The 60070-nt window shown below is 40.7% G+C and overlaps 1 long non-coding RNA gene across 1 annotated transcript; it reads right to left on the reverse strand.

The window, feature by feature from the left end:
• Positions 1-13256: 13256 nt before the first annotated feature.
• Positions 13257-25200, reverse strand: LOC120395896. The gene is made up of 3 exons (XR_005592877.1): positions 24752-25200; positions 15952-16107; positions 13257-14688 (listed from the first exon to the last, which is right to left on the reverse strand). It is a non-coding gene; the product is annotated as an uncharacterized LOC120395896 (long non-coding RNA).
• Positions 25201-60070: the final 34870 nt, after the last annotated feature.

Below are 60070 nucleotides of genomic sequence, written 5' to 3' on the forward strand. Positions count from 1 at the left end.
ATTGGGGATCAAGCAATGTGAGCAAAGTGTTGTCTTTAATATTCCTATGAAAGATGCTAGCTTGACAGCTTTGGAAGTGAGAATCCCTCTATTTTTCCACATACCCTGCGTACAACCAGGGTAAGTGGCAATGTAAGATTCCACCTCATGACCCCACTAATGCAACTTACCTCTGAGCTATAAGGACCACCCACAGAGGTGAAAGAGAGGTTTATTCTCCAGGTTTGCTCAATCCTTGGTCTCTCTAGTTAGAGTAGCAAAAACATTGTCATTTGCTGCCATTTCTGGTTGAAGTTACTTTAGCTTAGTGCAGCGGTTCTCAAACTATGGATTGGGACCCCAAAGTGGGTTGGGACCCCATTTTAATGCTGGGACCTGAGGCTGAAGCTGAAGCCTGAGCTCCATCCCCACCTGGGGTGGCAGGGCTTGGGCTCCACCCCCACCTCCCCAGGTCATGTCATAATTCATGGAGGATATGCCCATCAATGGCTATTAGGCAGGGATGGTGTCCCTAGACCCTGTTTGCCAGAAGCTGGGAATGGGTGACAGGGGATGGATCACTTGATAATTATCTGTTCTGTTCACTCCCTCTGAAGCACCTGGCATTGGCCACTGTTGGAAGACAGGATACTGGGCTAGATGGATCTTTGGTCTGAACCAGTATGGCCATTCTTTTGTCAGAAGGGGGTCACGGTGCTATGAAGTTTGAGAACCACTGGCTTAGAGTTAAGAAAAGCTGCATGAGGAGAGAAGACCTTTCCCCCATTCTGTAATGATTATTACTTGGTGTGCAGTGCTTTTTTCAAAGCATAAGTAAGAGACTCTTAGGCCTTCTATAAAGTATTATTTGGAACATGTGTTAACTAACACCTTAACAGCCTAATGTAGACAAGGCCACGTGCCTTTAACACGTGTTAAACTTGTTGAGTAATCACGTTAGTTAACAACTTCCAATTCCTCATCTGGACAAAGCCTTAGTGTTAAGTTTATAGAACAGTTTTAACCTGGCAAAGAATGATTTGTACATTTTGATTTATACTTTGGGGATGATATTTGAGACATCACAGTTAAAACGAATTATTATTATTATTATTTATATTCTGGTAGCATCTAAGTGGCCACATCCAATTTAGGTCCTATTTTTCTAGGCATTGGATAACACTGTACAGAAATATAATAAACAAGTCCCTGCCCCAAAAAGCTTGCAATCTAAAAGACAAGACACAACAGGTGGATGAAACCAACAGGAGGGCCAGGGTGGGGATGGGCGAAACAGGGTAACAAATAAATGTAACAAGATGTGCAAATTCTTAGCCAGTCAACAGGAGTGGTCACAGCGCTCCCCGACTAGCCACTATCAGATGAAACTGCGAACAACATACAGGACTGGAAACAGACAAGGCAGACTTGTTGAGAGTCACGGAACTTAAAGTGTGGTGCTATCTAAAAAATGTCACCTTTTCACACCATCTCCTCATGATAACTCTACAGTAACAAATCCACAGACTTGATGGTTGTCACCGTGGTGCACTCCATGGCTACTTAGAGCTTCATGGCAACAGCAGGGATAGAACTTGGATGCTCCTGATCCAAAAACTGTAGACCCCCACCACTTGCAGGCCTCTTGATCTTAGGAGTATAGCTCCTGTGATATACAATTGAGTGAGTTTTCAGAACTGATGAGCTTAAAAAAAAACTCCCCCAAACCTTATCATGGTCTGTAAAGTGAGCAAATTCAATACAGGGGGTGGGGGGGAAATTCATAACAAGTCTGCTCCTGCTCATATTAAAAGCAATGAAAACATCTCTTATTCATTTCAGTGGGAGCATAATCAAGCCCACTGCAATTTTCAGTCATTTTTCTGAGTAGAACAGCAGCCCCCTGGTCTTTTGCCTTTGATCATGGAACTGTTAATCCCTTTCTGCGAGATATGAAAATTTTTCTTCTCATTAGAAATCACCAATTACACAACCTAGCTTTAGGTAGTCTGAACTCGAGGGCCTAATCCAATGCCAATTAAGTCAAAGGAAAAGCTCCCATTGACTTCAATGTGTGTTGGATGTGAACACTAGTGAATCAATCATGGGCCTCTGGAGCATGCAGGTGCATCTCTGCTGCCTCCACCAGGTTGCTTTTACTTCTCTGGGAGAGTTGGGAAGGGTCACGTGTTTATCTACATCTACTCTCTCCCACCCCAACAGAAAGGCTGAAAGACTTCTCCTCTGTTGCATGGATAATTTTTTCCCTGCAGAACCTCTTGCAGCAACAGCAGTAGCATATTCTCTTGCCTGAAACTGATAGGACAAGTGTCTAGGACAGGGGTCGGCAACCTTTCAGAAGTGGTGTGCCTAATCTTCATTTATTCACTCTAATTTAAGGTTTCACGTGCCAGTAATACATTTTAACGTTTTTAGAAGGTCTTTCTACAAGTCTATAATATGTAACTAAACTATTGTTGTAGGTAAAGTAAATAAGGCTTTTAAAATGTTTAAGAAGCTTCATTTAAAATTAAATTAAAATGTAAAGCCCCCCAGACTGGTGACCAGGACCTGGGCAGTGTGAGTGCCACCGAAAATCAGCTCCCATGCCGCCTTCGGCACCCGTGCCATAGGTTGCCTACCCCTGGTCTTGGACATCCCATTAGGAAGACACAGAAGTTCTTCACCCTCCAGTGAGGAAGAACAAAAAAGTATATCATGCACTGTTTAGTGAACATCGAATACTGGCAGACAAGCTGTTGGAAGATGAAAATGAGTGGCCTCCTCCCAGGTGTCCCCTTGTAGCCTCAGAGCAGCCAGGTGAGCCCCTCACCTCAGTTTCCCTATTGAGTTCACAGTAAGTCACATTCAAGCATCTCCTCATGTCCACCACAGTTTACAAAGCAAAACACCATTCAAAAGTACCAATCCAAAAGTTCAACACCACAGTCCACATCAACCCCTTGCACGTAATCTTTAAAAACCCGGTTCCCTTCTCACCCTCTCAGAGTCCAGATCTGGCAGTAGGGACTATCAGTCCATCATCTGCCCCTCCACCAGGACAGCCAGTCCAGCCCTTCTTTCTGGGGTACAGCCCTGCTCTTTCTGGTGGGAACTCTCACAGCCTCCCCCTTGAGAGCCTCTCCTGGTTCCTCTGGAGAACCCAGTGGATAAGCCCCTCACCTGCTTCCCTCCCTTCAGCCCTCTAGCTAGGCTCTCGCTCTGTGGCTTAGAGCCAGCAGGCATCTTCCTCTGCTGCTTTCTGCCTTTAGCCCTCTCTTGGCTTTGGCTCTCTGGCTCGGGGACACCAGCCTGCAAACCCCTGGCTGCTCTCCGGCTTTCAGCCCTCTCCCAGGAACCGCTCTTCCTGACCGAGCCAGTCTGCTCTGACCCACTTAACTCACTCTCAGGCCTCCTGTAGCTTCCCAGACGCTGCCCTGTCCTCTTAATTGGCCAAAACAGGGTGTACCTGGACTGGAATCGGAGCGCTGAGAGCAGTTTCCTTTAGTGGGCCACCGACCCTATTACAGAGGGTTAATACTAACAATACCTGCACCAGCTTTACAATAGTTCCCGTTAAAACAATATGGAGGTCTGAAAGGGACACTCAACTAGAGAGGTAAGTTTAAAATGCAAATAAGTGTATTTGTTTTAAAGAACAAGATTTATCTTTATCTCTGTACTTTAAAAAGTGAGGTCACCAAACAACATTATTAATAATAAATTAGCAATTGATAATGACATTACTGTCATGCCTAATTGCCCCAACTAAGAACAGGTCTTATTGTACCATGTGCTGAAGGTATTCAGCCCCTGCCCCAAAATAACAGTTGAAATAAAGTATGAGAGGAGAAACTGAGGCCCCAAGGCATCTCTACACTGCAATTAGTCACCCATGGCTGGCCCGTATCAGCTGACTGGAGCTCGTGGGGGCTCGGGGCAAGGGGGCTGTTTAATTGTGGTGTAGATGTTTTGACTTGGAGCCTGAGCTCTGGGACCATACCCCCGCAGGGTCCGAAAGCCTGGGCTCCAGCCCTACCCCGAACATCTACACAACAATTAAACAGCCCCTTAGCCTGAGCCAGGTGGCATGGGCCAGCTGCGGGTTTTTAATTGCAATGTAGACATACCCCAGAGGGAGAAGTGACCTGTCCAAGGTCACCCAGCAGGTTTGTGGCAGAGCCAGGAATAGAACTCAGGTTCTTGAAATCCCAGTCTGGTGTCCAGTCCACTAGATTTCACTGCCTCTCCTAAAAATCATACCTTTCCCCCTCACCTTAAATCTGGATAAAAATGTTTCATTCTCAAAATAAAACAGATGGTAAGGGGGAGCGCGCAAGTAAAGTGTTAATAAATGGACCCAAGCCACCAAGCATTATCTGGGCTGAGTAGCTCTTGGGAAAAAGTGTGGATAATTTATGTGGTAGATATTCTCATGACAGATGGATCACTCAGATCTCAAAGCAGCTGTCTTCAACACTAACATGGGGCAGCAAAAGAAGAAAAGAACAAGGGAAAGTTTTTGTTGTTAATTTTTTATTTTAAATTTTATTTATTACCTTGGATTGTCAGATATTCACAGCAGGATTTTTTTCCCTACAGGTTCTCAGAAACCATCCTCCCTTTTTCATTTTGCTTCGTTTTTTCTCTTCCTCACTTTCAAACTTCTCTATCAATTGTGTCAGCTTTTTTCTGTGACTCCAGTGTTAATAAGCAAAACCCATAGGCATCTTTTTAACAAATATCTGTGCTTATTATCATATTATTTATTATCAAAAGGTCCCTCATTCATCTCCAGGTTACTCTTTATAAATCTTTGCTTGGTTGTAAGACTAAGCTCTTTGGGGGAGGGATTGTCTTTTGGTTGTGTATTTGTACAGTGCCTAGCACAATGGGGTCCTGGTCCCTAGGTGCCACCACAATAGAAGTAAATTACAACAACAAAATATATGCAACTTTTTTATCTAGAAGAACTCCAAAGCTAGGGCTGGTCGAGAAAGGATATTTTCCCTGTGGAAAATTTGAACAAAAATGAAGATTTTTTCACTTTCACTGAAAATTGTCTTCAATTTTTTCCCTATTTTAACTGAAAACCCCAAACCAAAAACCAAAAAAAAAATGTTTTAATACTGAACATATTGGGAATTTGGTTGCCAATATGGGGTTTGAATGAAAATCCAAAAAACTTTCCATGAAAATGGAAAGTTGAAAAGCCATTTCATTCCAAAAAAAGGAGAGAAAAAAGGTGGCCAGGTCTATCTAAAGCACTTTATGTACATCACTTCATTCATTATTGCAATAGCACCTGGATGTATTTAGTATTACAATGTTGCCTAAAATTGGGGAGCAGGGCTCCATTGTGCTAGGGGCTGTACATACCTATTTAACAAAAACAATCATTGCCCCGAGCTCTAAATAGTTGTTTATTCTATTAACTCCTTTTCTCTTGAAAAACGAGGATAATATTAAATCTACTCAATTAACTGGAAACTTGGCTGGATCACTTCTGAAATTGGTTGCAGAGCAACAGCAACAGCCAATGGAGCAGAGGTGTTTGCAACACAGTCGCTGGAATTGGGCACTGCTGACGATAGGGGCATCGGGGGAAAATGAGTGGTGGAAATGGTAGCAGGTAGGATATTGGCAATTCTAACCAGGTCTGTAGACCTTCTATGGACTTGACTTTCTCCCCATGTCTAGATCAATATTTTATTCCCCGGCTCCCATACTGTCTGCTGTCTGTTTTGCCCAACATGTTATTTAACAAAATTCACTGTTGCCCTGCTAAGTTACGGCAAGTCATCTCAGAGTAACAGCAAGCCCTGCCTTTGTTAGATTTCATTACAGAAGGAAAAATGTCATACATTGTTCCAAAACATCAAACTCAGCTCCTCTGAAAACATTTGTTTTTCAACGCAGTGACGGTAGCAGACTCTTTTTTGGTTTCTTTTTGTCTGACATTTTTTAAAGACAAAAACCACAGTGTATGCCATCAATTGACACAACTTTTCTTTATCACTTGATATAGCCTGCTGGTGACTGCTACTTGGCAGCAGTGGCCTGAGTTCCTCTATTTCACACTCTTGCCTTCTGCTCAGACTTCTCACCACTGTCCTTTCAAAAAACTTTTTTTAGGAAGTGCAGACTCCTCAAGCCAGGTTGGCTGGGCAGTGCTCACTCTCTTTGCAGTCAGATATGCTAGGATCCATACCCCCAGCTGTAAACTGGCTCTGAGAGCACCTTTTCACCTCAGTTTGTTGAACTTTCTCCAGGTTCCCACATACTAGTTTAATTACCTTTTGTCTTATACTTCTGGCAGCAGTAATACTGCGCTCAGGCTTTAAAGGAGCCAAAGGAATGCTGGGAGGGCCATTGACCTATTCAGGGACTGTGAGACCTTTTCTTAGTGTGATATTGCCAAGGTTAATTTTGGGTTTGAAGTTTGAGAATCACAGATACCGTGCCAAGAGACAGGGAAGGAGTGGTAGATGCTATAATGAGATAATATATTAGCCTTTCATCTCTGGGTGCCTGGGTTGACATCTGGCCAAGGTCACAAGTGAAATAAATTTGGTGAGATAAGCCTAGTCTCTATCATCCAGTGGTGACATCACACAATTATCATAAAATATATGACATGACTGATGGTTTCTGTTTAGGAAAGGCTCAGGACTGGGAGAGCCAGGCTATTTCCAGCTATAAGATCAGTTAGCAGAGCCCTAGCTATTCAGGCCTTTATTTTGAGTCTGCAGAAACACATTTAGCATCTGTTCTCAGCTCAGACTCCCTTTTGCTGGAGAGTGCTGGACTTTTACTGATAGTGTAGTGTAAAGATAAAACAGGATATTACTACAGCACAAGGGGAAAAAAAAGCCAGAAAAATGTCAAAAGCCCCATATAATGGTCACTAAGTGAAATGACAGGTGAGTCCCTGTCAAGCCACAACAGATTATGTTATTCCCGTTTGTAAACTAATGTACTTTTCGTAAATCAGATGTAAATAACGGAATAGGTCAAAATTAGACAGACAAGTAGAAACACTGGGTTGCCTCATGAGTCACAAGGCACAAGAGCATCTATTCTAATCTAAAAAAGAAATCTAATCTCTGCTTGCATCCTGCTTGCACTGAGTTTTAAGGCAAGGCAGAATATTTTTTCCATTTGCTCTCTGTGCTTTATGGGTATAATACCATTGTTCATTTTGTGGAGAGGAGAGGGGAAAAGAATTGATTTCTGACTCATTACATGAGCCTTTGGAGCATTAAGTGTAAATGAAACATCTACTTTCAACGAAGGAGGCCTGGATAAATTGATATGGAGCCATTGTAAACTCTCAAATTACAAAGCCTGGCTTTTAGGTGGAGAAGACTAACTTGTAAGGCTACTTTACTGTCTTTGACAGTCAGTCCGATTTCTTGCTTGGTTCTCAGAGGGACAGGATTCAGGCAGCACATCTTTATATTTATTAAAACATGGAGAGGACTCCTCAGAGGCCAGCTATCTGGGTACACTGCATGATTAAGCTCGTTGGGAGTCAGATTGCATGGGGAGAGAGTTTAACAGCATTTATTTCACACTGCACGGTGCTAGGTTACAGTGCCGCTGGCTTCCATCTATTAAAAATTCATATTGTTCCCTGCTGCAAACTATGATTAGAGTCTCATGTACAGAACCTAGCTGCAGAACACGAGCCCTTTCAGGGCAGAGTGCTTGCTCTGTTGCACACCAAGTGTCCAATAGGCACCCTCCTGGCATTGAAAGAGCAGCATTCAGTCCTTATGCCTTGCTTCCTTAAGCACTTAAAGGAGCCACAAGCTTCTTTGCTGCAGAAGCCTTCCGTTGTCACATTCTGCTTAGAACACCCTACAGCTGTACAAACTGCAGTAATTCTGTTGAAGAACCATCACCTCTTGTACAGGCTGGAGGCTGGCAGTTCTGGTTGCCAAGCTCGGTAGGCTGTTAGTCCCTAGAATTAAACAAGGGGCAGGTCTGTTTTCTGAGAGTGTACAACTGTGAAACTCCCTTATACCAACTGTTGTGCTTTAATTTCAAATATTGTGAGGCTTGGTGTTTTTCTTAATGCCCCAGATTCTAGAGGCTTGTGATTGTATGATAAACCTCAGCTCTTGCCTTACTTGCTTTTTCTTCTTCCTTTTTTTTTAAAGCAAGTTTCTAGCCCTCATGGTGGCAGAGGAAACTGGAAAACATGATTCCTAAAAAGCTCTGGAATTCAGCAGACAAATAAAAAGAACCCATCATTTATTAAAAATCTCAAGTTTTAACCAATCTCAGGACTTTTGATGGCCTCATTCATGATTTTGAAATGGTTGGGGTTGGCAATATTGTGGCAGTGTTTTCCTACTGGCGCCTCTTTAGGTCTACAAGATCCTTTTTATTTCAGCTGGACTATCAATGACTACTTTTGTCTCCTTCCTACAATTTTTTACATAACTACTCTTTTGTTTTCCTCCTTCCTATAACTGGTTAGGAATTGAATTGTTCTCCCTGGGGTAGGCTAGAGGTTTATATGTTGTCCAGCTGTGCATTGTATTTGGTTGGTTGGTTTTCCTTTACATTTTAAAGATTTTGTATTTTGACCTCTCAGCATTTTAATGTCCCATGATATCACCCTGCAAATAACTACATAAAAAACAAATATTCTACTCCTGTAGCAGAAAGAAACAGGTGTTTTCTGGAACAAACTATACACAATTCCTTTTTAGCATAGCCATTTTGTTCTGAGATCGGGAGCAATTGCACACAGAGAGGTATATGACAGAGATGCTGTTGCTATAGCTTTGTAACTGCATTGAGTTGGTCGCTATTCAGTTTCTTCTAGACCTGGTCAAAATTTTGAAGTTTCAGTTTAATAGGTAAAATATTAAAAATGAGAACTTTTTAAATCATATGTTCACAATTCTCCCCGTCCTCATATACTTTGACCAATTATTGAGCCGTTTTGACATTTTTTGGAGTCTGACATTTTAACAAAGTTTCAAATTTCAAAATCGGGGGAAAAAATGGGCATTTTTCAAAAACTACTTAAAGTTTTCCTGCCAACCAGTTCTGTTTGCTGCTTTTTCTTCAGCACAAGGCTTCCTTCAAACAAAATTGCATTGCTTAAAAAAAGACAATCAGAAAGCATAGAACTTCCAAGTAGACCATCAGATTCCTAGCTAGCTTAAAATCTGTATTATGTGAGGGGCATTAGACATACAGTCTGGATATCATATACACAACAACTATCATTGACAGCTATCTCCCAAAGGGCGCCTGTATGCCCAACACAAGCACTGTGTGTGTGTGTGTGTGTGTGTATATATATATATATATATATTTCTCCAAAAGACCAGAGCTAACAACTGTATGAAAATCTTACAAAAATGTGAACATAAAAGGCAGTATCAATAGAACCACTGTCTGTGCAGAATGTGCATAGATTCCCTACATTGTAGCTATCCCATAGTTTTGGAGAGTGTGGGTGATATAAGATGTGGTATCTAGGGCAAGTTTCATGGATGGATTTTTGACAGCTGGGCTGCGAAGCAACGTTGAGGGGTTGATGTGGGGGGGGGAGAATATCTCAGCAGCTGTTGAGAGTTTGGATCAGGGCACTTGTCATTGGGGAGTCATGAAGGACTGAGCCTCCAATTTAATCTAAGGTTTGTGTAGAAGGAGTGTGGCAGGGGAGAAGTCATAGGTAGCTGTTGGGAGGGAGAGCTGACTTGAGCATAGGACTTGTGAGAATGCTTTCTTGGCACATACCTATTGGAGGGTGATGATCCACTATATGGACAGCCCCATCAATCACAGGATGCAAAAAAAAAAAACAAAAAACCCCAAAACAACCACTCATTTTAACATTGGCTCCTCGTATTGGTCCTATAAGTAGATTTTTCACTCATTTAAAAAAAATTGAGTCGCTGCAATAATTCAAACACTAACTTGGTTTTTAAGATCGTGTACATAACGGAATTGAAACATCCTACGTGTCTTTGAAAACCCCAAAGAAGATATGGCATGCTGTCTAATGTTATACATTTATTTACTGCCAGGCCCACAATGTCATAACAGAAAAGAGGGCATAGTCCCTGCCCCAAAAATCTAAAAACAAAAGACAGACCGTTAAAGGGTAAGGGAAGACATACTACAGCAAGGCAAATTGTTCAAGGTGGTGATTGGTTACATCTTCATAAAACAACAACATAGGACAACACAATGGTTTTGCTTGTTTCTATTAAGATTATGTGTGGATTATCCCAATTCTCTGTCTTGCCCTAATCAGCTAGTTCGTTTCTAGTAGTCAAAGTAAATGTGGGTCTTCAGGAGGGATTTGAGAGCAGAAAGGTGAGTAGCCTTGCAGACCCATTAAGGAAAGGTATTCCAGGCATAAGATGGTGCATGAAGACAGAGACTAAATGGTGTGTGAGGGCTGGTGTCTGAGGGAGAAGAAGCAATGAATGTTGTATATACTGAACTAGAAAAGGGGGATAAAAAAAAGGAGGAGCAGGACTATACAGGGTCTTGAAAGCAAGGACATGAAGCTTGAATTTAGGGCTGTGGAGCAGTGGGATATAATGGAAAGACAGGGCACTATGTTTGTAAATTTTTTGGTGGGGACCAGAGGTCAAGGGGCAAAGGGGAGAGCCCCTGCACTTAAGGGCCTCAGGGATGAAGCCTCACAGGTAGAATAAAACCTCTGGGCCTAGTTACCTGTTCTGGAAGGAGAGATTAGATTTATTTATTCTTTGAGATTAGACTAGATGCTCTTGTGCCTTGTGACTCATGAGGCAACCCAGTGTTTCTACCTGTCTGTTTAATGCTGCCTTTTTTGCTCCATTGTAATCTGTTCTCATGACATTGGCATCTTTCTCAATGGTTCTCTCATATCATCTGTTGTCCTCCTCTTTTCCATCTTCTACCAAATGGTAACCAGCCAAGGCCTATCTAGGAAAACAGTTTTTGAAATCTAGATAACATGACCAAAACTCTGTAGCCTTCTTTCTCGGATCATTGTCTCTACCTTCTGTTGGTCTGTCCTTTGCAACACATTAGCATACCGGTAGTTACTTTATCCCACAGTGGACACCAACTATTCCATCTCTGGTGGAATGTGTCAAGTTTCCTGTTGTAGACTTCTTGCCTTTTCCAAGTTTTGGAAGCATATAAGAATGTTGTTATCACAACAACATTGTATAATTTTAATCTTGGTTCCTGTATGAATCTCTTTATTTTTCCAAAGGAGGAAGAAGAGATGATGGCTCTGTATCCTGCCCAAGGGACAGGAACTATTTGAGGAGAGAGTGGTGGAAGGGGGACAGAGGAACTACTATAGGGGAAGGGGTGAGAGCAGCTTTTAGTGGAAAGGGACAGACTCCAAAACCATCCAAAATCCTATTAGTCGGAATAAAAATTGTGAGACCTGGCAATACTGCAACCCTGCCGCACAGGCTCCCTCCAGTTAAGCAAGTGCATTCCCCCCCTCAGGTTCCCTACATGGCCTTGGCCCCCTCTTCTGAGGCTTGCAATAATTCCTACTTCCCTGTGCTACAGAATAAGACTTCCAAAAAGTATAGAAATGCCATACTTCTGGCATGTAGCCTGTTTAACTGGGAAGTGCTGCATTCTAGGACAGAGAAAAGCAAAGAGCCCAGGACAGGGCAGTTACAGGTTGCAGGTAGAGAATAGTAGAACATTTTGTTACTTTATTTCCGTATATAGATTCCTTTCTTAATGAAAGCTTTATCTTTAAGTTGGTCTTGCTCATGAGTATGAGAATACAGGGAACATAGATCATGGTTCCCACAGTGATAAAAAGGAAAATATGGGAACAAATCCATGAAGGGCACTTGGGAAAGACCAAATCAAAAAGGGAGAACTACAGAAATTGTATTCTGACTACTGATGAATACTGACATTGAAGTGAGCAGGTGTGAAACATGTCTGAAGTACAAAGATTCCCGGCAGAAAGAACCAATGATACCACGTAAATAAGTGGCAATCCCATGGGACAAAGTCAGAACTGACATGTTCAGCCTGAGAAGACACGATCACCTGTTTATAATGGACCACATTACCACTTTCCCCAGAAGTAATCACACTTGAAGGCACCACAGCTCCAACACTTGTCAGGCAAATTAAATTTGTATTTGCATATCATGGAATTCCAAGAAGAGTAATAACTGATAATGGACTTTTCAAGAATAAGGAATTCCTGGACTTTGTTAATATGTATGACTTTCATCGTGAGAAATCTAGTCTCACATAGCCTCAAGCCAATGGGTTAGCTGAATGTGGAGTATGTACAGTAAAGAATTTGCCTCAAAAAAGAAAAAACAGATGCAAGAGAAGATCCATATTTAGCACTACTCAATTATAGTTACCTGCCCTGCAACGTAGATGGCCACCTTCTGAACTCCTCTACAACTGACAGATCGGATATGGGACAAAAACAAAGGATGACTAAAGAGTCTGTGATAGTGACGAAAAGACAAAATATTACAATGAACAAGACCTCTTCCACAGTTAAAAAACAGACTCAAGAATTCACCAAGATGGGCACTGGCAAAACTAGAGTGACCAAGGAAAAGTCACCTCGGTCATACTCAATGATCACAGATAAATCAAAATTTTACAAAGGACTCATAAGCATCTGCTCAAGATCCCTGAGAACTTGGCAGAGACAAGCGTAGTGAGAACAGACACACTAGTCTAAAATAATTCACAAATGGATACTGTTACTGACTATGAGACTGACGAGTCTGACACAGACAATAACTTGTATAAGGAGGGTTTGCAATACAGCAGATTGGAAAGATTGGATAAATGCCCTAAGAGACTGATTGAGACATGTTAGAGTTGTGTTAAAGCAAACTGAACAGTCATTAAGTACCCAGTTATATTTATAACAGTTTGTTTGATTAATAGAGCTTTAGTTTAGTGAGAAATAGAGAAAATAAATCCTCCAGGAAGTGTATGGATGCCCCACTTCCTGTACACTATGCACCTGATTGCTTTCTTGTGAGGTGTTTCATGCTGGGACAGAGAAAACAAAGGAACACAGGATACAGCAGTAGCAGGCTATAGCTAGAGAACAGCAAAAAATAAATAAATAAAAGAAATCCCTTTTATTTGTACATCCTTTATTTAATAACAGAAACTGTTTATGTTGAAGCTGATCTCTCTCATCAATAAGATACCACACTCTCCACACCTGTATCCACTATCTGGGGAATCTAGGCTCAGTTTGACAACATTCACTATCACCAAAACATCGGGTACCCAAATGGAAGTTTATGGCCATATGCAAATAATATGCAAACATGTGATTACCTAATTAAATCTTTTGCCTAAAATGTCTGACATGGAGCTGCATAAAGCTTGTAAGGTAGGCCATTGGGTAGGAGCAATGAATATTGCCCATGGGCAGTGCAGACCACATGCAACCCAGGAGAGATTGGAGCACACCAGGAGAGGGACACATTGCCCCTACACAGAGCAGGTGTCTCTGTACTCTGAAGTAGACATAATTAAAAAAAAATCAGATGTTCCTGTAAGACCTTTTCAGGGATTATGACAACCATGTGCCACTATATAAGCACATCTTAATTAGACTCTTTCAGCAGGGAGTGTGACCCTTCCAGGGACCCAAGTTTCAAACTATCAGCATCAAAGCAAAAGAAAATGAATTAGCAGGATCAGAATAACAAGTAAATATCACTGAAGCATCCTTTAACACTAATGGAAGGGCTGATAGCTGGAAAAGATCGAGCCAAAATCACTTAGCTCCGAAGGCCTCAAGGAACTGGTGTAATTTCTTAGCTCATAGCTACATGTGTGGAAAACTAAATGTACTGCTCAGTAGCAAAAGTCCCTGCCTCATAAAAAAAACAATAGAAATTGAAAAAGGAATTGCTGAAGTCAAGAGATATAAGAAAAGATTGGGGCATTGGGTATATTAAAGCGTATAGTCTGAAAGGAAATAAGGATGTAGGAAATGTCTTGATATACCAAGTTTCTATTGAATTCTATAAGAAATGGAAGTTGGCATAGTCCATTATCTAGAAATAAAACACATTTTTTGTTCAACTGCAGCCATTTTTCACAAGGTCAGAAAGACAGTCTGAAAAGAGAAATATGTACAAAAATGGGCTAGCTAAAATTACATTTTATATTTATTCATCAGTCAGATAATCATATTTGGCACATAGTTTGGCAGAGATCTGATTATCTGATAAATGGCTGATTACTGATGTAGTCAGAGGAAGATATACTGCAAAAAGAGTGCACTTCAGTTTTATTACTGCAGCTGAGCTATCATCGGGACTCACCAGTTGACTAGAGCAGGACTAGTGTTTGGATCAGAAACTTCCAAGGAAAAACTCCAGGTGCAGTAAGTTGTGGTATTGCTAAACCAGGAAGCATCTCATTTCCCTGCAACTGAACACTGAATCTGTGCTTCAGTATACTCTCAGCAGGCACTGTGCTGATGGAGATGATGCACTTCAGATGAGATGTAAACCTAAGATACTGATCACACCATGTACTTTTTTTGCAGGAATAGGAGTTAGTGCTAGTGTTTTAGCAAAAATTCCAGTTGGAATACAAATACATTGTTCCTTCCTACAGTAAATTTCCACAGTGAGTTTCATTGGATATGCCATTTTTCTTCACATCATGTCCCAATCTATTGTATACGGCTGTTGTACTCTGCAAAACATATAGACAAGTTTCTGTTTTTCAGGGTTTATTAATTTAATTGTGGGGGTTTATTCATTTATTTTTTTATCAATTTTTGATCTGTATGTAGATGTCCAAAAATCAGGGTTTTTCAGGGCTCTCTTTGTGTATACTTCTCACTACAGTAGTATATACTATAATCAGTCATTTAAAACACACTAGGAAATATTACAATGTAGTACTGTTTCAGACAGCACTAGGGAACCTTCAGTGTGCAGTACTAGGATCTATGTAAGTGTTTCTCAAACTTTTCATAGAATCTCAGGGTTGGAAGGGACCTCAGGAGGTCATCTAGTCCAACCCCCTGCTCAAAGCAGGACCAAACCCAACTAAATCATCCCAGCCAGGGCTTTGTCAAGCCTGACCTTAAAAACCTCTAAGGAAGGAGATTCCACCACCTCCCTAGGTAACCCATTCCAGTTCTTCACCACCCTACTAGTGAAAAAGTTTTTCCTAATGTCCAACCTAAACCTCCCCCCTGCAACTTGAGACCATTACTCCTTGTTCTATCATCTTCTACCACTGAGAACAGTCTAGATCCATCCTCTTTGGAACCCCCTTTCAGGTAGTTGAAAGCAGCTATCAAATCCCCCCTCATTCTTTTCTTCCACAGACTAAACAATCTCAGTTCCCTCAGCCTCTCCTCATAAGTCATGTGCTCCAGCCTCCTAATCATTTTTGTTGCCCTCCGCTGGACTCTCTCCAATCTATCCACATCCTTCTTGTAGTGTGGGGCCCCTTTGTACTGGTGACCCCTTTTGCATAGCAAGCCTTAGTACATAGCAAGCCCCTTATAAATTAAAAACATCTTTTTATATATTTAACACCATTATAAAAGCTGGATGCAAAGCGGGGTTTGGGGTGGAGGCTGACAGCTTGATTCCCATAAAATAACGTCGCAACCCCCTGAGGGGTCTCAACCCCCAGTTTGAGAACCCCTGATCTATGTGAATCAATTAATGTGCACCACATTAGTCTGCTTTAGAAATCACACTCCCATAGTCTGCATTACTACACCCAGTAGAAAAGCACTTAGATACAAGTAACCATTTCTAGTGTTTATTCAATAAATACCAATTTCTTCTTTTTTTTTTAATATTGAGATGTTTCATTGGTGTTTATCAATTAAAATAAAAAATCAGAAGCCCTAAACATATATCACATTCCACCCCAGAAGTGGCTGATTGATGGAGTGATCCCTGTATACAGATGTCAAGTTTATAAGGCACTGACCTCTTAGGATGAAGGACACTGTTAGCTTTTGCTTCTGTATCAATAAAGTAATAGTAGAGTTTAATCCAAACATTGAAATACAAATGGCCATTCACTCAAACATCCCATTTCTGTTGCTGCTTTGCCAGTTATTCTATGTGATTGTTCCTTCGCTCCCTACAATCGGTGGAGAAGGAAAAATAAATGGTTGAGACCAAACCAATACACTGAAATGCTGACCTTGATTAAAGTTGTTTGTTTACAAAGGAGAACTAAAGAGAGTGAGAAAGTTTGAAGTCAGCTGTTTTTAACCCAGCTGTTGATACTAAGAAATCAAACCCAGGTCAAATTCATCCTTGGTGTAACTCTTTTATACTCAAAAGGTTGTGTATACACTAGGATGGATTTGTTTTTGCATATTTAGGTGCTACTTCCATCTGTTCACTGTAATTTCTTAGTTGTAAATGTTTCCCCCACCCCTTCATCTTGCCTTTTTTTTTTAAATAGCTAGGCTACATTATTTTCATTACAGCTGACTAACTACTGTACATTCTGAATCATATTAAATACATGGAGTAACAAATGAAAAAGCAGCAGTGATCGGATGTAAACAAAACTATTAAGTTTGGGCATAAAATCTTTACATAGTACTCTCCAGAATTATAAAACAGAGTCATATCAGCTCTCTGAACCTTCTTGCTGTGAAAGTAGTTTTGCATTATGCTGCAGCCTCAATACCATGAGTGAAATAGGACATATTTCCTGATTGCACCTCCAGTCCAAAAATGTTTTTTTAAAAGCCTGTGTGCTAGATGAGATGGCTTTCAAATGTTCAAGGCTCTCAGTCTCCAGCAATTCAGTCTCCTCAAGTAAAGACATTCTCTGCTCCGTTCAAAGACACTGCTAACTGGAGTAGCTAGAGTGTATCACACTCTGGCCATGTAATTTCCTTCCCCCTGAGAATTAGCTATGCAGGGTGAGGGACAGAAAAGGGCCATATTTGTTTTATGCCCCTCTCACCACAAACACTGGAGGAATCGTCACCTGAGCAGTTATGACAGACTCATAACTGAGCAGCACAAAGGGAGCATAGCAGCCAGAGAATCTGGCCCTTTAAATAGAAGCTTAAAGCTAGGAGTGCTACTATCATGAAAAATAATAGTCTGGTGGCCATTATATGGGAGCCCTCATGGAGTGAGACTGAAGTGGAGGAAAGAATTAGAGCTGTAATGGAGGTACAACGTATCCTCCTCTCCTAAAGATATAAAGACCCCTCAAGTTACAGGTTGTGGTACAAGTTGTCACACAATCTCAGAACACTACTGGCAAAGTAAATACACAGTAACCTGCCTGTTGTGCAGTTCCTATGCAGTTAATCTTCTCTATAGCAAGTCAGGAGACTTCTGTTTTGTGGGAAATTCTGACTTTCAATTTTGTTGTTCTAATCAGAACAAAAAGTTGAAATTTTGAAATTTTCCCTGGAATGAAAATTTTTAAAAATTTCAATTTGGGTTTGTCAAAATGTTTTCTTTCAATATTGGTGTGACTTTTGGATAAGGTGAAAACATTAAATATATACATAGCTATAACATTAATATTTTAATAAAAAGTCAAAACAAAATCCTTTTACCTTATTAAAACAAGACATTTCAATATTTCCTATAAAATTCATCAGAACTGACACATTCATGTGAAATATTTTGATTTTTGTGAAATCGCATTTTCTGATGAAAAACTGTTGCACTGGAAATTTTTCAACCAGCTCTAGTCTTCATGCCATCCATCCAGACTAGGTACACCTATGATAGCCAAAATTTTGGCTAGGGGCTCTCAAGAAAAATTTGAAAACCTCAAAATCTGAATTTTTCCCTTTTGTGATTGCGTGTTAGCAATCTGCACATGGGGGCAAAACAAATTATGTGAATAATTGCTCTCAACTAGGAGATCCTGTTTCTGAGAAAAATCTTGATATTAATGTCTATGGGCTAAATTGTATTTTTAGGGCACAGCCTTGAAGAAAGTGTGATATGTAACCTCTCCAGAGTAGTCCCTGGAAGCACTGTGACTTGGGGTATGGCTACACGGCAAAAGAAAGAATCAAGGAGCTCTGTGCTATAAGGCTAAAAATAGTGTAGACATTTGGGTCGGACTGGAGCCTGGGCTCTGAAACCTGATGAAGAGGAGGATCTCGGCGTCTGGGTTCCAGCGTGAGCCCAAACATCTACTCTGGTCTTTTTAGCTCCATAGAGCGAATCCCACAAGCCCGAGTCAGTTGTCCTGGTCTCTGAGACTCGCTGCCATGGATCTTTTTCTGCAGCATAGATGTACCCTTTGGAGAAGGGAGCAATAGCTGAAGGCCTACACCAGCAGCCAATTACAACGCTCTGTGCAGTTGCTTTCCCATGCTTGCCAGTGTGTTTAGGGGAGGAATCAAGACTCTGACAATTCTCTGCCCCTTCCCACCCATCTGTTCTTCTGGGGAGTAAGTAGGCTTAAAGAGCCAAGGTCTGGGTAGCCCATTTAGAAGGGGGTTCTTGTTGCCATTATTCCCCTGTACATGCACCTACCCAAAGTCACAATCTTGTCCTATGTTTTACATTAATTATGTTATTTTTAGTGCTTCCCATTCAGCCAAGATGCTGGGTTACTGCCTCCTAAAATGATAATAAATCTTAATTAAGATCTAGATGTACTATATAGAAACCAAACAAAATACTTTAAAAAAAATCTAAGAACTATTTTTGCTATAAAGGAAAAAATTTAGTAAATCAAGTATCACTACTGATTAGTGAAGTCCTACCATCTGGAGTTCACAGAGTAGCATCTGGTGTTGCAAAGGTTTTAATAAATATATGTTGAATCTATAAAAAGAAAACCAGAGTACTAGTTCTACACAAACATTTTATACCAGAGGGTCTTTCCAAGAGATATGCTCCAGCTCAACCAAAAGTTATTGGCTTTATGCAGGAATCACTAAGTGAAATTTATGACCTGTGTTGTTCTAAAGGTCAGACTAGACCATCATAATGGTCCCTAGTGTCCTTAAAATATATGACTCATGTCATTATATTGATTGTATAACACCATTATAGACACAGTTATAATTAAGGACTTGTCAGTAAATTTGATTAGAATCCTTGCTATGGTCTCTCCTACCAATAATCCATAGACTAGACTTGCTGGCTATTTATTTAAGTTGGCATTTTCTAAAAAAACTAAATGAATTGGGCACCCAACTCCTATTGAAATCCCCAGGCATATTTATTTGGATTTATTAAACAAAACAACAAGAGGCACCTAGTTTGATAATGCAATCAAATAATCATGAATCAAAAATAAAACCAATCAATTCCTCTAATTTACCTAGGCATTCTCTCTGAAATCCCCTAGAAATAGTTTCTGTTCTTCAGCAACATTCTTAAAAATAACTGCCCTGTACAATATGCATTGACTTGGTAGACCAGGTACCATTAGAATTGATCACTGCAATGATCCATAGATTAAAACTTCCCTTAATACACAGTGGTACAATATTATGTCAATGATCCATGAATTATATATGACTGAGATCGGAGAAGATACATTTTTAATGGAAGAAGTGCATCAATTCTACTGATGATACCAGTTGTATGTGATCAGTTCTTGTACAAGTATTTAGTAAATAAGTAAATTCCCTCAGTACTTACATGAATAAACACATCTTCTGTGATTTCAGCATGCATATAAGCACCTATAAGACCTCAATTTTCCTTGGAGTCGTGAATATATCTTCCCAGCGTGTCATTTTATATAAGAGATACATGCAAGAATATCATGACAGCCATCCAAGCACAATTTTTTCCTGAATAATGTGAACCAAAGTTTTGCTCTGTATTTCAAGTGACATGCACAATAATTCTTTAATAGCCTTAAAATAAAAAATAAAATAAAATAAAAGTTTTATGTGAACCATCAATCTTTTATATTTTCTCATAACAGGAAGTTCAGACTTATGCTGTGGCTTGGATTTAACAATGCATGTGCCACAAGTTTCTTTCCTCTTTATGAAGGTTTTCCTTTTATTCCTCCTCCTCCCTTTCATTTGTCATCTTCTTCCCCTACTCTTTTCTTCCATATTCCCAGATATTTTCCCCTTCTTTTCAGTATGAATATAATTTACACTTATAGGCTCAGTTCATCCTGAAGAGTCCAAAAGCAGTTTGCAAGCTTAACCACACAGTACACACAGGCATAAACTCTATTATCTGCCAAAATTCCACCACCTCTGGGTTAAAATATGGGTTAACAACCAGTAGTTTAGGGGCCTGTTTTATTGTTGAAGTCAATGGCTTCAGTGCAGGATTAGGCCTGAGGACAGAAAGTGTAGACTATGTTTCTAACTGAATTTAGATGGGAATTTTTCAGTAATGCAGATGTAATTACCCAAATTGGAATTTGGCCAGGACATGAGAATTAACACTCACGAAAAGTACCAGAAAGTCATTCTGACAAGTAGTCAGAATCACCTTTTCATATGTCATCCAAAAGATGGAAGACAGATCAGCAGAAATGAAGTGCAATTCATCAGAATTTTCTGGCACCGAACAGGTCCTAGAACATTTGTGGTAGTTATATTTTGTAGCTGATGAGAGTCCAAAGGAAAATTCTCTGCTACCATGGTGGTTTTCTTGTTATGGGGGATTTCTGTGTACAAAAGGAAACAGATATAATTCCTCACTTGTTTCTAATAAAATGTTTTCCTTAACCCCAGGCCATTTCTTGCTTCCTGAAAAGAAAAACATTTACACCTCTAGCATCATTTTAATCTTTTCCATGGCTTTTCCTATATACCATGTTTCACTTCTCTGTAGTGTTGTTGTAGCTGTGTTGGTGCCAGGATATTAGAGAGACAAGGTGGGTGAGGTAATATTTTTTTTGGACCAACTTCTGTTGGTGAGAGAGACAAGCTTTCAATCTTACACAGAGGTCTTCCTCAGGTCTGGAAAATGTACTCAAAATGTCACAGCTAAATACAAAGTGGAACAGATTGTTTAGCGTAGACTTAACACATATTTCAAGGGATCATTCAAGGTGAAGTGGCCCCTCTTGTCACAGGGGGGAAAAAAGGGAGATGGAGGGATTGTTGGTGGTTTACAGATTGTTGTAATAAGCCATCAATCCAGTGTGTCTATTCAGTTCATGATTTTTATTATCCAGGAAAGTTACAAATTGACGCTCCCAGGCTCCATTTTTGAAGGTGTGCAAATTTCCTTTGACAATGAGGACTGAGAGGTCAGATATAGAGTGATCTATGTGTGTGTTCACCCACAGGTGATCTGGTGTTTTTAATCTTTTATCATTTTCCTGTGTGAGTTCATTTGAGAGCATAACGATTGTCTGGTTTCAACCATATAGTTGTTTTGGGGACATTTAGGTGCACTGGATGAGGTACACCATGTGTTGTGATAGGCATGTGTAGGACTCATGGATCTTGCAAAGTGAAAAGATTGAAATCTTTCCTCTACTCCTCCTCTGGCCTTCAAACAACTGCCCAGTCTCTCGAAGCTCATCATAAGATGCAAGCTCCCCACAGACCTGGAAACGCCAACTCAAACCGGCACCAGACACTGCCAGAACAGGTGAAAAACCTGCAGACAAACACCCCCCACCAACTCCTTTCAAGATCCATGGGTCCTAGACTGCCTATCACAATTTGTGGTGTATTTCATCCAGTGCACTAAATTTGTAAACCGCCAACACCCCCTTGCCCAAGCTCCCTTTCCCCTCTCCTTTCCTTCCTTTCTCCCTGTGACGGAGTGGTGTTATGGGCTACTTGACCCTAGATGGTCTCTTGAAATCTGTGTTAACTACTTATGCTAAACAATGTGTTTCACCTTGTATTTAGCTGTGACACTCTGAGTACATTTGCCAGACCTGAAGAGCTCTGTGTAAATTCGACAGCTTGTCAAATCGCTTACCAACAAAAGTTGGTCCAATAAATGATATTAACTCACCCACCTTGTCAGACTCTTCTTCTGATTCTTTTTGCTTTGATCTATCAGTTTTATTATTCCTTGCGCAGCTGGCAGAGAGTTTTTCTTCTTTGTAAGAGAATGGACCATCCCTGGCCTTATGCCCAAAGCTGTTACTTGTCAGTGCCCTTTCTTCCATCTTTCTACAACAAATCTTACAAAAACTAAAACATGACAACAGCTTTTGTGTCAGCAGATGGAGTTCCCACCCTACTTGAATGAAAGATACTCACACTGGGTCATAGCCTCAGGTGGTGTAAATTGTCATATCTTTGTTTATAATTTACACCATTTTATGTCCTCCTGTATTTAGTGCAAAGTATTCATTTGTATTTGAGTTATTCATAAATAATCTGTCAGCCTAAATTTTCTTCCCAGACTTTTTTCCTAAGGTTTCTCCATCTCATACTCTAATTCACTCCAGCTAAAGAATCATTCCCATCCTTATGGTTTCGTTAATTAACTGTAAGTGCTACTCTTGCCACAATGTGTCAGTAGGAATCCATCAGCAGTTCCCTGCTGGATCCAACACATGCAACCAGTACAAGTCAATAAAAAAGCGCTGCCACCCAGCTTGTTACACCATTCATGTATTACAGCTCATCAACATTTTCCTAATTACAATCAAGTGTTGGCAAATCTTTTCCAATTTTTTTTTCTGACCAGCTCTACAATACACACTGCTCAGTACTGATCATTTGCAGTACAGCTGTCACCCAGAAGAAGGCCATGATCAGAAAGCTTTGTCAATCCCTCCACAAACTGAAGTGGAGAAGGAGATAACAGAGCTATCTGTGGTTAATATGAGGAATGAACAAATACTTTCCTTGGGTTTCTCTCAAGACTGAATGCATCTGGGGATTCAAATCTGAAGCATCTTCACCACTACAAGTTTCAATGATTCAGTTTTGAGGCTCCTGCCTTAGCCCATCTTTAATCGCAAAAAGAGTTGTGTGGATGTGTTGAGGACTGTAATGGGGCCGGGGGGGCTGTTGTGCCCCTGCGTATCCAGCCCCTTGGCCCTGCTCCTCACAGACTCAGGGACACTCCAAGCTGGTGCAACTCCTGTACTCTTTATTTGTGTCCGTTTCCCACCATATACAGGCTATCTACAATGGCTTGGCCTAACATAGGCCTGGTCAGCAACAGAGTACCAGGCTTCTACTTCTCCCTGAGCCTCCCTTCCCTCCTGGTCTCTGCACCCCTTTTCTCACTTCCTCCCAGCCTTATAGCTCCTGCCTAATGAGGCTGGCAGGTGCAGTCAGTGATTAGGCAAATCTAGGCTATTTACCCAGCCCCAATCAGGGGAAAGGGATTGGGGCTGGAGTGGCAGGAGCTGATTGAGGCTTCCCCAGCAGCGCCCTGTCACACACCTCCTCCATAAGCAACCACCAGGAGGGCTTGATCCGGACCCTTCTCCCCCCCGTCTGGCATGTTGCTCTGGGGACGCCTACTGGGAGGTCTTGGGGGTCTTCCTCACTGGAGTGGTCCATGCCCCAACCACAAAAGGTACACTAGGTAGGGGGTGGCCTGCCCCACAGGTCTATGGCTACCCACAGGTCCTCACACCAGTCGCAGCCTGTCGGTCACCCTCCCAGCTGCTTCCCCCCCTTTTTTTGTCTGGTAGGGGAGCCAGGTGGGTCTGTATCTCACCCTGGCTGCCCAGGGCCTCTGGTGCAGCCCCTGGCCTAGGGGGTCTGGCTGTCTCTGGGTCTGGCTGTCACTGGGATCAGGGGGACATAGGGGCTTCCCCTCTCTTCAAAGGGGTCTCTGCCCTTTTTCTGCCAATGCATCCCCTGCTACCACCTCCTTTCCTCTTTGCAAAGGGGCCCCAATCTGTCCCCAGTATCACGGGGTATGGCAACCCCTCTATCATCCCTACTCGTCAGGCAAACTGGTCCCCAACCTCCAATCCCCATGGATGCACTTAAGCATCATTCTTGCTCCAGGGATCAACCACTGAGGCTTCACCAGCCTCCTTTAAATGAGGGAGCGGGCCGAGGCCATGTCCACTAAGACCCTCTGGGGCTTTTCACACCTGCACAGGAATGGTGGCCGGTCCTCGCCCCTGCTTCCTCCCTCCACCATATGTCCAGTCACAGAATTCGGCTAGCCCACACTCCATTTCTGGGCAATCTCTGCATTTGTGTCCTGACCACCCACATCACCAGCAGGCCAACTGGCCTGGGCAACTAGGGTCTCCCTTAACCTCCTTTTTTTCTGGGTTCCTCCTGGGGCAGGAGGGGAGCGGGAGGGTGTCTTGAAATTTCTTCCCTGAGTCCAGGTCCCGGCCTGTCCACCTGTCCCTTCAAAGAAAATCCACCTCGGCGTATTCCTCAGCCAGTTTAACCGTGGCCTCCACCGTACCTGGCTGGTGCCGCCAGACCCAGACTCATTTTCTGGGAGGTCCTGCACAAATTGCTCTAGAATCCCCCTGTCCATTATCTCTCCCACTGTCTGGGTGTCTGGCCTTAATCACCATGTGGCCCAGTCAGTAAGTTTTGGGCAAAAGCGTGGAACTGCAAACCCTGCATCCACTGGGCCACTTTTGCCTGTACTTCTCTGCAGACAGTGCCATCCGGTACGGACTGCCACCTTCATGGCCTCAATTTTTAGCCTGTTCATTACTTAGGGCCATGTAGGTCACCCGCGCCTCTCTGGCCAGTCTTAGGGCCAGGGTCACCTTGTCCCATCCGGCGCCCATGGCTACCCATTCAAAAAGTACATAGGAAGGTGTTGAGGTCGTCTGGGCCCATTTTACAGAGTCCCAGACCTGGCATGCCATTGCCATCACCTCCCAGGGGACTCACCAACTGGTGCAGGAGCTGCTGTTGTACACTGGCCTGCTTCTGGATGAATTCCTGGAGGATCTTTTGTTGCTCAGCCTGCCAGGTGAGTAAGGCCTATCTTGGCCTGGTGGGACTGCTGGAAAACCTGGAGGGTCTTTTGCAGCTCTCCCTGCTGCTTAGCAAGCCATTGCATAGTGCCCTCCATGCTCAGGTTCCCACTTCCTGGCAGGGGCTTCAGATCCCGGATAAGCCCCCACGTGTAATGGGAGGCTCATTGCACCCCTGCATACCCAGCCCCTTTGCTCCACTCCTGACAGACTCAGGGACACTCCAAGCTGGTGCAATTCCTGTGCTCTTTGTGTCCATTTCCCACCATCAGTTTCCTATTATATACAGGCTATCTACAATGGCTTGGCCTAACACAGGCTTGGTCAGCAACAGAGTAGCAGGCTTCTACCTCTCCCTGAGCCTCCCCCTTCCCTCCTGGTCTCTGCACCCCTTTTCACTCACTTCCTCCCAGCCTTATAGCTCCTGCCTAATGAGGCTGGCAGGTGCAGTCAGTGATTACGCAAACCTAGGCTATTTACACAGCCCCAATCCATTTCCCCAAATCCCTAGCAGCACCCTGCCACAAGGACACAGAGCCATTCAGTAATTAACAATTACTAGAAGTTAATAGTACTTTTCATCTGTACATTTCAGAGAATTTCTTGAAGTTGGATAAGCAACACTATCCCAACTTCTCAGAACTTTGTTTTTTCTAGCTGTAAGGTCAAATGACTTGCCCAAGGTGACAGATCAAGTTAGTGGCAACAGAGCTGGGAGGAGAACCAGGTGTCCTGATTCCTAGTCTGGCTAGGTATTTTCAAAATGAGAGCTCAGGCTCTGCTGCCTATCCTTTCACTGTTATCATTTCCCTCCTAAAACAATGCTGTCATCTTGATTTCTCTTCATATGACCCATATATCCTTCCAAAGCAATATGGCCTCTTGGAGAGCTCCAAGAAGTGATCCTTACAACACACTGATTCGAACAAGGACATTATGGTGTATTTGGCTCACCACATGATACAGTAGATTTAGTTTTAGATTGCTTTGATTAACTGCTTTCAGAACAATTGTTTCTTCTTGTCATATGCACTGAAATGAATACAAGGGCTCCATTTCCATTGTGTTTCTTAGATTTACCCCAGAAAATGGCAGTGCCCATAAGAAACTTGTCAGACATTATTTAAAGTGCTGTGCGCAGGGTTGTTCACCTATGGCCTAGGTTTACCAAAATCCATGGAAAGTTTCCATGTAATTTCAATGGGCTTTTGGATCAAACTGATAGTTTGAATACAGAAATCCTTGGAACTGAAGACATGAAGTGGAGAACTATGAGGTAGGATAAAGGGTATTCTTAGGACATGCTTAGAGACAGAAGGATGGTGAGAGAAAAGTCTAATCATGTTAATTTCCCGCAAAAGATTCCTGTTGCAGAAAAGTCTGTGCAAATTCCCCTGGATCCATTTGAGGACATAGAAATATAAAGGAAGAAAGGGTTTACTTCTAGCGGTTGATAATGTCACTACTGGAAATGAAAAGAACTAAAAGGAACCATATACATGCATTTAGGTTAGTCTTCAGAAAAATATTCTTCAAAATAAGTGAAATTTTCAGATATGTGGAATGACCTGCAAGGTCTGATTGTTGCACTATCACTAGGGGTGTTTAAGAATGGGGCAGAAAAATGATTTGTGGGAAATCCTGTTCCATCCAGGGGACTGGAATAGATGACAGATGGGTTTTCTAGGATTCTTGCCTAGGATTCCCACTGACCACTTTGATGAACAACTTCAGATATGTCTAACCTCTCACAGAGCAGCCACTCTTTCTTCCCTAGTAAGGTATCTTCTAGGCAGACTATTTTTATTAGCATTCTATGGGTCTTGCCAAAACTAGTAACATGGGAACAGTGAGTGCTTATTGCTCGTCTCTTGAAAAGGCTGAAATGGAATAAGAGTATATTATGAGCTGAACTGATTCTGTTCAAATTGGAATAGATGGATTGATCTGTACTTTCATAAAGAGCCACACTGAAGCTTATGTTCTCTTATATTTGGTTAACTTATGTAAGTTATTAGTGAACTGTTATTTCCACTCTATTGTCTGCTATGAACTTATCTAATGAGATCTCCAATGACACCTTACTTCACCTTTGTTAAGTATCTTTCTCTGGCTTCAGCCTCTTCATTGAAACCAACTTTCTTTACCATTCTAAAGCATTCTAATTACAGGACATCAAAAACTGCAGCATTCATTATATTTCTATTTCTTCTAGGTAGATAATGATTATAACCAAAAATTTGTGCATCCTCCCTCCCCCATCAGAGAAGATATAGATTCCTTGGCAGAAAGTACTGATGAAGGCTTGTTTCAACATCTTAAATTATTTTTTTGCTCTACAGCAACCATTTATGTGGGATAGCAGGGCTGCTTCAACAGGAACCCAAGAATATTGTTTAGGCCAGTGGCAAATGGTAGGCTGGATACTTCCAATTTTATTAAAAACTTTGAGTAAATATGTACTGTAGCTGTATGGTACCAAAGAGATCCAACAAACAGTAGCCCTGTATGAAGCAAAAGGAATTTGCCACCCCTCTGATTTTATTAATGCCCAGTCACTGATAACCTCTTCATTTAGTCATGCACCCATGCATTAATTTAATGTTCTCCAAACAAGACAACATTGGAAAATCAAATCTAACATTTGAATTCTTTTTAAAACATCTAACATTCTTCATATTGGACAAAATTGGAAAAAATAAAGAGATCCTCAATAATATTATTTTGTTATAAAGATCTAGGGTACACTTATTAAAGAGCAACTTGGAGATTTTTTTTTAAAAGGGTCCTAATCTTCTTTCATATGCATCACTCAGTCATATCTAGATTGTTCAGCCATCTAATTGCTGCATCATTGAGTGTAACAAGGTGTTGCAATGCACTCCCCAATCATCTAACTGTGTACTCCTTCACCACGTTTGACCCTCTGCATTGCTGCCTTACAGTCACACTGTGAAGATTGGATTAAACCAAATTTCTGTATTGTGGTAGCCACTCTGGCCATTCCAGTCAGATGTCTGTTAAGCCTACTCTGGGATCTATGTTCCAGCTTGCAGACAAGGAGGTCTAAGTTAGGGCCTCTGAAATTCATCAATGTGCCTGTCTTTCTATCCCACAGTTTCTGCCACTTTGCGATGACATAGCTGTTGGGCCATTGTTCATCTGAGATTGGTGAGTCAGGATCCCCACTGACACAGCAGTGAGTCTTCTACCACTGCTAGGGCCCCAGGCTGGGATGCAGTGGGCTGCGTCCCCCCGCCACCCAACATCTTCCTAGGCCCCTCTGAGCCAAGAGCCTGGGCTGGTAGTTTACCTGCATTTGCTCAGCCTTGCCTGAGCCATTGACTTTATGCTGCCCCACCCTGACCTAGGGCCTGGGCCTGCTAATTATAACTGTGCTCAACTCCTGCCTGAGGACCTGAGCCCTGGACTCACTATTGCCCACTGACCACAGGCAGGGAGTGAATAACTGTCTGTGTTTGCCTCTACTGCTGCCGTGGTGAGAGACTCCTGCAGCTAGACTAATTCCCCGTCAACAACTGGAAGGAAGTACCGAGGTGGTATGGTCCCCTGCCTCGCCCCAGAGAGGGACATGCCCTGGCCAAACCCCTCTACACATGGACAAGTCACTTCAGCTTTCCGTGCCTCAGTTTCCTTATCCATAAAATGGTGATAAACATTATCAACCATTGCAAAGCACCTTGAGCATTATGAATGAAAAAGCCCTCTATACATGCTAAGTATCATTGTTTTAGTGTTAATACACTGTACTTATGGGCTGTCTCTAATAAATATCTTTTCCTTTTTGTGCAGTCATTTGGGGTCTGATTTGCATTTACTCAGTAGCTTAAAATTTAATGAACAGATAAAAATAAACTTGCACACAATTATTTTAATAGGCTTCATTAGACAGAATTTCAGCCTTGATGATTGCTGAAAACAGGTTTATCAATCCCTAATTGCAAATGTAGCCTGTTCTGACACTAGTCACAGCCTTTAAAGTATGCACCCATTTTGGGTCTAATATAATTAAATCTTGTTGTATAGACATGTATTCTAATACACATGCCGTTCATTATAATTGTATTGCTTTATTATTTTAGTGTTAATGATCATTTGGTACTCCAGTAGCCCCAACCAAAATCAGGGCCCCATTGGCACTGGATATACAACCAGTAAAAGACAGCTGCTCTGAAGAGCTTACTATTTAAATAGAAAAGACAGAAAGAAAAGGAGAAAGGGTTACAACCTACAAGCAGAAGTTTGGGAAACAAGCCAAGTTTAGACTAAATGATGTCAATGGGGCTCTGTGTGGGTCCTTCCACACAGTTCTCAGGGTGTATAGCAGGTCAGACTTAGACCTGTTACAAGCGTTTCCTGGCATGTCAAATATCTTGACCATTTTAGGTTACTGACTCATACAAGCTTATTGATTAGGTGACACTCAAGAAATCAGTAGCTGATCCAGGCATAGAACTCAGATCGCCTTACTCCCAGTACAGTGTCTTAATAAAAATATCCTTTTTTGCCCCCTATGCAGGTAGAAGTACTGTACTTGTCTGTAACAAACATCTTCCCTGATGAGTCCTTTTTTATCCTCCATCAGTCTGGGCAAATATTTTTTCCAAGAATGCAGTAAATGGATAGTCCCTATTTAAATGATCGGAAAGATGTCTGACAAACATTGGGAAACATTTTTTGAAAGCAATTTTTTTGGCTAAGCTTTGACTCCTACTATGGCTCTGAGAGTTTGCACTCTTTTCCCTCACATTTCCTTGTATTTTCCAGAGTACATGTGTTTTTTTTTAATTTTCATTCTATAGCTTTTATTTTTAAAGTTACTCTGTGCTTTTCCTTGTAGGTGCAGAAAAAAAGACCATTGAATTGGAGAAAGTCTGGTCTGAATTTAAAAAAAACACCCATCTAGATGAGCAGTGATAAAATCAGACATGTAAATATTAATATTTTGACAACAGAAAGAGAAGGCAGGATGAGATAAGACTTCAGGAGGGGGTGGAGGGAAGCCCTTAAAAACAGAAGTTACCTAATTGGTTATTTTACCTAGAGGTAGAACAATCTATTTCTATCTATCACATAGTAATGAGAACTCATTATCTTGAACTCTTCTTTAATTAACATCAATCCTGATTAGTCAGAATAAATTAGGCTCTTTGTCTGTTACCATAGTAGTAGATTCTCTAGTAAAGGAGGCATTCAATCAGACATTATCATTTGCACAGCACTTACATGTAATTATTATTTTACTGTGTTTCATAGATTTTTTTAATATTTGAATTATGAAGTATATTGTTCTACCTCTTCTCCCCAGGGCAGCTGCTGGCATGCCGCTTTTGCCTATTGTAGAGAAGTGTGTATAATGAGGTAGAAAATGTTAATGAATTTGAATGGATTTGAATGCCAAAGTACAATACACAGAATTTCAGGGGTCATCTAATAATAGAAAACTGTAAAGTGTAGAATAACTTGTTTATGATGATTTCAAATTGCAGAAAAACTAAATAAAGAGAAAGCTGTTCAAACAACAAAGGTAGGAGTGGGGAGGATGGAATAGATGGCTCAGGGAGTTGGTCAGAAGCTGTGGCAGCTTTCACATTGAGGTCATTGCCTTGAATCTGCTTGAGTTTACAGGATGTGTGACTTAAATTTCTTACAGTACAATGCATTGATTTGGTAGCCTAATAGAAATGAATAATTTCCTTCAATCCAACTGTGAAATAAAGAATGGGTTTGGGAATGCATTATCATCTTGCCCAAGAGAGGGGACCTCCAATCAGTGGGGAGGCTGAAGGGATATTTGCACTGCTGAACATGCGATATCTTTCCTTTAGATAGTGTTCCCTATTTTCCAATCGTATTTATATGGCACGTTTTATAATCACTAATGGGTGGGATTTTCAAAAGCATTCAACTTTGACATAATTCTACTGCCAATAATATTGCCATCGCAACTTTGCAAATTTACCCCGTATTCCTTTGTTTTTTGATGCACTTCACTTTGTCCTTATGTAAAAGCCCTGTTGAATTTGATAGAATAGCAAAATTTCTATAATTGTTTTTGAATCTTACAGAATTTAGAGAATCATCATCATCTTGCTATAGAATTCTATAGAATAGTTTAAAAACCTTGTGGAAGCAGGGAAATAATTAACAAGGATTTGAAGGGGATTTTAATGCATGTCAGTCTGTTAGCAAGAGTCAGGCCATACTGTAACCCTAATGACGTGAGACTTGTAGAAGCAAGGATAGTGCGAGGCGAGAGGACAAGAACTGTGTACAAAGTTATTACGACCTTGCATTGATAACCAAATATGCAGGCTTGCTTTTTTCTAGTAGTGAGAAAAATAAGATAGCAGAAAGGCTTATGTATAAACAAATGCAATTGTTTCTTTTTACCGTCTGTATTATTGCTAGAAATTGTCTGTAACAAAGGTATAAAGGCTTGCTGTAATTGTTTACCAGTTGAGAGACCTGTCCAGGACTGGGGTGACCCTGTGTCCTATGGCACTCTCTCCCTCCATTGTAATTACTGGAGAAATAATAAAGTATTTGATTTTGCTGCACCCAAACAAAAAGCGAGAACTGAGTTTTTCTCCGACAACCTATACTATAGATCTTATTCTCTATACAATTCTATAGGTGTTCAGGGTAATTTCTAGTGAACACTATTTCTGTACAACACTGTTGGTTTCATCCTGCTTGAACAAAAAACAAGCATGCTTAATGTTATCTGACTGCTAGCACACACATCATCCCAGTATTGCTTTGGGAGCCCTACATCTGGGCATGGCAACAGCTAAAATGATTCCTTGACAATTCAGAGTAGTGATGGGGAATCTCAGACTGCCTTTTGATGATGAACGTGTGGATCCAAAACCTATGAGCCTGACAACCTGAACTACAAATGCCATGAGACTTCTGTTACTTCTCATTGGGCTGGAAATACCAGAACAAGACTTTCCTGTGACACTTTGGCACTTCTTGTCCTAGATGTAACTAGGCAGTCTGGTTCTCAAATCTGGCCAACCTGCAATCAGTGTAGGGCCTGAGGGGACAGAGGCAGAGATGACCTGTGACCATATATCACCTTTGTGCCCCCATGATCCATAGGGATGCCGAGGGCTAGTTTGGCCTAGGTGTAAGTAGAGCAATCCTGAAACTTCTCTAACTGACACTGCCTAGCAGTGGTCCTCCAAAGGAAAAATCGACCACACCTTTGAATTTTGGATCAGGCAGCTTTTATTATAGTACAAGCATGCATGCAGGGAGAGGTCCCCTCTGCCTGTTACAAATTTTACCAAGCTTATAAAGGTTAAAACCGCAAATTAGCATTTACTGAAAATTCCCTTATTTGGGAGTAACACTTGTAACATAAGCAAGCTACTTCAATCTTCTTCCATATATGGTTTTTCCTTTCATTGTTTCTGGGCAGTTTTTGTTGGTGGTCTGCCAGTCTTAAGACCCTTTCTTTGCGGTTACATTATGCCAGCTAAAATTCATACAGCAATCAAAAAACAAGCTGAACACTCCTATCTTATTTCCTTCTTTCGGTTCCTTATTTTCCCTGAATGCCCTCTATACAGATAAACATATTAAAGCAGAAATGCAAACTTTGGCTTTATATATCACAGTTGTCTAGACTATAGGCCTTTGGGCCTACTACAATAAAAGCTGCAAGCAAATAATAACCTAGGCTGGACAGGTGGGGCAAATTTTCCCTATCAATGCCAAATAGGGTACCCAGCATTCCAGCCATGACTCCTCCCTAGGAGACCTCATAGAAGGCAGGTGACTAGACCAGATTTGTGCCCCCCAAGGATTCCTCGGTGCTAAGATAATTATCAGCTGTCTACCTAAGGCAGCTTTACAGCCCATTTGTGCTACTGGAACAGCATCAAGAGTGGAGATCTAGCTCAAAATATCACAGAAAGTGAAAATGAATAAAATTAACTCAACTTTTTCAAATGTCAAAAAAATATCACTTCAGGTTAAGAGTGTAGATTTAGGTCACCTCCTAGTTCAGAGATAACCCAAACAAGCACATCCATACTAGCTTTATAAGAAACAAAAAATGAAGACTGTTCACAGATGCCATGCTACAGACATTTTTCCTTAACCCTTTTCACCAAATGTTCAAAGCAGTGGATGAGGATTCAGTGAAACAGGAATCACAAAGCTAAAACCCCTTTGCAGACCTTTGAAAGTGCAGAAGGACACACATCTCTAGTGAGCTTAATGAGATATCAGAGTAAAAAATTATTCATCTTGTTCAAAATTGTCATTTTGTTTTCTATTTAAAGTGGGAAATCAAAGGAATGGCTTTAAATCTTTCATTCTGTGAGGCAGCCAAAAGAAAGTTCCCTTTCAAGGCTGACTAGAGAATACAGAGATAAAGTAACACTTTTGAGAGCTTTTCATATGACTTTCTCCTTGTTTGAAATATTTAATATATGAAAGCACAATGTTGCCCATACTGTACTTGACGGGGTGTGGGGTGGGGAGCCATAAAATGCTTTTACAATTTTGGGATGTGATTCAGGAATGCAGCCCAAAAGAAATGTTTAGTTTATCTACTGCATTAAAGACATGCGATACAGTGGGAATGAACATTTTGCTTCTTTCATATTCTGTATATAAATACACGAGTAGTGCAGCTTCACCAATTAAATATCATCCATCTGGTTATTGAACAGACAGAGATAACTCTGAGTAAATCAATTACAAATGCTGAAAGCCTGAAGTACAAACAAAGTTAGAGTTCAACTTGTCTTTATTCTGAATTACCGAACTTAGCACTTGGGCTGTTATAGTCTCCAACAAACTCAACATGGACTCTTTCTGAGCTTCTTCTTTACATTCTCCCCATTAAGATGCACACAGGCATTAGTGTTCTATGATTCTTGCATTATTTTCTACATCCCTGTTTGAACTACATACTTAGTTATGGAAAATACGGCTTTAGAAATAATCATAAAGTAAAAATATTGACACAAGTTCATTAGCAGTCTGAATGTTCCTAATTATCTGTGGTTGGATTTGAAATGAGAAGCACGTTAACACATTAGCTGTTCAGTAGAACAACAAACAGGATTTACACTATCAACTTAGCTATTCAAGGAAGTTAACTCTTTCCATTTATTACAGGATGTTGCAACAGCCTTAGATTTTTTTTTCTGAGGGTGGGGGGAGAAGAATCTTAATGCACACCAAAATTAAATGGGCTAAATTCTATCCTGACTTACAGCCCACCCCACTTGGCCCAGTATTTGCCATTTGGGTAGTGAAGTCTTAGCGGGACTTGCATGGGACAATACAATAGATGCTCCATCGTCATTCCAAGTTCTAAAGATTTTCTGTCCCGATGCTGCAGAACTCAGTCTCTCAGGACTTGTTTACATTTGCAGCACTGCACAGTTGCCACCTATGCCAAGAGGAGAGCGTCTCCAACCAGCATAGGTACTCCACCTTCCCAAGAGATGATAGCTATGTAAATGGGAGAAGCCCTCCCATTGATATATGTTGTCTACATTGGGAGTAAGGTCGGTATAACTACATTGCTCAGAGGTGTGGATTTTATACAGACATAAGTTTGTAGTATAGACCAGGGCTAAGATATGACAACCTCCTGCTGCAGAGCACTAAGTAGTAAGTCACAGGGCTTGTCTATACAGGGACATCTAGGAAATTAATCTGAATTAATTTAAAGGTGTGAATTTGAAGTGGATTAGATGAATCACATTAAACTACTGTGTAAACATCCTCAAACCAAATTAAGGCCACTTTAATTCTGAATATCTTAATTCACTTCCAAAGTAAATTAAGGCCATCTTAATTCTAATAATAGCATCCACACAAGGATTCAATGTGGTTTAACCAATCCACTTCAAAGTCACAGCTTTGAGTTAATTCAAATTAATTATCCTGGAAGTCCCCATGTACACAAGCCCATAGTTTCCCATGTACAGATTTGCAGACTTTTTTGACAGTTTGAGCAAGTGAATTTTGCATCTGCTTTAAGACAGTCCATGAACCCTGTAAAATCAAAACTTGTCCTTTTCTTGGTGTTTGATTTTATTAACAAGGAAATGAACAACAAGACATGAAAATCCATACAGATCTTATTCCCCATACCTTGCAGCTCCTGGGATTCCTATCTCCAGAGCTGCGCTCTGTTCTCACCCTAAACTCTATCCACATCAGACTTTGCCCAGCTCTGAAACCTGCTTCTTTTCTTCTCTTTGCCCTTATACACAAGTACCTTATTTTTCAGACACACTTTATATTTACACTAGTATAAGTCAGGAGTCACTTCACTAAAGTCACTGAGTTACAAGCCATCATGGAATCAGTCCCTTTTTGTAATGCTTGTTCTCTTTTTAATATTGCTCCCCTGTGATTTCAGTTTTTTTTCCTCTGGGATCATTGTCTGCATACATAGAGCCAGGTGGAATATAGCAGCAAAGCATCATTTAAGTCTGTGGGTCTATGCTGATGGTTGCCAACCCGAGGATCTGGCTCGAGATCTTAAGGAAGCTGCAGATACTTCACTACAGATGATACAAATGGTCTTCAAAGACTGACCAATTGCCTGCTGCAATTTCAGTTCCACACAGAGTTGCCTGTCAGCCACAAATTCAACCATCCATAGTCATAGATACATTACCATAACTGGTGCAGAGCAAAGCAGCATGCTTAGCTCATGAGCTATAGGAGCTCAAGGACTGGTCAAAACAAGCTTCTGCAGCCAAAAGCACTTTTCATCTAAATAGTGTGGCAGGGTGAGGAAGAAAATCTGCTTTGTGAGATTCCATTTGTAAGCTGTATCTACATTATCACTGCTTCTATGGTGCCTTGCATGTGAGGCTCTCAAGACACTTTATCAAAAATATATAAGCCTCACAATATCAGTGTGAGTTGTTAAGTATAATCTTCATTTAGCATATGGAGAATCTGAAGTGCTGAGGTTACAGGACTTATTGAAGATAACATGTTAGCAGCAGAGCCAGAAATAGAACCCAAGAGTCCAGACTTCCAATCTTTTGTATGAGACCACATTCCCCAAAACATCAATCAGTGGTTATATCTGTAATTTCCATTCAATTTCATAGTATCTTATACCAATTATTTGTTTTAAAGTAATACCTAGAGTTGATATGGTAAGTGCCATTCCCCCTCCAAAAAGAGTTTGCAAATTAAATACAGGAGAAAGACAAAGGGTAGGAGATTATTATCCCCATTTAACAGATGGGGAAGTGAGGCACAGAAAGATGAAGTGACTTGCCAAGGTCTGTTGTGATAATTGGGCCTACAAATTTACATTCATTGTGAGCTCAGTTGTAAAGAATGTAAGTTCATAAATCATCACAACAAATATGACAGCAAATATTGATGGGGAAGGGATAAAAGGGAGACAAAGGCAGAACTAATTAAAAAAAAAGATCTACTGATATAACACAAGGACTGTCTTAAGATCTGTATTTAAAAGATTAAGCAAGAGAAGAGTGGAACCAGAAATGAGTGAACTGAAACTGGCATGTCGGAAACTAGGCCTAATTGGTGACAAAATAATGAGGCGGGTGGGGCCTATTCTACACCCTTCCCTTTGTGGGTCCTCAAAAGAAAAAGACGATGGGAGAAAAATTGGCTACTGAAGTGACCTTCTCCATCATCATCATCATAATCCCCATCATCTCTTGGGATCCCAATCACCAACTAGGATGAAACGGGATCGGACTTTAACAAGAACAGGACCAACAGCTGAAGCCAATCAACTAATTTCTTCTCTTTTCCCCAAAAGCACAGTTATCTTTGATACCATCTAAGAGACTGTCAAACAAGGCTTTTTCCTTCTAAGAACTCTCTCCAGCTAAATGGAAAGGGATCAAGGGATGTTGTTAAAAATGAAAGTCTTTATTCTATACTTTACATTTCAAATGCTTTAACTGTTTTTCCTTCTATTTATCTTTAAAGAAAGGATTAAAAGGATTTTTAATGGTGTGTTTGCCATCGTAGCTAGCAGACAGAGGTCTCTGTACACCAAACCCCACACCTTGTTTAACACTGTTTAATGTCGGACAGTAATTGGTTTATGTTAACACTTTTAGCCCATATAAATTACTATAAAAGGTCACACAGAAGTCTGTGGCAGGGTTTGAAACTGAAACCAGGTCTCTTGAGCCTTAGACTAGAGCCTTGCTCACAAAAACACCCTTTCCCTTCTTCTGTGGATGCTATTATCTTTTTTAAAGCCTGTCTTCTTTAGTTACCATGAAAACTGATTTGTGCAATTTTACCAAAACATTTTGTCATTTCTTGACATTCTGTTCTATCTTTTTAAGTCAGCTGCCTTATTTGTGACTACATGGGTTTTTTTTTAGATTTGTTAACTCTCTCTCTCACATCACAAGTCTCTTGTGTTTTGGGAAATGTGTCATAAATCATATAATACATTCTTCACTTTGGTGATTTTACTTTTGGTATATGGTACTTAGTCTTTTAAATGTTCCAGAAAATCATCATGCTTCAGTTTGATTCTTTAGAGGTGAAATCCATTTGCTCAACTGAAAGTCATTCTCAGGCCTAGATATTTTCTTTGGTTTTACTGCGTTTGTTCAATTGAACTACATTAAACTGAAGGAAAGTGGTTTAAAAGTTTCCCAACTGTATTCCTTTCAAACAAAACAAAAAAGATACTTAAAAGTCAGGAAGAGATCATGAGAAAGCTTAAAATGCCTCCTATTAGCAAGATTCTAACTGAAACTTATGTAACCAAATGAGTTTGGTATAGTGTTTATCACAGTCTTCCTTGAGACTAGATTCTGCCATCTTCTCTCATGTTTAACAGCATCTTACTTCATGATTAGTCCCATTAAGATCGACGTGACTACTTGTGGCATAAGATACCACTCAACATGAGTAATCCTGTCATAATGTGGCCCTTTAATTAATAAGAATTCAGACTTTGATGCCTGCTATTTTTTGGTGGGGAAAAACGAACAGCAGTGCTCATCTGACAGAGAACACAATTCAAAGCATTTCAAAAGAAATATCAATGGCAATTACACCTACTTAAAATAAGTACTGCATTACAATGTAATTAATTACTATAATTAATGTGCCTTTGAGCAAGGTTTATGGCAAAAAGGTGATCATTCTATTACTGTGCAGTGTAACGAAGTACAGCTATGTGACCCACTGTTTTCATGGCAAGAATTCTCTTCTTGATCCACAAGCACAACTCCCATCAACATTAAATATGAATTCCAAATTCATATCTAAGTGAGAAGGATTCAGGATCCAGACTATAATTTCAGCCATTATCAAGCATCATTTAGCATTAGATTTGCTAATGTTAAATTATACTGCTTATGATTTAATACAAGATGTATTACAAGCTCATTGAAGAATAAATTGTGCAACTGAATAAACACTTTGATATAATGAAACAGAAGTAAACACTGAACATTAAATTTAGACGTGTTATTTTTAAGGACAACAGTTAATACAAACAAATCTGAGATGCAAAATTCAATGGCACCAGACTGTACTGTTCAAAACCAAGCATGTCCCTCAGAGATAAAAGTTGTGCAAACACTAGAAAAACCACACACATTTCTGTAGTCCTGCATTTTAGGACAACAGAAATGTTTATGGTTCTACTAGTACATGTTAAGTAGGGTCCATATCTGCCTTATTTTCCCTCTAATTTATAACATAGTAGCTCAAATCTGTGGCAGGTGTGGGGCCAGCCTACAGTGAAATGACAGAAATTTTTTTAAATGATTGAACTGCTCAAAACTAGAGACATAGTTCGAAAGATCATAGCACTCTACCATATTATTCTTGTGGCAAAGTTTGAGTCTAAAAGAGAAAATACTCTTGACTGAAAGCAAATCAGTTATAGTCATTAGCCTTGAAACCTGGAGTCCTTTCTTGACGTGAGTTCCTACCCCCTATAGTTAGCCCTTCACAAAGGACCTTGAAAAAAAAAACCCAAACCTCTAGGGCAGCATTTGCTCATCTAAATATAGGTATTCTCTGAAGCTAGCTGAGCCAAGAGCTACTAAATGATGTATATTCACTTTGCAACCAAAATCTTGGCTTTGCCATGAAAGCAGGTGCAACTTGCAAATAATTTTCATTAGAAATGTAATTAATATGCATAAACTTGTTTGCCAAGCAATTTGTGAGTGAATCAAGAATTAAATTAAATCAAGCAGCATCCCTCCTCCCCAATTTGCTTTATATTTAAATTTAGAGACAAATTCATGGCAAATTCAGAAAGTAATCTCTTTTGGCTCCAATCAGCCTTTGTTTCAAACTTTTATTCGTTATCTTTGGAATTGTGAGAAAATCATTTGTTTAAAAAACATTTAAAAGTCTAAGTTTAGTACTATTGAAAAATACTGGAAAACACTCTTCTGTTTTATACATAGAATAGTTACAAAATAAACCATGATGGTTCATGCCCTACACACATGCTCCTTGTGCCTCGGTACTGCTCTAGAGGGACCACCTCCGAGCTGCAATGCAAAACTGGCTTAACTACTTGTGGCAGATCTCTGACCTTGCCCCCGTGGGTCCTGCGCTTCTAGGCAGTTTATACTAGCCTCAGTGGCTCACTGTGACCCTCCACGTAGCCCTTCTCTCTCTAGGGCCAGGGTTACAGTCTACTGAGCCCTTTTCATCTTAGGCCAGCAAGGAGATGGGCGAGAGAACTCCCACAGTCTCTGTTGTCCCTGGGGGCTTATTTCAGAACAGTTTAGCCTCCTGTCCCGACAGGGTCCTGACTTCCCCTCCCAGAAGCTGTTCCTGTAGTGGTGGGTTGAGGGGAACCCAGGCCCACCCTCTACTCCAGGTTCCGGCCCAGGGACACTAATGGTAGCAGCTGATGGCAGCCAACCTTTCATTGCCAGAGTTGCTACATTTCCCTGGGCCACTGCGCCACAGCTCTCCTGCTTCTCCCTTCTTCACCCTTACCTTAGGACTCCCTTGCCGATGGTTTGAGGGTGTCTTCATTAACCAGCCCTTCAGCCACACTTCCTCTCCTCTGGCTCCCTGACTCTCCTCTGCCTGACTGGAGTGAGCCCTTTTATAGTATCAGCAGGGCCTTAATTAGAGTCAGGTGGTCACATTAGCTTAATGGCCTCACCTGACTCTTTGCAGGTTAATTAGAGTCTTGTGTTCTCATTAGCCTGGAGTAGCCTGTACCCTGGTCAGTCAGGGAACAGAAAACTGTTAATCCAGTGGCCAGTATATCTGCCTTCTGCTATTCTGCTGTACCCAACTGGCCTGGGTCTATCTCATACTTGTTACAAATAATTGTGTGTTAGCTGCTTTTCTGGCTAGTGAATTGCTAATGGGCTGATGATCTTCAAATATATTTGAATCGTTGTTCATAAGTATTTGCCAAACAAATGATTTTGATTAATCATTTTCATATTGTGGGTGGCTTGCAAACATCACTTTGACTATGCACTATCAACCGTTGTGCAGCTGTATTACACAAGGCAGAATTATTGGGGAAGCCCAGTGAACTGTAGTTGGTGAGCTACAAACTGATGGCAGCCCTTTTTGTCCTCCAAAAGCAAATACAATAAGTGGTCAATAAGAATGAAGATGGAAAAATCAGAGTGATTAACAAATAAGTGAGCTGTTTGCACCAAACATCACATTTCTCCTTCCAAGTGGATTTTTTATAGAGCATGAAATTGTCTAAAAGTAGCTTCCAAAATTGTATGAAATTATTTCTTCAGCTGAAATGTCAAATCCATAGATTTTTATCCTTTGAAAATAAGTGTGTGGCTCTTAATCCCTTCATTTCAGAGCAACCGAGTGTATTGTACTCCCGTCATCCTATTAAATGAAACTAATCATAAATGAAGAATTGAAGCATAAATTCAATTGAAAATAGGTGCTTTATGTCCTGGAATTTACAGTACATTTCAGAGAAACAAACTGGTTTTTTCATCACCATCAACGACAGTTAAATTAGCCAGCACTTTCATTTAGAGATGCGCCTGTCCACCTCTGAACTACTCAGGTAGTGAGCAAATCACATTATCTGTCTATATCAGTTCACTGATAGAGTGAAAAATTCATTATTTGATGCTCTGCATTCTTCATTAATTAAGGTTTGTAAAATGCTCTGAAAATGAAAAGCACTATGTAGCCAACATCATCATCATTACACATTTTGGGCAGATAACAGTAGGCTAATGAGAGTTTGCAGTAAAAAGAAAGTGGATGAAATTTAAATGATTGTGTATTCTGTATAGGAAGAAAAGGAGACTAGATGGCTCAGAATAATGGGATATGGAACTATTCACCTGTATATTGCAGGTTCAAATCCAAAGGAGATTGGCAGAAAATATTACTAACCTTATGTTCAACAGCCAATGTAAAATGAGGTGCTGATCTCAGCCCATTTCTCAGAGGACCAGTATGCCACTCACACAAGGTACTATCCTTTCTAATAGGCCTGGATTCTGAGCTACCTTCTAATCCCTAGAAGATGGCTCCTCCAAGTCAGGAAAGAAGTATGTTAGGAGGACACCATGGGTATGTCTACATTGAAATAAAAGATCTGCAGCATGCCTGCAGCTGGCTTGAGTCAGCGGACTCAGGCTGCAGGGCTAAAAATTGCCCCGTAGATGTTCGAATCTGGAGCGTGGGCTCTGGGACCCTCCCCACTCACAGGGTCCCAGAGCTTGGGCTCCAGGCTCAGCCTGAACATCTTCACAGCCATTTAGCAGCCCTGCAGCACAAGCCCCCCAAGTCAAAGTCAGCTAACATGGGCCAGTCGGCGCGGGTGTTGGATTGCTGTGAAGACACAATGTATGAGGACATTTGCACTGCTACCATATCTGTACCTGTTCTGTGGATAAATATAGGAGCCCAGCCTCCAAGAATAGTTGACTGGCACCTTCCATCAATACTAACCATTTTTAAATGCACCAAATTTTTGTGTAAAGAAGGCCATTATATTGCTACAGGCAATTAACTGTATGAGGATGGCTGGCATCTCAGGTATCTAGGAGCAGGAGCACCACAAGCTACTATGTGGATCAGAGAGGCTATAAAACCTCTAGAAAGGAGGTAAGATTACAAATAGTCACCACTCCCTGCAAATTGAGCTTCCTACCTGCTTTAGTCCATATTTAGATTGAAGCCTTATGTTAGTTTCAGTTCATTCTTTGCTCAGATCAGATGACAGAGGTTTCAACACCCAGGCAGGAAGAAGTGGGGGTCTGAAGAGAAAAAGAAGAAAAGGAAAGCCTGTGTGTATTTCTGTTTGAATGAGAGAGAGAATGAGTGGGGGATTGGTGGGAGGGCAGGAGACTGTGTTCACATGAGACAGGGTTGAGGAGAAACTTAGCCTGCACATATATTTCTTTCTTGTCTACATATAGCCCTGATTATCCTAGTGTGGGATTTTTCTGCTCAGCTCCTGATAATGTGTGTAAGTAAAAATGACATTTAATTTTAAGCACCAGTGCATACCAGTTTTTATTTAATGGTCCGTGTCTTAGGGGTCTAAAGGAAGCTGATGTGTGTAGCACTTGCCAGCCCATCGTACCATAGTACCCTAGAAACAGAGCCTAGGAGGAAAATGTACAAATGTGGTGTAAGGTAGGAGGCCCCAAACTGTACATTCTGGCTCCTCCTGCACAGGTGGAGGAGAAGGCACAGGAAATCATTTGCCTTTGTAGACTCCATGCTTATGGACCCTGGGAGGCAGTCATAGTGCTAGACATCTCAAAAGAAGCCCGATCAGTAGCACCATAGCTCCAACTCCTCTTCCATATGGCTGGGAAGAAGTGTATATTGCACCCTGTTATATGGAGTTCCAGTACTCAGAGAGGCTTTTTTTTTTTAAATCGATCTGTATGCTTCATGGGTGGAAAGTGCCCATCCGCTGCTAGTACAGTGTCCTTCTTCAACCTGAAATCTGAATGTGGCAGAGGATTTAAAAGCCACAACATAGCCCTTGCCCTTGAACAAGAATCCTACCACAATGGGCATTGGGTAAAGCCAGAGCCCTGCTTAAGTCTGCCAGGATACCATACTCCCTACATCTAGTTTCCCCTCTCCTTGGGTGACAATGCAATTAGACTGGAATGTTCAAACTCCTAAGGAAGTTAGGTGCCCAAATACAGTTGAAATTCAGTTGGAATTAGGCCTAATATATATATCTATAAGATATAAAGATGGGTAGCAGGCCACGGAGATTTGACAGAATAGCACTGATTCACTAGTGCAAGTCGTTCTCTTTTAAGTTTGACAGTTCTCTAAAGTGAGCTAAAAAGGGGAGGTGGGTTCTGAAACTGACGAAAATCCCTCAGTTTTGAAAACTGAATGTCTTACTTTCCATGGAGGTTTCTGTCTGATTCACAAACAGCAGTCAATTTGCCTGATTTCTTAAAGCCAGTGAGAAATGTTTTGATAAAGGGAGTGAGTTTGAGCCATGAGTTCTAAAAGTTGGTAGAGTAGGGAGTTATGCCCATGGACCCTCTATCAGTCGTTTGTTGATGTCCAGGACAGACATTTTGCTTTTGAGCTCAGCTTTAATTTTTTTCTTCGAATTGCTGACCAGTTCTTTTGAAGCCAAATTCACTACTGTGAAGTTCAAAAAAACCCCTTCATAAATCATTTAATATCTATAACTATATTTACACACATACCTGCTAACTATCACATATTTTTGATTAATGGAGCTCAATGCTTCTAATTTTATAATGGCAAAACTCCCATTGACTTCAATAGGTCCAACATTTCTCCCTAAGAACCTAGTCCTGCAAACATGTTTGCCAATGTCTCTGTTCTCTGTGACTTTTTGTGACAGGTTCTGTAGAAAAGCCCTGCTATGAAGCTGTACACATTTTCTACTGAAGGATCTTCATTACCAAGTTTTAGTCAAGACGGCCCTGAACCAGAATCCTGAGTCCAAACATCACAGTTTCATGGTAACTGAACCTGGATTCCCCCTCTGTGGTCCCTCAAAGGCACCCACTTAAGGTTTCTGGCTCCCATCCATCACCTTTTGTGGGCAGAGACCCATGTCTCTCCCTCACGACTAGGGTTTGAAGGCTACATAGCTCCCTGCCTTACACAATGATATCCCGAAGCAAGCCAGTCTGTGTAAAGGCCAGCGCCTGTGTCTTTCTTTCTCTCTGAGGGCTAGGAGCTGCCTATTACCAGCACTTACAAGTTACCACACAGCTCTTTCTAAGCAAGCACCTATATTCTTAAGGTAAAAGCATCACAGAGAAAACATAAAAAACATAAAAGTTCTTACACACATACTAAAAGCTTACCACAGGCCACCAATCAGTTTTATGTGGGCCTAGTAGGCCAAAGTCTTCCCAAGCCTTCCACAAGGGTTGGGGTCCCCTTTGGCCAGGAGGCCCTGTTCATTTGCTGGATCAAAAAGAAGATCCTGTGTCAGTTTAAACTGAGCCTTTTTGTGCCAAAAGACCTTTTTCATGTCTGTTGGTCTCTGGAAAAACTGGTTAGAACCAGTGTATGCAAGGATCCCTGAGGGAATCCCTGAGGCAGAGCTGTGGCAATCCTCCCCCCTGGAATTGCACACCATACCTGGCTCACAATGATACATAAACCATTCATATACTTTACACATCATGGTCTCCAAAGATATTGCATGCAGCTACAATATCTGTCATGCCAAAAGCATCCAAATCTAGCATTTGGATCTGAATTTTATAGCATGGGTCCCATTCTAATTTTAGATTGTCCCATAATCATCATGCTTTCTGGGTCACTTCTGACTAGAACTGCATGAAACTTGGTGGATTTGGTTCACAGATGACTGATGCAAATCTTTTTTTAAATTTCATTTTATAGGAGGTTGTCTACAGGAACCACAAACATAAAAGTGAAACTCTGCTGAAACTTGTGAGTTTGGTCTAGTTTTAGGCAGAAACAATGAAAAAACAGATTCTCCCAAGATTTCTCTGTGAAATCTTAAATTAACCCTGACTTCCTAATGCAACAAAACTGAACCAGTTTTGGCTCTACACTTTTGCACAGTTTGATTCCTGCCAGCTAAACTGCAGGGAATTTGCATAGAATCATGGAAATAGAGTTCTAGGACTGGAAGAGACCTTGATAGACCATCTAGTCCAGTCCCCTGCACTGAGGCAGATCTAAGTATTATCTGGATCATCCCTGGCAGATGTTGCTCTAACCCAAGGGTACTTAATAGGCAGACTGCAGACCAAATCCAGACTGCCAGGTGCTTTTGAATGGAGTGCAAAATTTTTATTTACTTATCATCATTGTTGTTGCAGTGTGAAAAATGTTTCTCTAGACTCCTGGAGTCTGGACCTTGATTATACCTTGACCAATAAATATGGACCTTGACAAAAAAAGAATTCACTACTCCTGATCTAACCTCTTCTTAAAAACCTCCAATGACGGAGATTCTACAATCTCCCTAGGTAATTTGTTTCAGGGTTTAATTACCCTTATAGTTGGGAAGTTTTTCCTAATGTCTAACCTAAATCTCCCTTGCTATAATTTAAGCCCATTAATTTATTGTCCTGTCCTCAGTGTTTAAGGAGAACAATTTATCACCCTCCTCTTTATAACAACCTTTTACATAAGTGAAGGCTGTTATGTCCCCACATCAGTCTTCTCTTCTCCAGACTAAACAAACCCAATTTTTTCATTCTTTCCTTGTAGGCATTGTTTTTCAGACCTTTCATCATTTTTGTTGCTCTCCTCTGGACTTCCTCCAATTTGTCCACAGCTTTCCTGACGTGTGGTGCCCAGAACTGAGGAGCTGGCTACAGTTCTGGTTTCATTCTAATGTAAAGACGGGTTTAAAAGTATTTTCTGGCCTTTCAACACCAGACTGAGGAGAACCTGATGAGCCAAGCACTGCACAACTTAAAGAGATCATTTTTTCTTAAGTGATCCGACCTCAGTTTGTTATTACCATTCACATAGTGTTTTTTAATTTAATTCATGTCATTAGTCAGCAAATGTACCAATTATCCAATAACTGATTTGCACTGTGGGAAGTCACATACTTTTCATCCTGCACATAAAGCACATTAAGTGCTTGGAGATCTACGGATGAAAAACACTAAATAAGAGCAAGGTATTATTAATTACTATTACATTGTGACCTAGAGTCATAACATTACAGATTCTTGGATTATCTGGAATTTATATAACCAGGCAAGGTTTCTAAGTGTCATTTGATCTTTCATCTAATTTCCAGGGGATTGCTTTGGAAGTGCTAGTCATAAAAGCACTTACTAGTACAAATATATTTTTAGTAGAAGATACAGAATAATTCATATCTAGGTTAATGGCATATTGGGCTGCATTAGTAGGAGCATTGCCAGCAGATCGAGGGAAGTGATTATTCCCCTCTATTTGTCACTGGTGAGGCCACATCTGGAGTATTGAATCCAGTTTTGGGGCCCCTCACTACAGAAAGGATGTGGACAAATTGGAGAGAATCCAGTGGAGGGCAATGAAAATGAGCAGGGGGCTGGGGCACATGACTTATGAGGAGAGGCTAAGGGAACTGGGCTTATTTAGTCTACAGAAGAGAAGGGTGAGGGGGGATTTGATAGCAGCCTTCAACCACCTGAAGTGGGGTTCCAAAGAGGATGGAGCTTGGCTGTTCTCAGTGGTGGAAGTTGACAGAACAAGGAGCAATGGTCTCAAGTTGCAGTGGGAGACGTCTTGGTTGGATATTAGGAAACACTATTTCACTAAGAGGGTGGTGAAGCACTGGAATGGTTACTTAGGAAGGTGGTGAAATCTCCATCCTTAGAGGTTTTTAAGGCCAGACTTGACAAAGCCCTGGCTGGGATGATTTAGTTGGTCCTGCTTTGAGCAGGGGATTGGACTAGATGACCTCCTGAGGTCTCTTCCAGTTCCTCTTCCAACCCTAATCTTCTAGGATTCTATGATTCTAGGTTAAGTAAGCTGTTAAGCATGCTTACTGAGCCCAGGAAAGAAAGGAGCAGTGGAGAAACCATAGGTGATGAGGAGGATGGGAAACACTTTATAGATACACATATCCACATTTTAGAAAAACATTTGCAATCTGCCCTTTTCCCAGTGTTACAACACAAAGGTGGCAATAATAATCAGCTGCAAGAAATATCAGGGAGAGTACATACTGTTAGTAGAACAATTACCCAGAGACACCATGGACCAGTGATGATAAAAAGATCTTAATTCACAAGTTGTATAGGGCTATCATTGTTAAGCAGAGCTGGGGAACTACAACAATAACAAATCTAAAGTCCCCTTAGAAGCACTAGAAAACATCATCATTTCTCTGTGACTGTCATCCTGTTTGTTTATAATCACATCTACATTTCTGTACAAATAAATTATGATTTACATATTAGAATTATATTAAATGGCCAGTAAGGTTGCAAAATCAAGTACTCAAATGTTAGAAAAATGCCAAATTTAAGGTAGAAATGGGTAAAGAAATTGTATAAAAATTTTTTTAACATGAGCAAAACATTTTTCCATAATACTATTCTCAGAAATGGTTGAACCATTTTTGCTGGGACTTCCCTCCCAAAATGTAGGCTGATGTAGACATGCAAGCATGAAAAAAATTCAGCCCATACAGTTACATTTTGGCTAAGTTATAAACAATTGGAAAAAAGATCTTATAATGGGGCGTATTAGGCAACCAAACTTGGGTAGGAATACGAGCTCCACATATAATATATGTCCGTTCTTGAATGTACACAATACTGCACACTGCAAACAGTGGGAGCAGCACACAGGTACATTTTGGCTATACAGATATAAAGCCTTATTCTCATTATCAATGCAAATTACTAATAACTTCTTTGAAACCAATGGATCTACAATTGCTATTAAAACAAGGTAACTGTCAGTTCTGTGGATTTTTTCACCCCCTTGGATAGTTTTTGCATTTATTTTTTTAAGTGTGAATTTAGTGCTTGTGAAGAGACCTGGTAGGACAGTCCTGCAGACTGGCACGCTCAGTTTCTCCACAGAAGAGAGACAGGCAGAGAAGTGGCAGTACAAGCTAACCACACTGTGGCTCCCGCTAAAGTGCCTCAGACATAATCTGGAGAGTGAGAGTGTAATTCAGTCTCCATCCGCATTTAGTCATTGCCTTCTCTGCAGCAAATGGTAATTAATGACAAATGAGATGGTGCCTTTTGTGATGTGGGGACATTTATTATGGAAAAGCTCACAGAACACATACAAATGGATCACAACAACTTCTATACACTTTGGCTTTCTTTCTTAAGCCTTGTCTACGCTAAAGGGAAAAGTCGATCTAAACTACGCAATTTGAGTTACGGGAATAGCGTAACTCAAATTGACGTAGCTTAGATCTACTTACCACGGAGTCCACACTATGCAACATTGATGGGAGACGCTCTCCTGTTGACTCCCATTACTCTTCTCAATCAGGTAGAGTACAGGAGTCGACGGGAGAGCTATCGATTTAGTGGGTCTTCACTAGACCAGCTAAATCGAACGCCAATGCATCAGTCGCCTCATTGTCGATCGTCCGGTAAGTGTAGACAAGCCCTCAGATTCTGAACAGAAGAATACTTCCAATACAACTTGAAGAACGGGGCATTTCAGCTGCTTTTTTTTAGACAGATAGATACCATCTGCTCTTGCCACATTAGTGTATCCCTTATTTATCTCTTGTTTTTTTCTCCTCTCACTCCATGCCCCATCTCCACACTCACGTTTATCATTGTTCAGTTGTTGCTGTACTCTCTCTCCTATGCTTCTTAAATTTTATTCTTTTACTTGGTCATTTCCAAAAAGTTTTTTGAAGAATGCTTTTAAACTGCACCTGCTTAAAAAACATCCAGGGGAAGAATCCTGAATCCTTTTTGGGATTCATAGTCAACAAAATGTAACTTCTTTCCTTGGCATTCCTTTTTTATTCCCTCCTATTTTAGAAAATCTACTCCTATGTGTGCCTGCCTTCAACTTCTGTATTTCCATTATGCAATATCCTGAGACTATGTATTTGTAAAAAGAGATATCTCTTTCTCAGTGCTTTGTGAACAGAGACTGAATGATGTCTATGATCCCTTTCAGCAGACGGGGAAGGGTTAAAGCTTTTGTGAAAGAATTCAGCTATGGCTTTGCTCTGAAAAGTGAATCACTAAAAATAGGACTGTGGACTTCTGTCTGCTTTCCTACAGTTATTTCTTTATCTATTTATTACAGTTTATTTCTTTATTTCTCAATCAACTGCACTCTGAAAGCCCAGCCCAATATCTGAGAATCAAGTCAGGAAGCTGTCCTTAAACATGAACTCCAGTGATAAAGGTTTGCAAGCCAAATGAGTATCATTTACACCCGTGAAACTCCAAGATATTTACAATTGTGACCTCAGTGTGACCTGTGCCACACAACTAGCATCAATGGCAGCTAAACAAGTGTCACTGTGAAGAAGTTAATAAATAACTGATGCACAAGAAGGAAGAAAGTATCTAGCTTGCTTGTTCCCTCTCAGCTGTATTCATCCTGTAGTACTGAAGCAATAAAAACAAACCTTAGTTTTGTAATTGATATGAGAAGAATCTGAATGCACACAGAGAACAGAACTGAGGTTTTTACAAAGCCACTTTTCAGACCAGAACTGCACTTTAACGCTGAATTTCCTGACTTTTGTGCATTTTAATTAGAACTTTAATGTTACATAAATGTAGAGGGCTTTTTTTTTTCCTCATTAAATTTACAGAATAGATAGCTGGTGACCAGTGTGAAACTCAGCCTGTGGTCTCAGTATCCTTTATCTCATTATTACTAGCACACTTACACACAATTACAACTGTGCAGTTTAATGGAATAATCATATCCATGCAATCTATTTAAAATACAGTAGTTTAACACCCATTAGCATAAAATTTTAGCCCCCAAAATGTATTACTCATGAAAGATTTTACAGAAAGAAATTGAAATTGTAATCAAGTAATTATCTAATGAGGTGTTACACAATACATTCTAGCCTGCAGTAAAAGGAAAAAAAAGAAGCAAAATCTTCATGAAAGTGCTATCAAGCTTGATCTCTTCAAATAGTAGAACTGGATTTATGAATAGCAAACTCTAATGGCTATCCCAGGTTTAGATGTTTTACAAAAAAGATTCATGACATAGCATTGAAGGGTATGAGACTTTTCCCCATGATTACTTGTATTTTCATACCATGTTTCATCTGAGGATCTCAAAAATGCTTTACAAGCACCAAGTTGGCCTCACAACTCCCCTGGGAGTTTGGTAATAACATTTATATATTAGGGTAAATTTGAGGGACACATAGGTTGACAGGACTGAATTTTTCAGAGCTGCTGAAGGGTTTCGGCTTCCATTGACTTCAGCTATAATTGGGGGAATTCCGTACTTTTTGGAATGTTGGTCCCTTAATGGCCAGATTTTCATGAGTTCAGCACCTTTATGTGGGCCCAGATTTTCAAAAGGGCTCAGCTCCTTTTTAGACAGAGAAATAAATGGTCACATTTTCAAAAGGGCTCATTGCCCAGTGTAGTAAGCTGTTGGGAAAACCTGTCTGCAAGTGTCAGAATGAAAGCTGAGCACTTTTGAAAGTCCAGCCATTACTGAGCTGTCTAAGTGAAAGCTGAACTTTTCTGAAAGTCTAGTTCCAATTGTGAGCACCAAACACTTCAAAATCTAGTCTTGCGCTTTTTTTTTTGTTTGTTTGTTTGTTTTTTTAAATCTAAACCCAAGTGACTTGTCCAAGGTGACACAGTTAGGACTAGATTTACAAAGGTGCCTGAAGATGCAGATAGGCTTCTAAATCTGCCTCTTAGTCTAAGGCTAATTCTGCACTGGACCTGGGTAGACACACCTGGGCTAGCTGTGACTGAACTAAAACCAGTATGCCAGCTTGATCATAGCTAGTGTTGATATGTATAGCTGAGCTGGAAATTAAACCTCCGGCTCCAGTGTAGACATACCCTCAGATGCTAGAAATGCTTACACAACGACTTCACTTTATGCATGTAAGTAGTTCCATTCTACATACTTGTGTAAGCTCTTAGTAACAGAGATAAGAATAGTACCTGGGGCCAAGTTCTGCTGTTAGCTACTTGTTCACAACTTCTGTTGTTGTCAGTAGGAATTGTGTGCATGTACAGCTGGGCAAATAATAAAGTATGCATGAATGTTTTACCGGAACAAAATAATATGCGACTTATTCAGTTCTATTAAATGTATGAATTATGGAAATATACCACCAAATAATGTATTCAAAATGTATTATGAAACTCTTCAAATAAATTACACAGCACATAGTATTCTATTATACATAAGTATTACTAGGTGGAATTTGGCTTCAGGAGTTCTGACTCCCAGTCATCTGCTCTAACCATTACTCTAGACTGTCTTCTGCAGGGTAAATAAGAGATCTACTGAAATAAATATCCTAACTGTAAACACAAAAGTCTATAACAACTATTTATAAACAGAGATATGTACAATATACCCTGAATATATTCACAGCTAAATCCTGTACTTAATGTCTTTGCTACATCACATCCAGCCCAGGCAGCAAATAAACTGGAACAAAGCTGTAAAGTCAGGTAAATCCAATATAAAGAGGGAGAAACTGCCTGAACCATACTTAGTCTATGATTTGAAGATTAACTGCTCTTATTTCTGTAAAGAAATCTAATCCTTGAAGAAAACTTTTAATATGAACACTTCCAGAGAGAGACCAATAAAGAATAAATCCCAAGTCCAGATAGAATATTTCACCCATGAAGGGTGAGTATTATGTTTCTTTCATGAGTGTAAAAGGCCCATAAGTTACAACTGCACAGGCATGAATGAATTATGAAGGTCCTTTGCTCTAGTGAAAGGATCAGGATCAGCCTTCATATGTGAAACATGCTATTTATTCTATATTTTATCCATCTCTTGATTTGTTTTAATTTAAAAATGTTTAAGACTCTCATTACCCACTGTTAAAGAGGGGATAATATGGAAGAATCACTCAAATTTACTACAGCATCTATTAAGAGATTTCAGAAGATTACAATAAATACAGATGAGTTATACAAATCCCAGCTACCTATGGATGGCAAGCATTCACTACACAATCTCAGCTGATTCACTGTTGCGCCTGTGTGCTAAAAAGGACATGGGTCCTGTGGAAAAAATTCTATGTGATCATGTAATTGAAGAGTCTATCCTCATTAGAGCTGATTGAAAAAATGGAATTTCCATTCTATAGGAAATTCTGATATTTTCAGCATTTGCTCTTGTCCTCAGTCTGGCCCAAAGTTGGAAATATGAAAATTTCTCACTGAACATAAAGTTCTGAAAATTTGAGATTTGGAAATACTGTGATGTTACGTTTGGGGCTGGGTCAACATTAGTTTATATGACCACCTGAGCTCCCATGGTGCCTCATGGAGATTGAGGCTCATGCTCCCCATTCTCTCCCTTCTTGGTCCTTCTTCCCAGTCAAACTGTATCTTCCATGACAAATCGTGGTTTCTCTCTGTGGCTCATCTGCTACGGATGTTGCCCATTTCCTGATGGAAAATCCCAATGTAATTAATCTTTTGCCATGGAAAATTTTCTAGCAGGAAAATGTTTCAATTTAATTTTTTTAACCAGGCTCAATCATAATGTATACACAGGAGGCAGCAAAATTAAGGTTATATGGGAAAGATGCAACAGGAAATATGAGGGGAAGAGAAAAGATTATGCAGTTACACATGCGTTAATAAAAGAGGTGGTCAAAAACTAGGAAAAAATAATCCATAACCAGTTTTCCTGTAAATTTGCTCCCATTTTGAAACATTGAAAAATAGAAATAGGTTAAGTGAAATACTTTACAGAAACTCTTTTCAACATTTTAAAAAAGTTTCCACCGGCTCTAACAAAGTGCTCGGTTTGATAATTCTCAATAATTTACAAGTTTATCAGTTTAAAAATTCCACATCAAGCCATAACCCTCCTGTGCTTCCTCACTCTTCAGAAAAAGCAAACCTGTGCTCACTGCCTATGATTGTTCTGCCTCTTCTTTTCTCTTCCAACCCCCCCACTGCCTACCATTATTAGTTTCTTTTAATATAAGTTTAAGTTGTCACCACAACCCCCTCGACCAATAATGCCCACCACTTGCTGTGTAAGCCCCCATGCCTATGATAATGGTCCTCCTACTCTCTTGCACTATCTGTAGGATGGGAGAGTGCTTTCAGGGTAAGGTGCAAGAGGCAGAAAGTTAATCATGTTTGGGGAACTGTATGGTTTGATGTCCCTAAGATTTGCACTGTGAAGATGCTAGCAGAGCCTATTATCTCTCTTTCCCACATCTCTCAGCCCCATACAACAGCTAATAAGGTATAGAACTGCTCACATCAGGGTTCCTGAGCCTATAAAGGTGTCAATTCCAGGTGACACAAGGTTTGGAAGGGGTGAGGTGACTCCAGAGGCTAAGGACTGGCTCTGCAGAGGAGTGGGGTGGTAGGCTTCCTGTCATATTCCCTGATGTTGTTTGCAGCAGTTACTTCTACTGAGTTTGTTCTTAAAGGACCACCCACCACTAGGAAATTCTATTGAGGACTTCAGTGCACATTGTGTTCCGGGCCAGCAGTTGAGTGGGTGGACTGCTGTGGCCACATACCTTTGAAATTTTGGCCTATTGCAATAATCGTCATTAGACTGTAAGCCCAACTCATTAGCATTTTTATCACCTGACCTTTATAAAGCACTGGCTTTACAAACTAGTCTACAATAAAAGCTGATCCTCAAAGAAGTCTGATTTAATGAAAAGTAATGGCAACCTGCCCTCCCAGGAACATAAGCTTGTCAGCTGCCTGCTGATTCAGCATCAGTGGAATGTTTCAAAGAGATGAATATGTTGAGGGCCTTGCTTGATGCCTGTAGCTCCTGGGCAGAACTGACACCACGCTTTCACCTCAGACAAAGACAGATCACTGAAAAAGAAGTGAGCATACACTAACCGCAGGTGGCCTTGTCTCCCTCCTCCTCCTCAGCGCCAGTGTTCAGTTCTAAGAGGGTTTCATTAAGAAGAGTATATTTTCAGGAACATTAAGGAGGGCCAAAGAATCTAGTGAAGACATAACAGCTCATTTGGTACCACAAGGACCATCAGTAACTGCAATAAAAAGTGCTAGTGAGCCTTCATCTCGAGCATTACAGCCAGTGTTTGAGCATGTGCCTAGATTAAGCTTCTTCTCACACTGGAAAGATGTAGGATTATCCCAACTGGGGCCGGGGAGGTTAGAGACGCAGATGTATGTGCCTGCCCATGCAGATTGGGGAAAAAATGCCCACCTCTACCACTGGAGAAGTTGGAAAAGCAGATGCTGCTACCATCGACTGTGGAAAAAGCAGCAACCAGAGCATCATGCCACAGTCACTGGCCTATGGACTGGAAAATACATTTGGACACATGGGGCCTAAGGCTTTGTTACTCTTTTTGCAGGAAAAGGCACAACTGGGTAAAAGTAGCTTTAATGCACCTTTGTTGCACCTCTATTCCAGAACTACTAGGAGGCATGAAAAACTCTGGCATCAGTTAAAGCAGCCTGAGGGGTGTTCTAGCTCATGCTCTCCTTCCCATAGCCCCCTATGGGCCCAGGAAAGCAGAGACTAGCTGGAGCATGGGCCATGTCCCTTCCTATCTCCTTCCTCATTTCCCATCTCCTGGACAACAAACACAACCTGTACAGCCAGGAAGAGGTCCAGGGAAGGTTAGGGCTATTCCAGTAGCTCTCTGCCAACAGGGAAGCCCTCTCACAGAGGAGTGTTCTCTGGCCCCTTTATGTTCCTACAGAGGCGGTTTTAGCATACCAGCCTTCAAGATTAATGGGTCATTACCTTTTCTCCTAGTGAGTTGTGTCACATCTAGACTTAAGCGGGGAGAGAGGGGTTGCTGACCTTCCGTAGCAGTGGGAAGCATGGGGGTCTGCAAAGGGCGAGGTCCTTTGTCTGGAGCAAGAGAGGTGAAAGGGTACAGGCTTTTTAAAAAAACCCACAAACACAAACAGGAAGAAGAGAAAAGTGGAAGGAACAAAATCAAATGTATCTGCTCAATCAGCTTGCTTTTCTGTAATAATTCTTTCCCTCGTACTATCCCTGTATTTTTATCTATTCAGACACTGCAGTGGGGCTCTGTTTGGGTGGAACATTCTACAGGCACATTGTCATTTGCAGGATGGGAGCCTTAGACTAAAAGCTTTTTGGGGTAGGGATCTTGTTTTCATATCTATCTGTAAAGTGCATATCACAATTTTTGCTCTAGCTAACTATAATAATGAAAAATTAACAGAGGCATAGTCGGTGTGTTATTATTTAGGCTGCATAATTAACAAACTGTCCAATCCCCACAACAATTGCACCCTTTGATCACCTTGTACATTATCTATGTGTATTGAAAGGAAAGGAAGTTAAACAGTATTTTTTCTGCTCAATTTCTCTTTACACTAACCTCTGGTTGATCTTAAAATGTAGAAGACGGTAAAGAAGGCGATTACATGGGGTTGGTGTGTTAACATCAATGAGGGCTGCAAGCTAAATCCAGGCATGACACTTAGAAAAGGGGCTATTAATGCTGCTTCCACCCTGATGCTACTTCCTGGGAAGTGAAGGCACTCAGCACCTTGTAGAGCCAAGACATGTGTAACTACAACACAGTAATGCTGTAAAAGCAACAAAGAATCCTGTGGCACCTTATAGACTAACAGACGTTTTGCAGCATGAGCTTTCGTGGGTGAATACCCACTTCTTCAGATGCAAGTAATGCTGGACACTTGCAAACAAAAACTTGCTCTAGTCCTAGCTATTCCTGTTCAAGTGTTAAATGAAGGCACCATACACCTGATCTATATCAGTTACCAGGTTGGTTGAGTTACTCAGAAATCCACAGGGATATTTTAAAATAGTTTCCATGGGATCCTCATGCACCCCCCACCCTCCCTACCAGCACTGCAATGGCCAGGCTGCAGCCTCTACAGGGCAGATAGTGAAGAGGGAGTTCCTGCTCTGCAGTAGGCTCATGTGTGTATGGTTCTCTGCAGGGCTGTCCAGAGGTGGGGGCAAGTGGGGCAATTTGCACCAGGCCCCAAGCCCCGCAGGGGCCCCCATGAGAATATAGTATTCTATAATATTGCAACTTTTTTTATGGAAGGGGCCCCTGAAATTGCTTTGCCCCAGGCACCCCTGAATCCTCTGGGTGGCCCTGGTTCTCTGATCTGTAAGGGTACATCTCCACAGCTCTGGGCAGCAAGCCTCAGAGCCTGGGCTTGCACTATCACACTAAAAATAGCTGTGCAGACATTCTGGCTCAGGCTCAAAACTCAGACTCTGAAGCCAACCCCATCTCTTGACTTCAGAGCCTGAGCTCTAGCATCTATACAGCTGTTTCTAGCGTGGTAGCCTGAGCCCTGCAAATCTGAGTTGGTCAACCTGGGCACTGAGATTCACTTCCACGGGCTGCTCCTCACTGTGTAGAAGGACCCAGATGGACAAGGAGAGTGCATTTTGTTCTCTGGCATGTTCTGGCATGCTGCAGTGCATCAGACGACTGTTCATTTGAAACTGAAAGGTTTTTTAAAAAATTTAACAAGGTTTTGGATAACCATTTCCAACAAGCGCATGTACCACCACTGGTACATATACCACAGTTTGGAAACGCCTTGGATTAGACAGAGAGAAGCTCATTGTATCCTTTGCAGAATAAGAATTAATTAAAATGAATTATGTGACTTCAAAAAATGTTTAGAATGATTAATTCTCAATGCAGTATTGGATATTTGCATAATATCTTGTCAGACATTAATTAAATTCACAAAACGGAAATTGTACCCAACTGTAGCAAAATGGCCTTTATCATTAATTCTGTTGCAAATGGGAAAAGATTATGTACACTGGTTATAGCATGGATTATTGAACAGGGCATGAGCTGTTAGTAAGGAAATATTGTGCATCATCTACAAGAAGTCTGGAATAAAGTGGATTATAATTCCATTAGGAACAATGATAGTGAGAGAAACTTCTTTAGAACCACAAAACCACAGTTTGAACCAGAACTAGAATCTAGAATGATAAACTGAACTATAAATTAGAAACATGTGGCTCTATCATACACTCAACATCACCATTGTGACAACCATTCAGCTACAGGCGAACCATCCTTGATCAGACCGCTAACTAACCCAAAGCCATCTTTCAATATCTGTCAGACCCTTAATAGCAATAGCTGATACCAAGTTAGAGTTACAAATTAATTGTCAGGAAAATCCACATAATTATACCTATTCTGCTACAACCCACTGTGAACCCCTCTACCATACTGCATCCAATCTAGTGCCATTTGTAATCTTCTGGAGCCAAATGTCACTTCAACTGTGCAGTTGCTCCATGGCTCTTATGAGATCCTGTATTGTGGGAACGTCAAAATACTATCACAGAGTTATATTCAGGTTAGTGCATGCTCCTCAGATCAGAAAAATTTAAGGTGAATTGCCCTGATAAAATAAAGAACAGCATGTGCCACAGTGCCTCCGTTTATAACTCCTCTCCCAACACACACAGAACAAATCTTTGAGGAGTCACCATTTGAGAATGCTCTCTGCCATCTAACTGGGTGAAAGGGAGTCTGAGTTAGTAAGAGAGAGTCAAATTTGCATCAAACTAAGCACGTCCTGTGAATTTGACCCATATAGTGAACTGGATTAAGCACAGAGCATGATTTACCTTTTTTTAAAATGTGCATTAAATAATTTGCTTTACTGTAGTCATAGAATTCATTTTTAACGTGCCTGTAAAAACAATGTTTGTGGGTTTATCTTATCCTAGTCGTTCCAGCTTCTGTAATGCTATTCCCCTGTGCCATTGTTCAGATGCAGCTTGCTATCCTCATGTAATCCATCATTTTGGTTTTACTCATTAATCTCTGCCTCTTCTTTGAAAGAGGGTGTCCATTTAATGTCTGACCTACATAACATGCTTTTGGCTGAGGGTAACTTAAAAATTCCAGAAGGACAATAGAATAATGTTCCACCAAATTTAATTAGGCATCTACGGCCTGCTCCTGCTCCCATTATAAGAGGCTGAGAGGATGTGGCTTAACATTTGGGTTTAGACATACTTGGGAGCAGTGTGGCGGGATATAGAGAAAAAAATTCAAGAGACTAAGGAAGTGAGGAATAATGGAGTGCGTTAGTTTGGTTAGTGCTAGGTTAATTATTGGATATGGAGAAAGTCTTTTCCATTGGTGACATTTAGGTAAGTATAGCCCAGAGACCTGTATAGTCAGTGGCCAGGCCTGGCACACTCATATAAGGCCTACCTGAACAGCACACGGCAAACCTCCTCTTGCCATCCTCCAGTCCTCTTTATCATCTCCCTGCCCACATAACAGCAGCTGCCAAAGGCCAATGTCAGAGGCTCCGACTTCCCAAGTTCCTGCTCTTCCAGTAGCTTGTGAGGAGATTGGGTTCGCTTTCCTTGAGTACAAAGGGGTCTGTAAACATTTCATTTTTTTGTCTTTTGTGCAGGAAATCAGATATCATATGTGTGACAGTAACCATGTCCACCACAGCGAGAGAAAGAGAAACCAGATTAGCACCAACAGTAGCATTCTTGATGGCATGTTTCAATCTTCTATCAACTGGTAGATGAAGAATCAGAATGAATGAAGATAATGTAGGTGGGTTCTGCATAATGATTTACTGAGGTGGAAAGTGAGTCTAACATGTAGTCAGTGACAAAATGTAGGCGGCAGCAAAAATGACCCATCTGCATTGCAGTAGACTATCATACAGGGCTAGGCTGTACCATCTTTACTTATATTAGTGGTACTTCCTCACATAAGGAGTCTCACTGACTTCAGTGGGTCTGCTCATGAGAGTATATGATCACCAGTCAGAGAAGAGGTGCATGATCTAGTTCATAATTTGTATGCTTGTAGATTGGAATATGACACAGTCAATACACTCAAGCATAAAAATCTGGCGATTAAAGAGAGATATGCATTTAAGTAAAAATAATCAGAAGAAAATCCTTAATTGGAATTTTATATGACTATCTGCAAATCGCTCTGAGATCCTTTGTCAATGAAAGATGTTATATAAATGCAAATTTCTTTTGTATTATTCATATCATGTATCCATGTAATTGAAAATCAGGATTTGTATTGTACTTTGGTTAGTACAATACTAAATATGAAGGGCTAAATTCATCCTTCTTGTAACCCACTGACTTTAATAGTTAGACCACAAATGAATTTGACCCCAAATATCTATTGTACACTACTGAAAATAGAGCAGCAATTATGTTAACTAAAAGAAAAGCAATACAGTTTTAGATTCAATAAGTACACAATTTTTTTGCATTATAATTCTCTATAAACTGTGCCTTCATTGTGGTTTTAGACCCTGTATCACTTTATAAAACTGATTTAGTTAACAAGTGTGGTTTTGATAATTTAAACATAAATGAGGTGTAAGAAAATTGTGGCCTGCCCATTGACATTATTTGAGTCTATCCCTAGAAAGGCTGAATGCAATCTTCTACAAGGCATAGAAAGAGTTAGAACATATGCAAAGATTTCATTATAAGGTGTTTCCAGTTTGGAAGACCCTAGTGTTCTGTTTAAACAGGTGGAAATTGACAAGAGAAACATTTTAAAGAAAAGTCAATATATGGAAAAAGAAGCAGAGAAAAGAATTTGCATATGCAAAAGAGGAGGTGGGTGGAACAAAAATGTTATATGTATTTTGAGGAATAGGTCTGCTTTGGAATTGTAACACCTCAACATAAATGACAGGGCTATATCTTCTGTTCCACAGACATAGCCCATGGAAGAGCCAGAACAAGTTTCATCAGCACTCATTGCTACCGTGGAAACATTCCACCAGGAGTTACTAATATGGATGTCCTCCCATCTGTGCCCATTACTACAACCACTCCTTTATGTAGTGGGTAAGACTACAATATGACCCTCCAGAACAGCAGATGTCCCACAATCCACAGGGCTGCTGGGACATTTAGGGAGGGCTGGAGCAGTTGCATTGGGGCCCAATGCATCCACACTACTCCCCCTCTTGTGCTCCCAGGCCACAATTTAGCACTCTCCCATAAACTCCCTGCTGATTGATGACTGCCCCGGCAACTCTCTCAGGGATGATCCCAGAAAAATCCTTCAGAG

This window comes from Mauremys reevesii, linkage group 1, assembly GCF_016161935.1.
Source record: "Mauremys reevesii isolate NIE-2019 linkage group 1, ASM1616193v1, whole genome shotgun sequence".
Taxonomy (NCBI): domain Eukaryota; kingdom Metazoa; phylum Chordata; order Testudines; family Geoemydidae; genus Mauremys; species Mauremys reevesii.